We start from the raw sequence: 60,948 nt of genomic DNA on the forward strand, positions 1-60,948 counted from the left end.
GGGTACCTGGTAGGTATTCAGTAAACAGTCATTGAATGGACGGATAAATGAACCAAGGAAGACACTGCCTTTTCCTCCATCTCGAGGCCAGTTATCAGAAGGTAAACACTGTTGGTGTTTCTGCACAGAGGTGGAGCAGGGCCCTGTAAAAGAAGGGTGCTCCATCTTACAAGATGTGTCTTGACACATTGTGGAGCGTTTATTGGTCTCACAGATGCGTACCAATCGCTCCCTCTGATGTAGTGGCATTTTGCTTGAGGCAACTTCCACACTGCTCCCAGGAAGCCTCGGGTTTGGGGAGAGGGAGTCCTACCCATGGGCTGGGAAGATGGGCACCTGTCTGGATGTTACCTAGTGTCCCTAGGGATTGGCCGGAAGCTTTGCCTCCATTTGGCCAGGGATCAGGGAGGAACACACCTTTGGTGTCCCACTTTGTAACTTTTGAAGAAAGTGGTGATCTCAGGTTCTTCCTGAAAATCTGAGGTGCCCTCTAAGACATTCCCCTTCATGCTGCAAACAGCACTGGTCTCCCTCTTCTCAGAAGTGCATTCTGTAGGGGGAGAAGGTGTGCCCTCTGGCCTCCCTTGATTTTCAACCCCAGCCCCAAGGCACTGGCAGTAGAAGCTAATTGGGTGCAAGGGGCCTGGGTAGAGGCTGTCTGAAGACTGGGGAAAGGAGAGAGCCAGCTCCTTTTTTAAAAAGCTCTAATTGAGTTCTGAATCAGCCTCCCTCTCTTTGATCCCTCCTCTGTTTCCCACACTGCCTGAAAGAGCTAGATCAGCACTTTATAACAAGGGTGCGCCTGCTCCCCACACTGCCCCCCTCTCCCGACGCGCTCTCCGCTGCCGCCATCCACTGCTTGTCTCCTTCAGTTAAGATAATGAAGATGCTGAGAGATAAAATGTGTATTTAATAAGGGTGGGGGTAGGGAGGCGGAAAGGGGCAGCCAGGGCCTTCCCTAGTTTGGGGCCTAGCCAAGACTCAAGCTGAAAGCAAAGCTGGAGTAAGACTTGGCCCCAGGGTGTGGGGGTTTCTGGGCCTCAATCCAGCTGACTTCACTGCCTGCTGTTTGCCCTAAATTCCCCCACCTCCACCCTCTCACCCCCACACTCCTTTCTTTCCTCTCTCCTTGCTCCCCATGGGGAAAGGGAATCTTGCTTCAACTTTATTTTCAGCTGGTAACTTGGCCTTTGGTGCGGTGCCCCCAGTCCCCGAGTCAGCTGCAAGGTCGGGCTAGGGCAGCCCCCTCTAGCTAAGGCCTGCAGAAGCCTTGGGTTCGCGGTGGGGGGTGAAAAAAAGCTGGAGTTAATGAAGACCAGCTGCTAGTCTGGGTTCTGCCTGCAGTTAGCTGGAGGCCAGCCTTTGGTGGTGGTTGAAGGTACTGGGGTGCATGACCTCCGTCCCTGGGCACAAGGATATCCTGTGGCAGCTGAGGCTTGCGCTCCTCTCTGGGCTCGGTTTTATCCTTAGTTTGTAAGAGAGGAGTGCGTTTCCCTCTTGCCCTACTCCTCCCCTCTCCAAATAACACTCGCCCTTATTGGGCTTTATAACTGTAGTGGCGGCCCAGCTGAGATCTGAGGATCTCCAAGTTCTTTTGTAAACACTCATTAACTGCCTGGGAAGAACCAAGAGCCCTGGTTAACAGCTGGGAGGGAACTGAGGCACGTTAGGGAGAAAGGCTTGACCTGAGCTCACCCCATGGACTCCACCCTGGGGCCTCCATCCTTCCTGTCTAGCTCCTTTCCTCAGTAATTCCTATAAGCAGGAGAAAGATGTGGGTGAAACACTGCTGCCCTCTCCCCTTCTAGGAAGAGGCCATACTTTCTCCCTGCCCTTGAATCTGTCCCTGACTACCTCCTGCCCCACAGAGTCCCTTCACCCCATGACACTCCCTGCTCTGCTGCTGCTGCTGCTTCTGCTGCTGCTGGAGATGCATGCAATTCTCCTTGCAAAATACTCTCACTCCAGCCCTCTGCAGCCCTCCCATCCACCTTTCCCTGGCCCACCAAACCCAAACCCCAGTGCCTCTTTTTGAGGTACTTGGGAAAATCACCTATCCTAAACTGGGCCTGTAACCTTGAAGCTGATCTAATTGTGCTAAGAGGTCCCTCTGTCCCTTGTATTTATCCCAAATGGTAGCTGGGAAAATACTCTTTCTTTACTGAATTCATTCTGGTAAAGTTTCAGGATTAAGGGCTGGGCAGCGGCACTGGTTGACCCCTATGTGTTCTGAATCTCGCCCTTCTGCTGACAATTGCCATTTCTGGTGATAGGTGTAACCCAAAGCCCCCCAGCTCCACCTGCTCATACTCTCATCTGTATGTGCATGTCTGCCCACTTTAGCACACTCCCAGGTACACACACCCTAGCCAGGATATGAAACTACCAGTTTCCAACTGCTATGGATGTCTCATCGCCCTTTTACTTGTGGGGAAATCGCCCTCCCCTCCCCTGGGTGGCGTCCTAGGTACTTAGGAATAGTGGGGAGGGATGGGGAGATTGTGCTATGTCTCTGAGGGGCGGGATAGGAGTGAGCACCTGTCCAAAATGCATACCTCCATCCCCAAATTCTCAATGGCTAAGTGGCTTAACAGGAGTGGTAAGGAAGGAAATCTTAACCCCCATCTTCAACATCAAAGCCCAAATCATCTGCTAGGGGCAGGAAGGAAGAAATGTCCTTTTTCTCTTGTCAAATATTATCCTATCTTCAGCTAAAGTCATCCATGTGCTGTGTATTTGAGACTGAGGACTGTTCCGGTCTCCAGCCCATGACTGAGACACCCTGCTTTCTCCCAGTGAGTTCCTTCTCCCCCCATCAGTCAGCTCTGCACCCGCTGACCCAGCCAGGGCTGGTGGAAGAGGGCGGGGAGAGCTTACTGTTTGGCGAGTGGCCTTTAGGACCCAACGGAAACCCGTGCCTCTTGCAGCAGCCTAACCCAGAAGCAGGGGGGAATCCTGAATCGAGCTGAGAGGGCTTCCCCGGTTCTCCTGGGAACCCCATCGCCCCCCTGCCAGCACACACCTGAGCAGGTAGGACCGCGCACGCCCCTTCCCAATTCCCCCTCGGCCGCCTTCCGCCGGGCTTCTCCGCTGCTGATCTGGTCGTTTCCCTCTCGCCAGTTCAGGCTTTCCCCATCCCTCCTCCCCCACTGATCACTGTGGTCCGGGGAGGTGGGAGCCTGGGAACAGTGGGGTGTCTGAGAGCTCGGAGCCCCCCGCACCCTGCAGCGCCCTTCCCGCGCTCACTCCCAGGCATTCCCCGATCTCAGGCTAAGAATGGAAAGTGGGGGGAAGGTCTGCCCAGGCCCCACGCCCTTGCACCCTCCTTTGCAGTATTGCCTAATCCCCCTTCCCCCACCTCACCTCGACAGGAGAATTTACAGTGCTGGGGTGATAGTGGAGGGAGCAGGAGAGGAACCAGAGCCTTCCAGGGGGATTTGTCTCTCGCTTCCTCCTGGCCTCCCCGCCCCAAGAGCTTGGGACTTTGGTTTGCCCCCAACTCCCTACTCACCTTGTAGGGGAACTAATACCCCTTTCCAGATCTCACACTTAGGTGGCTAAAGCCTTTGCTGGAGGGTAGTGGAGGTTGTGAGCAGTTTTCGGTGACCTGTTCCTCTAGGGAAAGTTCTTTCATTCTTTCAGCTTAGAGACCCCATCACTGCCAATACCTCAGCACCTATTGCAAAGAACCCCCCCCCCCCGCAACTACGTGTGTGTGTGTGTGTGTGTGTGTGTGTGTGTGTGTGTGTGTGTAGACCATGTGATTTTAAATCCACAAGCTTTGGATAAAGGTGGCTGCGTGCATTGAAGGGGAGAGATCCCAGAATGTGGCCCAGGCCAGAACAGGCTCAGCCCAGATGGCTGGGGAAGGGGGTGTGGACCAGATCTGGGAGGCCACCCAGCCATGCCAGCTCCCTGGGCTCCTTGGCTTTCAGAGCCTCAGGCTCCTGGTGTTACCCCAAAGCTTCTGCCCTCCTGCAGGCTCTCTGGGAAAGGGTTGAATGGCACCTACTGTTTACAGTGGCTTATTTTTCCCTCCAGCTGGGGGCTGACAAAGCCTGCTCTCTGAAGATCTAGGGCATCTCATTCTGGTTTAGTGGGTTTGCAGGAGGGGTGTATGACCTGTCAGAGTAACTGTGTGAATGTGTGTATATCGCCTCTGAGCAGAGCCGACTGGGGAGGAGAGTGATAGGAAAGACTGGTCACACTTTGGGGGAACCCCTCTAGCTCTCTCTGGTGGAGTGGGCTGCATGTCCCCTGTCCCCAACTGTGAACTCTATCTAGGTGTGGGGTGTGCTTTGCAGTCTCCATGACTCCTTGGATCCCCAACAGGTTGGTTTTGTAGGAAAGGGTGGATAATGGAGTGACTTCAGACTTAGTTCTGCTCTTGACCCAGGAAGCAAAGTAGAGATTCTGAGTGTGAACAGGTATGTGCATTTGTACTGAAGCCTCAGTTTTCTTTCCTTCTTTCTTTCTTTCTCTCTCTCTCTCTTCCTTCCTTCCTTCCTTCCTTCCTTCCTTCCTTCCTTCCTTCCTTTCTTTTTTTCTTTCTTTGACAAAGAAGGGAATTTATTTCAGTGAGGCTAATACAAGGAAGACAGCAGACTAATGTCTCAGACTATCTCCCTCAGTTTCTTCATTTGTAAAAATGGCTATTGGTAGCAAGCCCCGCTTGCCTGATAGGGACACCTCCATAAAGGCCCCATAAGACAATGTATTCTAAAACCCAGTGCAAATGGTAGTTTCCACTGGGGTGGGAGTGGGGGTTCTAAGATGGGATTCTGTTCCTAAATCTAGGTCAGTCTCTCTGCTTTGGCTTTCCCTCGCCCCAATCCTTGCCCATCTGGGGGATGGTGGAATCAGGCAGGCTATTGCCCTAGGGGCTGCAGAATTACCCTAATGCCGGTGGTGGCTGTTGCCAGAGAGCCTGTGGTCAGAGAGGACAGATCTCTCTACTAGGCTTTCTTCCTCTGGGGCTCCACATCTTCTCCCCTGAGCCCCATCTCCACCTTCCTTCTGCCATGCCTGCTCAGCGTCCTTGTCCCCGTCTCTCCCCTGCCCAGTGGCCTCCTTGTCCGGCTCACTGGACAGGGGCCCTAATCGGATTGGACAGCTGAGATATGTGTGGCGGCTGAGAGCAGGCGGGAGGGAAGCCAGTGGGAGGATGGTATGAGGGCTGCCCCTGGCACTGTCCAGGCCTCCCAGGCACCACCTTGGTCCTGCGGACTCCCGGCTTGGCTTGGTCCTGGGGAAGGGGTGCCAGAGGAGGCTAGGAATGAAGATTAGGGGAGGGGGGAATCCACCCAGGACCCCAGGACCTCTTTGATCTTTGGTGGCCTAAATGACACTATCTCTGACCGTGACCTGGAGGAGAGGACAGCAGGTGAGGGCCAGGCTGGCTCTGCCCCCTCCCCCATTCTCATGGCCCTGTTTTCTTCTCTTCTTGTTTGGAAATGTGTTCACTTTCCCCATCCAGCCCCTTTGGCCAGTTCCCCCTTATGGGTCACATCTGGGAGCTGCTGGGGGCACCATGTGTCTGCCTCACTCTGGGCTGTTTCCTCCCCTCCAAGGTATTTCTCTCATTCACTCTCTGGGCTGGGCGCCAGGACTCCTGGGTTTCCCGCCTGCCTCCTGGTGCAGGGCTGTCCTTCAGGCCTCCAGAGAGTCGCTAAGCTGGTTTCCTTCCTCCTGTGTGGGGAGGGCCTTCTCCCTGGGCTGGGAGGTGTCAAGAATCCCAGGTGGGATAGGGGTGGGGGCACCACAGCCCCTGGCACTGTGTACCCCAACTCCTCCCTCCCAACCTCTGACTCAGCTTGGGGGCAACACATGCCCTGCCTGGAAGGCATGGCCTGTTCTCACCTCCAGGCTTTCATCTTTACATGTGGGCAGCCCAGATCTTCTGCTATTCTTTCAAGCTTTTTTTCTCATGGTATCTGGGGGTGGCCATTGAAACCCCTATGTCTGTACCCACACATTTTGGGGAGCAGAGGATTAGCATAATTAAGGCTGGGGCACTATTTTGTCTTCTCTCCAGCTGGGCCAGGATGAAGGAAACCAGCACAAACTTCCCCATGCCAATTCCCTCTGCCCTCAAAAGACCAGTCAGTGGAGCCAGGCCCTGCCCTCTCGGTGCCCACAATGTGGTTGGCACTGATTTGTCAGAAATTGGGAAGGTTTCCCTCTAGACTGCTTGCCTCCGCTCTCCTCCTCTCGGAGGGCAGGGACAGCTCTAGGATGGCAGGCACTTATGGGCAGGCCTCTCCCCTAGGGAAGGGGTGTGGGATGCCCCTGAGATGGCCAGGTTGGCACTCTCCCCAGGCTGGAGTCCTGGACTTGGTTTGGAGCTGGGAGTTTGTGGGGGAGAGCAGGACACGGGCCTCCCTGCCCCCCTCATTTCCTGCTCTTTGGGCAGCTGTGGGCGAGAAAGGCTGCAGGGACTATTTTTAGTCAGTCTGTCCCCTGGCAGGAGGGACGTGCAGAAAAGCACGGGGCAGCAGAGGGGCTGGCCAAGGTGAGGGTAAGCAGGCAGGCAGAAGAGTGAGGAAGAGCCAGAGGGGCAGCAGACAGGGCAGAGAGGCACGCATTGGGCTGGGGCAGGGTCTGGCAGAGAGGGTCCTGACCCAGGTAGATGGGCTGGGCTGGGATGAGGAATACTGGGCACCCCTTGGCGGGTTCTCTGTCCTGCTAGACTTAGAACCCTGAAAGGGCATTAAAGACCACTTAGACAATCCCTCCCCCTTGTGGAGGAGCAAACAGGCCTGGGGTGGGGGCAGGATATTCCTTGCACTAGGACATTCAAGCAGTCATCTGGCTGCACTGGGACCCCTTGCACCCATCTTCTCTCTTCAGGGTCCCTCACCACACCTGGTTGTGTCTCCCTCCCCTGCTGCAGCAAGGAGGACCTGGTTGTTTCCTTCTCTGCTTGTTTATGCACCGTCTCCCGTAAACCCCAGCTTGGTTTGTTTAGAAGTCTCCACTATGTGGAGAGAGCCTGTGTCCAGGCTGGAAGGAGGTCAGGGTTGGGGTTTGTTTAGGTGGCCTGTGGCCACTGGTGTGGATCGAGGTGCTGGGCATCTGCCAACAGGCTCACAGGCTGACGAGTCTGGGCTTAGAGACACCTCAGGGAAGGGGCATCCAGTCTCACTCCACCTTAGAGACCCAGAGAAGGCCCGGATTTGCCCGCAGTCCTGAGATGAGCTAAGGACAGACCAAGGACGGGAGTTTTGCAGGCTCTCCAGAGCCCCCATCCGGCCCCACGGAGGTCATCCTGGTTGTTTGCCAGTGCCCCCAAGAAAGGAGGGGCACAGGCAGAAGAGTGGGTAGATTACCAGAGGCTCCCAGCCACAAGTCAGAAGTGAGCCCTCCTCCAAGGCCTGGGGGCAGAGCACCTGGTTGAGCTTTGGGAGGAGAAAGTTCAGGAGAGAGTTGCGGTCCCTCAGGACTCAGTCTCCAGTCTCAGTCTCACCCCCAGGGCCACCATGTTGCACAAAGACTGTGAATGGTGCCCCCTGGAGTTGTTCAGGGCCCTGCCTATGGAGTCAAACGTGCTGCTTCTGTCCCCCACCTTCTTTCTTTCAATCAGCCTCAGATCCAGCTGGAAGGAGGTGTTCCAGGTGGGCTTGAATCCAACATTTCCTCCCCCACTCTGCCTCCTGCCACTCTGTCTCTTATTCCTCTGTTGCCTAACCCCTCCCCACCAAGCCTGGCACAGTGGGCCACAAATTGTGGTGCAGGCACCCCTCCCCCCTCTCCATTCAGTCTCTATGTCTCTGGGGGCTGATTTATCCTGCCCCCCCCCCCACTCCTGCCCGCCTTCAGGCCTGCTGCAGTGTGTGAGAAATCAGTAGTGCAAATGGATTGAGGTTGTTCAGCCAGTCCATTCCCCTTGGGCCACCCCCCCCCAATCCTCCTGGGACTTGGAGAGTTACCCAGTCCCCTTCTGGCTCCACATACACAGTGATATACACACCTAGTGGCTGTAGCTAGAGCGCTGAGCACAGGAATTACTCTTTCTGTCCATCGCTGCCTCTGCCCCTCTCATTCTCTCTCTTTCTCTCATATACTGGGCTGGCCTTAGCATGACAAATACCCTTGACCATTTATTTTCTAGCTTGGGTGGAGTGGGGGTGGAGGGCCTTAGAGAGCAGTAGGCTGCCAGCCAGAGGTGGGGGGAAGCAGGTGGGTAAGGGAGATGGGGGGGGCGGGAGGACTAGCTGGGGAGGGATTGGGTGACAGCCCACCCCATCAGCCTCTGGTAACCCAATCCCTACACCCCACCCTCCTGATTCCCCTCCTGTTCAACAGCTTCAGCAGCTGCTGGCAGAAGCAGGGCTGGCAGAAGTGTGTGTGGTGACTGCATGTGTGTGTGTGTTGGGGGTGGAGAGGGGCTGTGGGGGCAGGAGGTGCTGCCAGGACATGTTAAAGGAGCCGCACAGCCTGGGTACGACTTGGGTGGCAGGAGGAGGTGGGGCTGGTGGGAGAGTGGGTGGTGAATGATGGCAGGGGGCAGGCTGCAGGGGGGCAGGGCAGCCTAGGGGTCTCACAGAACTTGTCTGCACTAGAACAGGGCCTGGCAAGCTGGGGGTGGGCAGTGATGAGGGGACAGGGGCGGGTACAGCTGTGGCTAGCCCTAGGATGCCTGTTCTTCGCCAGGGGGCGCATGTAACCATGGAGGACACAGCCTGCCCCTGTCCCCAATCCCTGGGCTGTGCCTGCTGGGCATCACAGTCTTGGTGACTAAGTCACTTCTGTCCTGGGGCTGGCAAGGTGCCAGGCTCAGCTCTTCTCGGTAGGTGAGTCACTGCCCTGGCATCTCCCCCGGATGCAGCTGAGTCACCGGGCTGTGCCTGCTGGGCAGGTGGGCACCATGCTTGGGGTGGGGTTGGGGGACCATGTATGTAGCCTCCGGTGTCTTCTCTGATCTCTCTCTGGCATGTCCTGGCCCTATCTACCACCCTGCAGCTCTGGTGTTTGTCCCATGTGCTCTATTGAGGGGGTAAAGAAGGAAGCAGCGTGGTACTGAGTGGAAATGTTTGATTCGGAGTGAAGGGGGGGCGGTTGAAAAGGGGCCTGTGGGTCAGAATCTTAGCTCTGCCGCTGGCAAGCTGTATGACCTTGAGCAAGACAATTTCCTTTTCGTACCTCAGTCTCCTCATCTGCACAATGGAAACAGGAGCCGTGCCCCAGATTACCCTTCAGTTCGAATCAGAGGGAGTGGGGAAGTGAGCGTGCTTGTGGGAGGAGCTCCCCCAGGGATGAGGGGGGCGGAGGGCAGCCAGGGAGGGGAAGAGGAGTCAGGGGCTGGGCTGGTTCCAGCAGACATTTCCCACACGGCCTGCATCCAGGTAGTCTTTTCTCACTCACTACCAGTGTGCTGCTATTCTTGAATAGGAGCTCCCCACCGGCTGTGAGAGGGAGGCCTTGTTTTGCTGGAATTGTGGGCCCTCCTGGGGGGGGGGGTGTCTCAGGGCTATTTTGTATCTCCTTTGAGTGCTGCGGGCTCTCTAGGGTTTCCCTTTGGAGAGAGATCCCTGTCTTGGGAAAACAGTGGCTCAGACTTCTTCCCCAGCCCATTGCCTTCTGTATACAGGACGGGAAGGGCAGGCCCCAAGAAGGAGTGTCTTTCCTAAAGAGTGAGGAGCCCCCTGGCCTGTGGCTTTTCTCAGTCTGATAGTCTCCTGCTGCCTACTGCACTTTTCTCCCCTCCTGTGTAGGGTCCCTGCAGGGTGGGGGTGGGGACCCTGCTGGGGGTCCGGCACAGCTGGAGTTCAGCTGCTGCAGCTTGAAGACTCCTGGCCTCCCACCTGGGGACCTCTCCTGTTTCCTGGAGTCAAGCCTGGGTAGGGCTAGAGCCTGGACAGGCAGTACTGGGTGCCCTGGACAGGGGGAAAGTGCCCCAAAGGCCTGTGGGCTGTGTGCTTGTACATCTGGGGCCAGTCTTCTGTGTGTCTGGCCCCCTGTGGGGAGTGGATGTGTGGGTGCATGAATTTCTTCCTCCATCTGCACATGGGCCTACTGCCGTGTCTGTTCAGGAGTGTGCCCCACACTGCCTCATGACCTTGTGCATGCCCAAATGCCTGTCTTATATGTGCATGTTCTGTTTGACTCAAGGATGTGGATACATGTGTGCTCTGAATATGCATGTGGGTGTGCATATATGGGGGTCCTGCATGTGCGTTTACACATCCGAATCTCAGTGTGCACGAGTGTACCTGACCCTGTGTGCTGGCACGTATATGTGAAGGCCTTTCTTCGTGGGAGGCAGTGTACCCGTGTTTATGCACACTTGCATTTTTGTGTCCATAGCTTTAGCTAGAAGGGATACTGGCAAAATCTAGGGCAGGAAGAGCCTGTGTGGGCTAGGGGTGGCTGGCGCTGAGCCCCCTCCCAAGCTGGTCTCACCCGGGGCAACGCCCCCTGCTGCTGGTTAGGCTCAGGCTGGAAGGCCTGGGCTTTTGGGGGGGGGGGTTGGGGGGGAAGGGGTTAAGCGTCGGCGTCCACATCTGGGAGCCATTGGCGCATTCCTGCCCGCTGAGCGCATGTTTGCGGATGGATCTGGACGGGACAGGACGGGAGGGGCTGGGCGGGCGTTTCGCACCGGTGGACGGAAATCCAGACGAGAGCGCGAGAGCGAGAGACAGCCGGGCCTGGAGGGCGGGAAGGGGCCTGGGGAAGCGCTGCCCCAGCGCCCTGTCCCTGTGCCGGACCTCAGAGCAGATCATCCCACCGACCAGGCTTGTCCTACTTTACCAAGGCTGGGGGGCTAAAGCTGGAGGGAACAATCAGATACTCCGATTCTCCACCCAGCTGTGCAGCCGGTGTGATGGTGGACAGAACCCTGTGTCCACTCCCGACCTCCTGTTCCTCGTCTGTAAAGCGGGGGCCGTCGGGCCGGTGGCTTTGAGAGCTTTGCCAGCCGGGTCAGGCTGAGAGTCTTCCTCACTGGGGTGGAGGCCTGGGAGTGTGACACTTCCCCTTCCACTGGGAAGTCCTGTGGGGGCACTTGTGGCCACTTCTCTGACCGGGGAGGGGGGTGGTGTTGTTCCTTAATGATTTTGCTTCCCCCCAGTAGGCTGCTACAGGTGGGGACGTGATCCTTCCAAACGGAGCAGCAGGCTCGAAGGGGGCCTGTGGCTGTGCTGGGAACTGGGGTCTCTGCAGATGGAGAGTGATTCAGATCTTGCCCCGCTAGAGCAAGAACGAGAGCTCTTCTGGCTCCTCCAGACTGGGCCAGGAGAGAGAAGCTGGAGTCTGAGAGTCCTCTAGCACTGAGGGGTGCTCCTGGGCGCCCCCTGGTTGGTTCTTGGAAGATCCAAAGGCCACTGCCCTTCTGGGGGAAGGGTACTTGGCAAGGAGATGCTGAGGGGTTAGGTTGGGCTCTAGTTCCTCAGACCTGCTCGAACTGGAGAGGTGTTTGGGGGAAGAGGAGAGGAGTCATTACTCGAGGGAGGTATACCTACTCTTGCACTTCCTTTTTTTTTTTTCAGATGGGAAAATTAAGATTCAGAGAAAGGAAGCGACTTATTCAAGGTCGCACAGCTCTGAGTTCCAATTGATCCCCAGAGAAGGATTATAACTATAGGAGTTAGGGGCTTAATATCTAGGGCCAGAGTCACTATATTCACTTCTATATTATGCTCTCTTCCCCGGTTTAGGTGTTGGGCGTGTGTGTGATCTGTGCCTCTGCGAGTGTTGGTACGTGTGATTGGGGGCAAGGGAGTGTGATACCACACACTGCTGTCCTTTCTCGACAGAGTCCTCTTTCCATTCTTTCCGCAGAACTCCTCCTGCCCTCTCAGAATCTCTCCTTTTGGGGCAGAGGGAGGGAATTCTCCCAGATTCCCACGGTCCAGCCTTTAGCTAGGCGCGTCTCCTTTAAGACTCGCCCTTCTCCGGGTCTGTTAAGGAGGGGCGGGGGGCGTGATCCCACAGGCCCGCCCCTGGCTGGTGATAGGTCGGTGGGCGGGCAGAGGCGGGTCTGGGTGGGGGAGAGGGCCGCCCCTCCTGCTCCGTACCCTCCGCCCCCCTAGTCTGGGGCTCCGGGTAAAGTTTCAGCCTCCGCACGTGACTCGCCATGGCCGCTGCCTTCGCCCCGCGCCCCTGAGCCGCGGCCCCCCAGACTGCTCCTCTCCTGGGATCCCGTACCCCTGACGCTTAACAGCACCGAGGCGCAGGGTCAGGGCAGACGCCGAGCCCGCGGGCGCTCTGGACGGATTGCTTCCTCCCGCTGCGAGGTAACCTCTGCCCCGGGGATTTTGGAGAGCCCCCAGCTCCCGCGGGCACCGGGGCCCCTGGGCCTGTCCCTGATAGGAGCTGCAGGCGGGGACCTGGTGCTGGGCGGGTTCAGACGGGAACCCGGGGTTTCCTGGGCTTCCTACCCCGCCGCCGCCGTGCCCAGGGTGGGGGAGTCCAATCTGTGCGTCTGTCTGCGCCCGAGTGTTCGCGCGCAGCCGTGAGGCATCTGGGGCGGTCTGCCGCGCGTGTCCCCGGCGCCCGAGCTGTGGCAGAACCGCCGCTGGGAACTCCTACTCCCTCTTGCTTTCCTCTTCAAAAACAAACAAAACAGAAAGACTTTCAAACCTGTTTGGGGAGAGATCGGATGCCCAACGGACTAGCCCCCTCCTTTTCCTCCTGTTATCTGAGCTGCCCTGTGGTTTGGGGAGAATCAGCCCGGAGGCCCACCCCCACCGGAGCAGGCGGCTGGGGGGCGGGGCCCGCTCAGCTGGTGTCCCCCGTGGAGTGAGGGGAGCCGATCGAATTGGGTAAGGGAGTCAGTGCAGTACCAGGAGGGAGGTCTCTGGATCTAGTGCTACCATGGGGTTATGGAAGCTTTTTGGGGTGAGGGGAGGACGGAATGGACTGGTTGTCTTTGCTCTGCAGAGGGTGTCTGGGACCTGGTGCCACCCACGAGGAGGAGAAGCTGCTAGCCAGATGTGGATGTGGGGGGGGGGTGCTGGAAAATCAGCTTGGCTATGCCCCTTCTCCTCTCTGGGCACTGCCCTATTGTCAAGTTGCTCAGTGGGAAGGGCAGCAGGCCACCAGTGTGCTAGGCTGGGGATGGGGACCGACTCTTATGGAAATCAGACAAGAAAAGCCCCACAGCCTTGAAGATATTTCTCTGCCTCTGTCCATCCTGTCTTGGATAGGATGCCCATGTGCTGGCATGGGGTACCCTCAGCATTCAGCTGGTGCCAGCTCCTTCTACCAGATTGCTTTCTGCCTGTGGGCTGTGTGCACATGTGTGTGTGTATATGTTCTTAGAGGGACTATTCCTGAGAACACTCCCCCACTTCCCCACCCCCTTCTGCTAACTCCCCCTCACTTTTGCTCCTGACCACCATCCCTCCTCCAGTTTCCTGGGTGGGAGATTCAGGGATGTCTCTTGTCCCTTTCCCTGGCTGCAGTGGTCATAGGGCAGGGTTGTTCTAGGGAAGTGGTTCAGTAAAGGCACCAGGTCTTGCTACAAAGTGGGCTTGAGCGCCAAGCACTCCTTCAGGGCCTTGTGCTTGATGGGGAGGCTGGGTTGGGGAAGACCCAGATTGGAGCGGGGGTGGCTTGACACCTTGGGGCTTCCCCCTGTTGGGGGTGGAGATGAGTCTGGGGGAAGAACAAGAGAAAGAGTATTTGGAGCTGGAGGAAAGGGGGGGTCTGGGGGTTTCTGACTATGAAGGGTGTTAGTGTACTGGGAGGGGCTGGGACATCAGTTCTGTGTGGGAGTCTGGGCTATGTTGGTCCTGAGACCGAGCAGTCACTAGGGTCAGACTGGGGTAGGCCCTTGGGAGCTGAGGATCTTAGATTTGGACTTTGAGGGTGTGAGTGAATGTGCATGAAATGGTCCATGCAGGAGTTTCCCCACCAGACTGGTGAGGGCAGTGCAGATGAGGTAGCAGTTCTGAAAAGACCCTGGGTTTGGAATGGCTTAATCCTGGCCACCTCCTCCTATCACCTCTCAATCTCCATCCTTAATTTGACCCTAAATGCCCCTGCTACCATTCTGGGACACTTCTCTGGTCCACCTCCTACTCCCAGCCATGTGGCAGCCTGGCAGGAAGCTAGCTGTGGGCAGCCCCATCCTGATCACCCCTGTGCCTCCCCCGCTGGGCACAGTCACCCACATGTGCCATGACGCGGTTCCTGCCACTCTGTCTAGTGTGGGGTAGAGGACATTGTCTGAGTGGCACTTCAAGTCTGTTTTGGGGGGATTGACCCAGACCTCGGTTAATTGGCTCCTCCTCCCTAAATCCTTTGGTCTTAGAAGCTGGCTCTGCCCTCTAGGACCTTTCCCCCCAACCCACTTCTTGCTCAGACTTCTAGGTTCTTTAGTGGGGTAGTCCTCAGAACTGTGTGACGTGAGGGTGCGGCCTGCTCCAAAATATAAACCTCAGTGCCTGGTTCCCTGCGCTTTGGGCAGCATAGGCTGGGCAGGGCAGGGCCTGACCTGGGCTGAGCTGAGGGATGGGTGTGTTTGGGCCTTTCTGGAGGTCTGTTTAGGAGTAGTGTCTGGGATCTATGGTGATGGGCATCTAGGGAAGGTAATCCTATCCCTGTGACGAATGAACATGGTAATCTCCACTTGCCCAGTGCCCCACGCCCCTTTCTGGTGGCAGTGGTTTTGGGAGTGTGGGAAGCTGGCAGGGTCCCTGGCAAGATGACCAGGGTTGTCTTGACTTACTGGGTTTTGGGAAAGGCGTGTGGCAACTGATACCTCAGCTCCCAGGGCTTTGGCCGCACATCCTCTCTGATGCCTGCTGTCTTTCTTCCCTCCATTCCCCTCTCCACCCTCTGGCTGCTGTCTAGAGCCCACACGGTTTGTAGGGGATGGAGGGTGGGGGCGAGGGCCTGGATCTCCGTGTGTGTCCAGGGAGTGTTCTGGGGATTGGCAGGATTGGCTGAGAGTGTCTGGGTGTCCCTGCAGGGTGGGTGGTGTGCAGGGACCAGGCCCAGAGTGTGAGAATGTGTCAGCGTCGGTGTGTCTGTCCCCCGTCTGGCTTGGGTGTGGGTGTCTCTTGCTTGTCTGGATCTTGCCTCCCGCTCCAGTCCCCGCCTCCCCTCCCCCCCCCCCCCCACCAGTTGGGACCGCCTGCTTTCTCTCCCTCTCTCTCTCCGCAACTGGAGCCTCCCTTGCCTGTTCCTGGAATTTGGAGAGGAGGAGGAGGAAGAGGCAGGCAGACAGACCTCCCACACTGTAGCCCGCCTGCCTGGCATCATGGGGAAATGAAATAGGTGCTATGGAACTAAGGTTTCCCTGCCTTCTCTAGACCCTCCAACACACATCACAGAGTCTAGGGAGCCACGTTTACAGAAGGGCCTTGGGCTGCCCCCTACCTGCCTGGCAGTGATGCCTCCTTCTTCTATCCAGCATCCTGCCTGCTTGGCCCCTGCCGGGACCTCTAGGCACCACTGTCAGCCCCGGGAGCGGATGGGGGATTAGACTGCTGCCAGCCTGGCCAGCACCTGTTGCCAACCCCCAGCGCTGTAACTGGAGCCGGCCATGGAAGGGGGCTACAAAATGACAGGTGGAATTTCTGCAACCAGGCAACCCCCCCCCCCCACCCACTGGATATGCCTTTGCCTTCCGGCCGGAATAAGGAAAGCCTACCCCCCCACACCCCCTCTGCAAGTGTCAACCTGATCTCAAGGATGATGTCCCAATCCTGCCTGTGGGGGCAGGGCCTGGGAGATGGGCAAAGGAATGAGTTTATTGCTGTTTGCCCAGTGACCCCCCCATCCCCTTCACAGGCTGCAGAGCTGAGCTGCCCTTGTTTAAGTTAACTGAGCTCTGTTGCTCAGGGAGGGCTGGGGGGCATGGGGGTTGTGGATGGGGGTGGTTCTCTGTTAATGTTTTAATTGCATAAAAACTGGGAGCTCAGCTCCCGACCAGTGGGGAGTCTGGGTCTGGCTGGCCGCCCGGTTTGGGCTAAATATAGTCTGGGACATCTGCAGAGAAGGGGAGGGGGGTGGAGGGAGGTTCCTTTCCCCCCACCTTCCACCAAGGTGCCCTCGTCTGGGCGGGCACCTTGGAGCAGGGAGGGGGATTCCTGAGCACAAAAGGCTGGGGAGAGGCGGTGGGGGCTGGGTACAGTTGGGATCTCGCCTGTCTGGCGGCCAGTAGCTGCCTGAGATGAACCCAGAGGCTCAGGACAGGCTGGAGTGGGGTGTGCGGGCTGTATCCAATGGCTCTGCTCCCCTCCCCCCAGAGCTGCCTGAGGTCAGGCAGTCTCCGTGTGTCACTGCGCCCTGCCGGCCGCCGCCGTGTGTCACCGTGACCCACTCTCTGTGTGCCTGTGTGTACACACCTACCTAGGAGTGGCTCCCTCCCGGCTCCTCCCCCAGAGCCTCTGTCCCCTGGGTCCTACCGCAGATCCCCAGCCCTCCTTCCTTCTGCCCCTCGGCCCACGGTGAAACCTCCAGCCCAGGAATCGAGACTTGAGAAGGGGAAGCTGCGGTGGGGAGTTCTCTGATCTCTAGTCACGGCAGGAAGTGGAGGGGAGGGGGAGCAAGGGGGAGAACCGTGAGTGGCAGGCCAGGAGGGAGGGCCCATCAGCCCTGCGACCAACCTCACACACTGCGATAGGGGGTGGCCACCCTCCCAGCTGGCCCCCTTCCCTCCAGCTCCAAGTGGGGGAACCTTAAGGGACAGCTGATTCTCTAGGGGCTGGTAACAATCTTTATCACCCCCCAACACTGGAAAAAAAAAGTCTTCCTGTCACGTGGCTGTCACTTCCTGTCCCACTGTGGTTCCAGGGATGTTTGTTGTTGGTTGCCATGGAGATAGCCGCCGTGGGCACTACCCCGGTTCTTGTGGGGAGGGAGCTGCCCCTCCCCCCAGGGCCACAGTTGGGAAGGGACTTGGGGGGCCTGCCTTGGGGGCTATTTCAGGCTGAGTGTGTGTGGTCTCTGATGCTCCAGATCCTCTAGGCACCGCCCCCCCCCCCCCCCAACAGACTTCTGTCTGTGGGAAGGAGTCACAGCCACCTACTCAGACCCAGTGTTGGGGAGACCGTGACTGTGCCTGGCTGTGCTTGACTGGCTGACTGTGTGAGTCTGACTGATTGTGTGGTCCTGTCCCCTCCAGGCTAGGTTGTGCTGCCTCAAAGATACATCACAGAGGTTCGTGGGACCTCTGCTCCCTGTCTCCTTTTACCTTTGGAACCTTCTCCCATCTTGTGTTCTCATGGAAATTGCCTTCCCCAGGGAGCTTCTGGGATGTCTTGGGGTATAAGCTGGAGTGGGAGGAGGCTCTGGGCAGGCTGTGTGTGTGTTTGGGGGTGGGGAGGTGGGGGTCTGCCTCACCCTTGCACACAGCCTGTACCAGCCTTTCTCTGAGCCTGAAGGCCCTGTGCTTTAAGGGGCAGGCCATACGACTTTGTGACCCATTCTTCCCACCCCCTTGTGGGTTTCCCTCTTCAGCCAGGGATGGAGAAGAGGAGATTCCCCCTAGTTCTAACCCCCAACTGGTAGGCGGGTGCAGAGTAGGAAGTTCCTGGGGGGTAAGTGGATGGAGGGGTATGGGGCGGGGTACAGTCTGACTCAGGCCTGGTCTGGGGTCAGAGCCAAGAGGATATCCTGAGGCAGGGGATTGGCGTTCCCGGCTTCCCTGCAGTCGAGGTCCCCAGGGAGGGGTGCTGGGAGGGGATTGGTAGGACCATGTCCTGCTGACTTTCTGCCCTAGGATTCAGAATCTGGCAGTCTCAGGTTTAGGGCAGAGCTGAGGGGATAGCGGAGGGCGGGGATTGCTGTAGCCTTACATACACACACACACACACACACACACACACACACACACACACACAACCTTGCTGTGTGTGCTCCCATTGTGAGAACAGTGTTTCCTGCGTGGTATAGTGGGGAGACAAGTGGTGAGGGGGCAGCTGCCAAGGTGAAGGTGGGGAAAGCCCCATGCCAGGCTGGGTATAAGGACGGTGGTTTCCAAGCTGGGGGGGGGGTCCCCTTTGTCTGTGCCCCCTTGGTCCCCTGCCCGGACAGAGGGGCCTTTGTTTGGTCCACACACTCCTGTGGTCTGGCTGTGGCTTCAGCAGGCTCATCTCTTCCTCTTCCTGTTTTCTTCCTTCCCTGTAGGTTGCTCCCTCCTCAAGGCCTGGGCTGCCCCCTGCCCTTTCACCTACTCTCTGCTTTGAAAGAAGACCCAGTGGGTTCCAGGGGAGGGGGAGCTCAGCCACCTTGAGCTTTGGAGGTCCCAAGCATGTCTCCTAGGGGGCTCTGGGGTACAGTCTTTGGGGATGCAGAAGTTGGAGGCACTGTCATGCCCACAGAGACCACCATTTCCTCCTCCCAGAACCTGGCCTGTCCTAGGTTTGGACTTACCCAGTTGCCCTTTCTGCTGGGTAATCAGTCACTGCTGGAGGTCAGGTGGCCCTGCGTAGCTGGGACAGAACCTAGGGCCAGGTGGGGGCACAGGTTGAGGGGACATCAGACCCACTCTTCTGGGACTGAGTGCTGCATCTTGAGGCAGTTGGGCAGTGGCAGCATACAGAGGAAGATGCTGGACTTCATCCCTCCCCTAATCCCCTCTGAGGATGTGCTAAGGGCCTGCACATGTTTGGGGCAGGTTTTCAAACAAGTCCTAGCTCTAGTGAGGCAGGCCTGGGGTTGCAAGGGTCTGGTAGAGAAGAGGTGCCCTGTACCTGTCCTGACATAGTCCAGGCCCTCCTGGGGTGGTGATCTCTTTCAAAGTGGGGCTGGCTTTGCTGGCTCCCTGCAGCTGGGACTCTGGTGAGCAAAAGGTAAACAGAGGACCAGAGTGGCCAGACTGTGGACTTGGAGGAGAGGGGTGAGAGCCTTGGCCAGAGGAACCTTTGGAAAAGGGAAAGAGGGAGTAGTGATCATCACTGCTCCCCAGACCCTGCCTGAAGATCTGAAGAGCTAGGAGGAGGCGAGAAGTTGTGGCTTTGTGTGTGTGTGTGTGTGTGTGTGTGTGTGTGTGTGTGTGTGTGTTCCTGGAAAGTTTATAAATAGTTCCAGCCCACTGTTCTGGTTTAAAATCTGCCCTGTCCCGCCCTGTCCTGCCCTGCCCTGCCCTGCCAGCTCCTTATCTGATAGGGGGTGCAGAGAGTCCAGGTCTTTGTTTCCACCAGGGTTCATGTCCTGTATGTTCCCCTGGGTACCCCGTCAAGTTGAGCTGAGCTTTGGGTGTCATTTGCCTATGATTCACTGACTGTCTAGAATGCTGAGGAAAACCCCCATCTCCCCTTCTTTTAAGCTGCCCGGTCTCTGTCCCTATCTCTCAGCCTCTCTGGGACTGCCTGCCTTCTGTTCCTTGGGAGCCATTGTTGCAGAGGAGCCTGGGAGCTGAGAGGAAGGAGTCAATGAGGAAGGGAGGCTGGATCAGCTGGGTTTGGGGACCCCCGGCTCCTCTTCTCTGGGGATAGGAAAGGAAATAGTCTATTCCTCTTCCCTTCCTCTCCTCCCCAAATCCAAAAGGTTTCTCTTTTTCGGTTTGTGAAATGAAAGAAGGGAATTTGGGAAAGCGCTGTGGTTGGGCGTCCACCCACACCCGAATATCCCTCACCCACATCCCTCTTCTCAGTCTGGGGGGAAGCAGACCCTGGAAAATGGGTAATTGTCTCTCTGGGGCCTGTCCACAGACACTAGCCCTGGTTGGGAAGAGGGAAGGGAGAGCAGACACATGGCCCAGGGAGGCACCGGGTGTGGTGAGAGGTGTGGGGAAAGGGGCCCCGTTGCCCAGCACCGCCTGTGTGCCCAGTGCTGTGCTAGGTGCTTTCCAGACTCATATGTCTGAAACCACACAGCCAGTTGTTGAGAGGGGTAGCTCACAAGTGAGTAAACAGACGCTTAGAGAGGTTAAGTGACTTGCCGAAGGTCACCCAGAGTGGCAGAGCTGAGATTTGACCCTACAAACCTCTGGTTCTTTCTACCGTCTTCATGGCTCAGCCAGCCCTTGCCTTTTCCTCTAGGGGTGTGAGTTTCCCCTGGCACTTTTTGGGAGTGAGGGAGGCTCCGGTGGGCAGGGTGCATGGCTGGTGGCTGGCACTCCAGCGCCCACCCCCTCCAACTGTGCCCAGGCGAGGCTCAGCGTATTGGAGGGATGGGCCTGTGGTTTTCTCTGCCTTGAGGGAGGGTGCCCACGGGTAGTAGAGCTGGTGGGCAGAGGGTGGAGGTTGGAGGTAGGTAGTTTGTTTTCCCTTTCTTTGGTGGTTTCAGTTCTCTGCCGGTGTCTTCTCTACCCTTGGGTCCAGGTAGCTGGGGCCCAGGTGTCTCCCCAGGGATCATGGCTCCAGAGGGAGCTTCTGAGGCAGGGCCTGTGCTCTTTGGCTCAGCCCCCATCATCCCTGCCCTCTCCCATCCCTGTTCCCTGGCCAGCCTGGCCCTCGGCTCATTTCCATGACCTTTACCCCCTCCCATGGCTCAAGGTCCTCCCCAGGGAGCTGAGTAACTCTGCACCAGAGTTTGCAGGCTGAGCAGGGTTAGGGATAGTGAGGCTCTCATGGGGTGAGGGAGGCCTTCCAGTCTCTCACTGGGGTGTGGCTTTGGAGTGCAGGGGGTTTTGAAGTTTGGTCCCATGTCTAACTCCTCACAGGCATTAAGGTGGGCATAGTCATCTCTCCTCTGGGGGCAGGGGTGGGATGCAGAAGGTCCAGACTGGACCGACTGAATCCACCCCTATGCCCCAAAAGCTGAGTCAGAATGCCTGGGGTCTAGAGTGAATGGCTTTCTGGGCCTCAGCTTCCTGGGCCTCACCTCAGGGAGGCCGGCCCCTGTGTGGATGTAAACCCTCCTGAGTATTTGTCAGAGGGTGCACCTCAGTGTGTGTTGGGTGCTGGGCCCCCAGGGAGGCAGGTACAAAGGCCAGCCTGGCTGTGTGAGGGCCAGGGAATGTGCAGTTTGGGAAACTGTGGGGCTGTGGTTGTGTGTCTGTGGGGAGCTGTGTCCTGGGGCCGTGCACACAAGCCCTGAACCATGTTCATTGTGTGGTGAAGCCCAGGTGTGGAGAGATGGTATCTCCAGGTTCCCTCTCTTCACGTGCGTGCCCGCACACACACAGGCTGGGGCGTGCAAGCATGCTCTTGCCCACCTGGATGCTTTCCATAGACCTGCATGCATGAGTTTCTGCAGGAGAGAGAGAGAGAGAGACAGAGAGAGAGAGAGAGAGTGAGAGAGTGTGTGTGTGTGTGTGTGTGTGTGTCTGACTGTCAACGCTGATGAGGCTTGGCCAACCCCTCCTTCCCTTGCCTGGCTCCCTCAGCTCAAGAGTTCCCGTTGTGTGGGGCCCCACAGGGGCGTGGGGGGCTGGGGTGGCAGCTGGCCCAATGGGTGGGGCCCCTGTTCCTCTGACGTCAGCCTTCTCAGCCTGGGAGGGAATCAACAGGGGCCTGGGGAGAGAAGGGGGTACTTCATTTAGGAGTAAGGAGAGAGGCCTTATGGTTTCATAATTAGTACCAGTAAAAATCATGGTCATTAACAATGTCCAGATTCCACTCCTGGGGGAGCTGCCCCCTCCCTAGCAAGTACCTGTCTCCTCTCCCCCTCCCTCAGCCTGGCCCAGCTGGGCCCAAAAGTCCTGGCCTTGTCCACTGTGGCCTTGGCAGGAACTCCTCTATCCCAGGCATGGTCCTCTGCCAAACGCTGGCCGTGTGCATGTCCCTTGGATTCTAGGTCTGAGCCTGGAGCTTAGAACCTGGTGTGGCCTAGGCTTGGTGGGGGAGGTCGGGGGAGGAACAGGGGTTGGAAATGCAGGCAGTCCTTAGTTTGGGTCTTTGTGACCTTGTTTCTTTCCTTTTTCCTTTTTTCTCTTTCTCTCTTTCCTTTTCTCTTCCCTTCTTCTTTGTGTAATATTTATTTTTTATTTTTAATTAAACCCTACCCCCAATGTGGGGCTCAAACTCATGACCCTGACGTTGAGAGTCACACGCTCTACTGACTGAACCCGTCAGGGGCCCCTCCTTTCTTCTTTTTAACAGGTTTATTGAGATGTAATTCATATACCGTAAAATTCACCCATTAAAGTGTATAACACAGTGGTTTTTGTATACTCACAGAGTTGTGTGAATGTCCCCACCATCAATTTTTGAAGATTTTCATCACTCTAAAAAGACCCCATTAACTGTCAGCAGTCACCTCCCATTTCCTTCAAACCCACCCCCTAGCCCCTGGTGACTGCAGTCTGCTTTCTGTTTTTATAGATTTGTCTATTCTGGGCGTTTCATAGAAATGGAATCATCGTATGTAGCCTTTTAGAACTAGCATGACTGTTTTCATGTTGTAGTAGTACATATCAGTACTTCATTCCTTTTTCTGGTAGAATTAAGTTTGCATGTGGATGGACACTCTGTCCATTCATCAGCTGATAGACATTTGGGTCGGTTCTACTTTTAGGCCATTGTGAGTAATACTGGTCTGAACATCTGAGCACAAGTTTTTGTGTGAACTTATGTTTTCATATCTCTTGGGGAGATACCTAGGAGTGGACTTGCTGGATCATAAGGTAACTCTGTTTAACTTTTTGAGGAACTGCCACATTGTTTTCCAAAGTGGTTGTACTGTTTTACATTCCCTCCAGCAGGTGTATGAGGGTTCTGGTTTCTCCATATCCTTGCCAGATTTATTCTTTTTGATTATAGTCATCTTGGTGGATCTGAGGTGATATCTCATTGTGGTTATTTATTTACTTATTTAAATGTTTATGTTGAGAGGGAGAGAGACAGAACATGAACAGGGGAGAGGCAGAGAGAGAGGGAGACGCAGAATCCGAAGCAGGCTCCAGGTTCTGAGCTGCCAGCACAGAGCTTGACGTGAGGCTTGAACTCACAAACTGAGAGATCTTGACCTGCGCTGAAGTCTGATGCTCCACCCACCAAGCCACCCAGGTGTCTCTCATTGTGGTTTTAAAAGGCTGTTTCTTTGGAGCGCCTGGGTGGCTCAGTTAAGTGTCCTACTTCAGTTCAGATCATGATCTCATGGTTCATGAGTTCAGGCCCCGCATCAGGCTCTGTGCTAACATCTCGGAGCCTGGAACCTGCTTCGGATTGTGTGTCCCTCTCTCTCTTTCCCCTCCCCCGCTGGCACTCTGTCTGTCTCTGTCACAAAAATGAGTAAATATTAAAAAACAAATAAATGGCTGTTTCTTTTTGTCTTTTTTTGTCTTCACATATATACAATGCCATACATATGTCATATATATGTGTATATGTATTTGTATATAAAGAAATATATCCATGTACATGTATTTATTTTAGTATATCCTATACCCCAGGTGGATTTGATTGGAAGCATCCTCTTGCGGATGCTTCTCTTTTTCCCCTTTCTCTCTTTTCCCTTGTTGCTGCCTTTCTGTCTGTGTCATGGCATCTCTGGGTTCATCTCTGCCTCTCTCTGCCCCATGGTGTTATCTGTGCATGCCCTTCTGATCCCAGCTGTTCAAACAGGGTTTGGATCTGTATACACACACGTGTGGGGGGGGGGGCGGGCATCTGGTCCTTCATCGTGTGCCCTCCTCCCACCCCATCCAGGGATGTTGCTTTTGCCACCGACTATGAGGGTGAACTTTGAATTCATCAATCTCCCTTACCGTTTCATTGCCTGGGGCTGGGGAGGTTCTATCCTGGGCAATCCCTACCCTTCTTACACACTGCCCACCCCTGGCCCATCATGCTGGTAAGCATTGGAGGTGATACCCAGGAGTCCTTGGTTCCCGTTTCCTTATTTGTGTGTATGTCAACGGGCCTCCTCCCTAGGCCTGTGGGACAAACCCATCTGGGGTGCTGGGGCTTGGATTTTGGGGGGAAGTGGTATAAGAGGGGCCCCCTGGCCTAGGAGTCATTTTTCTGAGAAGTGCCAATGCTTTAGGGAAGCGGCTTTTCCTCCCCCACCCTCCTCCCCTCAGGCACAAGGTTCTTTGTATCTTGACCTCAGGTAACCCGCACTGGGGGGAGGAGGAGGGCCAGCTGCTGGCCTCTGCCACAGGGATCCTCTGGGGTGGCAGACCCTGACCTTTCCCCTAGGGACTGTGGGTGAGAGGCCCTTTGTGGCTCTGGGCTCTGTCCTCGTCTCCCCAGCCTGGCTGTACTATCCTGCCACCCCCAGCAGTGTCTGGGCCCTGCTCCCAGGCTGTCTCTGCCAGCCAGGCATGGTGCCAGCTGTCTGCTCAGCCGGGTGCCACGGGAGAATCTCCGGCCGCCCAGGTTGGGGAGCTCCACGGGGAATGCCCGTGTACCCGCTCCTCAGTGCCCACTCACCTGCCTTTCCTTTTTCTGCAGTGCCACAGAACATGGCCCCCCGAGCCACCTAGCCAGGGCCCATCTGGAAGAGGCATCCTCTTCGGTGTCCTGAAGGCCAGCTCTGGACCTTCCCAGAAAAGTGCCAGCTCACAGAACTGCCTGACCGAAGGACCAGCTCTTGGGACCTCCCCCAACCCACGCGGCCCCCCGCTAGAGTCGGGGATCCAGGAGGCTGAGATTAGCCTGTTGGCCTTGGACAGAAGCTCCAGGACAGAAGGGGGGGGTGGGCTGACCACCCAGACCCCCTCTGGGCCCAGGCCCCATGCCCCGAGGAGGGGCAGCCTGAAGCCCGTCAGAGCCTCCTGCCAGACTGTCTGCCTACCCTTCTGACTGTGGCTGCTTGGCATGGCCAGCAACAGCAGCTCCTGCCCAACACCTGGGGGAGGGCACCTCAATGGGTACCCGGTGCCCCCCTACGCCTTCTTCTTCCCGCCAATGCTGGGTGGACTTTCTCCGCCAGGCGCCCTGACCACTCTCCAGCACCAGCTTCCAGTCAGCGGCTATAGCACACCATCCCCAGCCAGTAAGTGGGGTGGTGGGAGGCTTGGTGGGAGGGGGCTGTGGAGATCGGCAGGCCTCAGGGCTTGGCCTCCAGGCACATCTGTTCTGCGTCTTCTCTAGATGAGGGGGACCATCGTTGTGTGTGTGGGGGGGGGGGTAGGTGGCTCCAGGCTGGTAACAGTGGTTGTTTGATGTTGGGGGCGGCTGAGGGAGAGATGCAACCGTGCCGTTCCCCGGGGCTCCTGGCGCCCTCTCCTGTGCTGTGCTCTTGAGGGCCTTATAAATAGCTCCGAGGACTGGACACAGAGGCCGGAGGCGGGTAAACACACCTCTTGACATTTGGTGGAAATGGCAACTCTCCTGAGAGTGGCACCCCACCTCCGTCCCACCCCTCTGAGGAAAGAGCTTGAGGGCGCAGACTGCCCTGGAGGCTGACGAGCCCCCCCACTTCTCCCCTCCCTGCCAGCTCCGCCCACGGTTGCCTGGTGGCCAGGGCCAGTGTCCCAGGAGGGGGCGCCCAGCCTGGACTCTGGCTGTGCACGCATGCATGGTCTTGGCAGGGCCTGTGTTTTCTCTGTGACTCCACCCTCTGCCACGGGGGTCGCCTGTTGGCTGGACAGGGGTCTCGGTACCCTTCCCCGGCTGGCCGAGCCAGGTAGTGGGAGGTGGCAGCAGCTATGGCCAGCTGGCGGAGTCCAGGCCTCGGGCCTGCCAGGCCGCTTACAGTAACTCTGGCCCCCAGGGCCCAGCTGGGCACCAGGCCAGGGCTCGGGGAGGAGGGAGCAGGGGCCTGGCCTGGGGCGGGAGGGGTTGGAAGCAGCAGAATAGGCCATGGACGGTTGGCTGGTCGGTCAGCTGCTGACCTGGGAAACGTGTCCCACCTCTCCTGGTGGGCGGGGACTGAACACCCTGCCCCGGGCACCCACTGCCCCTCCCACAGCCCCTGGCAGGCTGCCTGGCACCACTGCCCTGTGCGCCCGGCTGGGCTGGGTCAGTGCCCCCTTCTCAGTGTGGGGGCAGCACACTCTTGCCGGAGCCAGGGAGTCTCTTTGTCCCTGGGGCAGGCCCTGGCCGGGCGCCTCGCTGCCCGCACTGGCCGTCTGCCCACCGCCACCACCGCTTCCTGGACCTCCTCCTCTGGCTCCGCCACGGCCCCTCCCTCCCAGGCCCCACCGGCTGCTGGAGCAGGGGCTCCGTGTCTGTTCCTACAGGCTCCCCCTCTTTCTGGCCTGGGACCAGAGGGCAGGCAGATACTCCCTCAGTTTCCACTGCAATGCCATTCATTCTCTACCTTCTGTTTCCTCCCTCTCTTCTGTCCTCATACGGCAGTGGCGGGTGGCACAGTGACCCGGAGTTGGGGGAACTCCGAGTTTGGCCTAGTCTTCCAGTCCATGCTAGGTGGCCAGGGAGGCCAGTCTCTGGGTTCAGGGTTGCTGGGGAATGGAATTGGGGTTGTGGGCACGTCTGTGGTTCCTTTTGTCTACAGACACTGGAATTCGTATTCTTGGCTGGAGTAACTGGAGTGTCTCCTTCCTGCCAGGGTGGGATTTTTAGGGAGGGAGACGTGGGGGGCTTGCAACCTGGTACCTGTGGATAACTTGTCCTTCCCCAGGTGATGGGAACAAAGCCCCAGACGCTGCTCAGAGTTGGAGGTGGACTGGGTTCTTGCCCATCCTGTGTCAGACGAGCAAAGAGCAAATGCTATGTCCTCTGAATGTTGCAAGCTTCTTCCCCTTTCTTAGAGGTGGGTGGGGAGGGCTTCCGGGTCCCCCACTTCCCACCCTGGTAACATTCGCCCCCCCCAGGGTGGGGTGCCCACATTTTGGGCAAGTGGAGCCTTCTCTGGCTTTCCCCACCCAGGTTAGGCAATGCTCCTTTCCTGCCCCCTCCCCCTGTGAGCCTGTGGGTTTCCCTACCCTTCCCCTCTTCCTAGTAAACAACAACTTCTCTTCCTACCTAGACCCCCAGCTTCTGAGCTTCTCCCTGCCATTCTCCTACTCTGGGACCAGGGGTGTAGCCATGGGCTTCAGGGAGCCAGGCATCTCCCCTCCTTCTGTGCAGGGCTGGGTGGCCTGGTGACCCAAGCTCCTCAGCCCTGGGTAGTGAAGCATGACAGATCAAAATTCGTATGTGTTAGAGATGAGGCAGCCTCATTTCTCTGCTCTCCCTGCCATGAGGCTGGTGCCAGGGGTCAGGCAGTTCCTAGGAGAGGTAGACATTGGTGGCCCCCATTCCTGCAGAGAGCAATGGTCACCTTTTTTTGTAGGAAGCCTCAAATGGGAGGCTCTTTACTCCCATTTCCCACCAACAAAGGTGTTTGCATAGTGCCCCTCCCTTTCCCATCCCTCTTCCCATGTAATGTGGAGGCCGGACCTTGGGTGTCTTGGGTGTATCCTTCAGAGACCCAGTGGCCTGTGGAATGACAGGTCTGGGTCACTGTTGGGGAAGGGGTATTTCTCTTACTCCGGTCAGGGAGTCAGAGTAAGAGGCCCCAGAGATGGGACAGGATTCCCTCCCCACCTCCCCAGAGCCCCTGGGGCTTGATCTCTGAGGACTGGTATTTACTATGGAGGGTTGAGATTCTGTGTGCATTGTGGGGAGGGTCAGGGTTGTGTGTGTTTTAGGGGTGGGGGTGCCAAGGCTGAGTGTGTGTTGGGAAGGGGGTTAATGGCTTGTGTGTATGGGGTGAGAAGGTCAGAGCTGAGCGTGTCTTGGGAGAATCAAATCCAGAGCTGGGGAGGGGGGGCGGTCAGTCTGTATGTGTGCTGGAGGAGGCGGTGACTTAGGGCATAGAGTGTTTAAAGGAGAGGTCTGCGGATTGTGCTGTGTGTCTCGGGAGGTCAGGGTCTCTTCTTATCGCCAGTTTAGGCTGGGCGTGGTGGTGTGGGGAGTGGGGAACACCAACCTGCCCGTGTTGTTGCTCACTGTAGGAATCCGTGTGGCTACCTTCTGTAGTGGAGCCTGAGTTCTGGCTTTGCCACTTAACTACATGTGATAACCTCTCTGAGCACGTTTCCTGGTCTGTAAAACAGGGATATTACCAGAACCTCCCTCAAAGGCTGAGATTAGGCAAGATCACCGACGTAATGTTCTCAGCTCTGCGTCTGCTTGTGGCATCCTGTCGTCTGCATCCTTGCTGTCTCCTGCGTGGTACCGTTACCACGGTGAAAAGGGGACCCAGGTCCCTTCTAGGTGGAGGAGTTGGAGAGAACTGGATGCTGACATGTGTGGAGCACGTACTATGTGCCCCAGATTATCTCTGTGGTGCTGGGAGAGGGTTATTATCCCCATTTGTATTTGAGGAACTGGTGTGGGTGGAGGTTAAGTGGTTGGGTTAAGTGAGCGGTAAAGCTGACCTATTTTCCACCATCCAGATAGGCAGCTGCAGGAGGGTATGGTGGTGGGCACTCCTGGGTTGGGGGAGCCTTTGTGGGGGAGGGGTCTGTCAGGGCCAATGATGAAACCTCCTCTCCTATGGCTGAGTCCCACTTCTGCCCAGGAACCTCCTGCTTTCCCCCAGTAGGGGGCGTCAGGGAAGGCAGCCAAGCCACACCCCCTCTTCTGTGTTTTGGATCCTGAAGGCTGGAGGCAAAGAGCCCTAAGAGGCCTGGGCCAGATCTCCATCCTGTCCTGGAAACTGTGGATACAATCTGTTCACACCCATCCCCACCCCCGAATCTGCCCGCTGCAGCCCAGGGGAGTTTGCAGAGCTCAGTAGGCAATCCTCCCGTCCCCCTCCAGACAGACATTGTAGGAACAGAGTGTAAAAGCCACAGTTGTTATTCTTATTTTGTTTCAATTTGTGGGGTGGGGGCAGGGAAGTTGGAAGCAATCAGTAGAGGAGCTAGAGATGGGAACCCCAAAAGACTGGCTCCAGACTTTTCCTTTCTGTCCACGTATTCCTAGTGTGTGTGCCTGGAGACTGGGGAGACCAAGGAGGGAGTGAGCCCCTCTTCCTTTCTTCTGCCACTCCCTTCCTTTAGTCTCTTCCTCCCACCCTCCCTTCCGTCCACTCTTTCCTTGGACAATAAGAGAGACAGCCCAGGGAGAGAGGGTATTGCTAGCAGTGCCTTTCCAGAGGTCCAAAATGCAGAGTCAGCCAAAGATTGTTGGATGGGATTTTGAGTGAAAATGGGGCCCCTCACCTTTTATCTGGTAGCAGTGATAATGCATGAGCTCCCTCAGGCAGGACTCAGGGAAGGAAGCCTGTCTTCCTCTTGGGCTGGCAGGACCTGAGACATTGGGTCCACCCCATGCCAAGGGCCATGTGCCCACAGGGATGTGCCAGTGCAGGCTATGACTACCCTTTAGGGGGTAGCATCTGTAGAAAGAGGAAGTGTTTCCCTTCTCCAGATCACTTTGGGGCAGTGCCCACGTGGCCGCCGCCGCCTCCTCCTCCTCCTCCTCCTCCTCCTCTATGGAGTCAGGCACAGCCAGTGGAGCTGGGTGTCCCAGGGTAGACTGGTTAGATCAGCCCTGGCTAGATCAGATATAGAGGCTCTCCCCTCCCCATTTTGACTTCTGGGTTACTGAGAACCTCAAGTAGCCCACAGACCAAGGCACCATGGGCAGAAATCTTAAAAAAGACTGCTCTTCCTATGCAGCCTAGGGCAGGTCACCTATCCTCTCTCTGACTCTGTATCCTCTTCAAAGCAAGACCCTTAATGCGTTCCTGGCTGGGTGAGTTGCTATGAGGCCACAGTGACCTGCTGACTGTTGAGCCTGGGTGAGCTTCAAGTATCTCGCAAGGGCAGTGATGACGAGGTGGGTGGAGTTGGGCCCTCGTCTTGGGGGATGACCACCCTATACTGGGACCCCATGTACTGGGTCCAGGCCTCATGATTTTCTGTTTGTGATCCCCTCCAGATGGGGTTGGGGACAGGAGGGGGCCTGGAACAAGTGGGGGCTAGTTCAGTTCAGCCCATACCTGCTGAGGGCCTGCTAAACACACAGTCCTGGAGGAGCTGTGGGGAATGTCACAGAGAAGCAGCAGAGGAGGCCTGGACCTCAGGCCTGCAGGTAGCTGTGGCTGGAGCCCTCCCTTGGCCACCAGAACCTTCCTTTTTCCCTCTTCTCCCTGTGCCTCAGGAAACTGTGTTCTTCTCTGACATGCCTCATGACCTTGCTGCTGCCCAGAACAGGCATCTCACCTGGACTTTTCCCTTTCTCCAGCTCCAGCAATCCTACCATCCTTTAAGGAACATCCTGAATCCAGAAACCCTCACATCCTCTTCCTAGAAACCTTCACAGATGTTTCCCATTCCACACTACACTCTCCCACCTTTGAAACCTGTGTGTCCTTTTTTTCTCTTGTAACACTCATCCTTCTACCACGAAGTGACTTCTTCCTGCCTAGTTCCTGCCGTGAGCTGTAATCATTTGGGAGATCTTTTCCCAGTTACCAGGTCTTTGATGGCAGAGACAGTCTCAGATCCCTTAGTAGCTCGCAGCAGTGAACACAGAGCCTAGCACATAACTGATGCCCAGGAGCTATCTCATTTGGGAGGAAAGATCCCAAAGGCTGTGGAAGCAGTCTGCCCTCTTCCCCGTCACTCAACTACTGCCAAGGCTTGCATATGTGCCCCAGACCCCAGCATTCCACCTGCAGCCCAGACTTCACTTAGGTGGGACCTCACTTTGGAGCCCACAGCCACCTGTCCGCCAGACCAGTAGATGTCTGTACTTCGCAGTCTTGGGAACTTTGCTGTTGCAAAGCCACACACCAGAGTGCTCTTGGCTACCCTCCCCCTGTCCTTTTATGCCGCCTGGACTGTTGTAGCAGCTACTAACCGGTCTCTCTTGCCCCCCTACAGTCCATTCTTCACACAGCTGCTAGAAAGATCTTACAACACTGTAAATCAGATCTTGGTTCTCCTCTGTTTGGGAAGCTTTCTGTGGCTTCTCCTGGCATTTAAGATAAAATCCAAAAGTCATACTGAAGCCAACAGGCCGACCTGGTCTGGCCTCCGCCCACCTCTCCAGCCTGGTCTTGTGGCTGTTTTCCTCTTCAATTTTACACTGCCTCTACCCTAGTCCTCTGTCAGTACCTTGAATGAACTCACCAACATCTCTAACCCCAGGACCTTTGCACAGGCTCCTTCCTTTACTGGGACCGCATTCCTTCCTACTCTTTGCCTGATTAACTTACAAACTTCTACACTCTTTAGGTCTCTGCCTTGAGGTCCTCCCTGACTCTTCAACCTAAATTAGGTACCTACAGTATTAATTCTCCTTCAAAGCATACTATAGTTGTTTCCAAATACCAATTATCTGTGTGCAATTACACTATATATATATATATATATATATATATATATATATATATATATAATGTAATTATTTGCTTAATGGCTGTTGCTCCTTAAGGTCTGCTAGAACAGACTCACCAGAGTATCTATATAGGAGGTGCTCAGAAAATACCTTTTCTTGAATCAGCCTGGCATGATGGGAATATGGGCTTTGGCAGCAGAAAGTTCAAATACCCTAGCTTTATTAGCAGTGTGAACTTGGGACAACCCACCTAGCCTTGCTGAGACCTCAGTTTCTTTATATGTAAAATAGGAATAATGCCCCCTTATCTCTTGGAGTTGCTGTGAGGATTTAATGACCAGATTAAGAACCTGACTTCTAGAAGAATGTCCTTGGGAAGCATGTCAGTTCCCATCCTTTTTTAGAATGAGGGAGTTCTGCTGCAGGGTTAGTGGGAGTTAACAGGATACCCTCTCCTCTAGGGGCATCTCCCTCCTTCACGTACCTACCCAACCTAGACCTTTCTTCCACTGAAACTGGCATCCCGAGGGCTTCCGGGAGGAAGTGGTCAGCTGGAAGGCACCAGCCCCTCCTCTTATCTCTCCGGGGCTGGATTGCGCGGTGGGGGGCCAATCCTGGTTCCGCCGCTGGGAGACACCTTGGGCGGGGCTTTGCTCGCCGGAAGCACGCAGAGCGTGGGGAGGAGAGCCCCTTCTGCAAGCGTTTATGCCAAAGCAGACGCGCTGCCGCGTCGGGTTCCGGCGGGCGGGCGGCCGGAGTCACACATGATGTCACAGACAATGACACAAGCCGGGTGTCTCATCCCGACACTACGCCTGAGCTGCACAATGTCACACCCGGGACACTCGGCACACGCTGCACGTTGCATTCGTGGCGCTAACACTTGGCCACGCGCGCCCTGGTCCCTCGCCTCCTGCGGCCACTCTCCGCGGCTCCAGGGACGCTGGCCTGGCCTGAGGGGGCCAGTGGGCCGGTGGGCGAGCCCCGCGAGCGGGCTGGCAAGCGGGTGATGTCACGGGCAGCGGTGGGTGGGTCACCCGGAGGTGAGGCGCCGCCAGGCGAGTTCAGCGAGAGTTCAGCCGCATTACATTAGGCAAATGAGGCCCGGGCTGGGTGGGGGGTGTGTTAGGGGGAGGACACCGGGACCACCCCCTCCTCCCCGCCCCGTCACCTCTCCCCTTCCAGCGCCGGGCCGGGGACTGACCGAATCACTGGGAGGCCGGGAGCCGGAACTGGGATGGGGTAGACTCCCGCCCCTCTTCCGTTCCTGCCTCAGCGCCAGCCCCCACCTCTCCGCGTACCCTGCCTCCGTCCGTCCTCCGCGTACTCCTCTGTAGCCTTTCCCCATTCCGTCCCCGCTTCTCTCCTCCCCCTTCCCAGGCTCCCCCCACTCGCCCGCCACAGCCCGCCTCTCCCTGTCAATTCCCTGCGCTTCGCCCGCCGGACCCGCCGGGCAAGGGTTAAGTCAGGGGCGGTGCCTGGACGGGACGGGGCGGAGGAAAGGGGGTGGGACCGCCGGGGAGGGGGCGCGCAGGCTCCGGGCAGGGGGCAGCGGCGAGCACCTCCGAGACCGAGCGTCGGCCGGCGGCCCCGGGCCTGGCGGAGGCGGAGCCGCGCGGGGTCCCCACCCCCACCCGGAATCCTCGTCCCGGAGAAGCCCCGGGAGCCCCGGGGAGGAGGAAGTGCCCGGCGTCCCCCCGCCCCCACCCCCCGTGCCCGCGCCGATCCCGCCCCCGGCCGGCGCACTTGGGGAGCCGCGGGACTCTGCCTAGGACAGCATGCGACTCGAGACGGGAGCCCCCTCGAGGTGGAGCCGCTGAGTTCCCGGGCCTCCGCCGGGCGTTCCCGGGGGGAGCCAAGGGACACCCCCCTCGGCCCCCGCACACAACTTCCCCGCTGTTCACCTGGGACTGGTGGAGCCGCCAGCCGACTTAGACGCAGGACTTCGGGCGACGGGCGGCCCCCGGCCCGGGTCGCCAGTCGGGGCGAGGGGGACGTGCCCCTCGCCCCCAGCTGCTCTCCGAGGATGGCGCCGCCGGCTGAGTGAGAGAGGCGGCGCGCAGGACTTCCCCGCCCGGACCTCTTGTCTTCGCGGGGAAGATGTACGAGAGTGTGGAAGTGGGGGGGCTCACCCCCACCCCCAATCCCTTCCTGGTGGTGGATTTTTATAACCAGAACCGGGCCTGTTTGCTCCCGGAGAAAGGGCTCCCCGCCCCTGGTCCCTACTCCACCCCGCTCCGGACTCCGCTTTGGAATGGCTCAAACCACTGTAGGTACCGGCCTCCCCTCTCCTATTGTAGGAGCTGGGGCTGGGGGTGGGTGGTGGAGCTTCCACTCCCACTGGGGATGCGGGCCTGGGGCGCGGTGGGGGTCTTGTCTCTACTTTCCCGTCTCTATTGCTGAAACTCGGGTGCCCTTGCTGGACAATTGGACCCTCCCAAGTAACCCCTGGGTGCTCTTTCTGTTACATTAGGGCTGAGGAACTTTAGAGGTTCCTCCCTTCGGGAAGCATTCGTTCATCTGTTCTGCTACTTCTTGCAGGGGAAGTGAAGCCCTTTGCCTCCACTTTGTATCTTCTTGCTAGGAATCCAGTAGCTTCAAGGCAGAGTGGTCCTTTCTCCCACCCTGGAGGGTGGGGTAAAGGTCCTATCTGTGGGCTTATCTGCTCCAGGAGGAGGGGCCTCCTTCCCAGGTCCCACCCGTCAAAGCCTGGGGGAGAGTCCCCTCCTGTGCAACAGCTGCTGCCCCCAGCCCTTGCCCTTGTGTCATTAGAGTCCCTGTCCGGGGAGCGCTTAGTGTCTTTGGTGTTGGCAGTGGGGTGTGGCAGGAAGGGGCAACTTCACTGACACCCGTCTGCCATCCTAACCAACTCTTTACACTGGGGAGGGCACCTGTCCATATGAGGGTTGTCCTGTCCCTGGACACTTGGCTGGCATCTTTGAGGTTTCTGTCTCAGGAATGGCAGGGAGAGGCTGCTCTGGTGGAAAGAATCCCTCCCTACTAATCCTAAGCTGGTTTGTTTTCTGGGAATGAGTTTGTTTTTTGTGGGTCTGGGGCTGCTCTGGAAATGAGGGATGCATTCCCTGCCAACCCAGCTGTGTCCTTTTGTTACCCTGTTTTCGCTTAGGGATAGGAGCAGGGAACTGGGCTGACCCTAAGAGGGGTGCTGAACCCTGGAGCCCTGCAGCCAGCTCACCTTCCCGCTGTCCTCCGTCTGGGTTCGGGCTCTTCTGGAAGGGAGGGGCTCTGTGCACCCTCGAGAGCTAGCGCCTGGGGTGCACACCTGGGCGTGTTCCTACCCAGCTGTGAGGTAGTGTACCTGGGCGGGAGGGAGCCGGCGCTAGAGGGCTATTGTTACCTGGCTCGGGTTTCTTCCCTTTCCCAGCTCGGGGCTCAACTCTTCCCGGGAGCTTCTCCCACCCTCCCGACTGGCTGCCTCCCTGCTGCCTGCCTGGGAGGAGGGGTGGAGTGGGTCTCTAGGGGCCCAGCAGATTGGAGAAGGTTGAAGGGCAGCCCCCAGCCCCTTTGCTCTAGGAAGAGAGACCTGAAGTGAAGAGACACCCCACCTGTACCCCTCCCAGAGCCACCTCGCCTGCAGCTTTTCCTATTGTCCTGCCCCTTGACCTTTGCCTCTGGGGCTGAGTGGCTGGGAGGCTGCAGGCTGCCTACCCTGGGAGGGAGGGGGTGTGTGAGTGGGCCGACTTTGGCCAAAGGGGATTGGTAAGAGGTGCCACACTAAGACCCTTTTCCCCACTTTTCACAGCTGGAGGAAGGTGTTCCTCCGCAGTGGGATAATTGGGGCACGGCTGCTGTGGTCACCCCCTCCACCACCTTGGCCACCTGTGCCAGAAGACTAGGGGGAAGCTGGGATCAGAGACCTTGGGCTCCAACCCCATCTCTTCCTTTACCCCACGGGAGCAGCTCAGCTCTCCCTGGCCCCAAACTGGTTGGGGAGGAGGAGCATGGGGTCCCAACAGGCCTTGAGTTTGGTGAGGCTCGGGATAGGGAAGTGGAGAGCTGTTTCCCACACCCTGTCGGGTTAGGTAGAGCTAGAGATCTGGGTTTCCCTGTTCCCAAGGTCCCTTTGTAGGCGTGTGTATGCGTCCTCAGTGGGGGTACCAGTGGGCTCAGCCCCAAAGCTGAGGGCTGGGAGTTGTTCTGAGGCGCAGGAAAGACCTGAAGGCTTCCGGTGGTGACTTGACCCTGCCCTACATGGGGTCACACCACTGTCTTGGGAGGAATACCTTGGTGTGTGTGGAGGTCCTATGGTGACAAGAGCCCTCCAGCCTGCTCACTGCCTCCTGCTGCCTGCACGCAAGGTGGGAAGAGGGCAGCCTGGCTGTGGAAGGAGATCTTTCAATCCCGCAGGGCCCTGTGGGGACCTCGCCTCCATCCCCAGAGACCCTACTGGGGGGAGGGGCACTGGAGGACAAGGGGTACACGGGATGCGGCTCCCCATCTGTCCCCCACCAATCTCACCGCTCACGCCTCCGCCCGCTCCCAGACGTCCAAGAATGTGAAGCACGTGGATGCCCGTGGTGGGGGGAGGGGGAGAGATGCTTATCGGGGTGCTGGGCTAGGGGCCTCCTTCCGCCCTACGCCCAGAGCCACCCCACCCTCCCCCGCGGGGAGGGAGGAGGGAGCAGTACAGGGGGGCCCTGTGCCCCCTCCCCAGCCCTCCCCAGGGGCAGCGAGGGGAGCTGCGGAGGAGCGGGCGCCAGCTGGATTGGGAGGGGAGCCGCTGGCCAGGGGCCCGGCTGATTTCCTGCTGATCTCCTCCAGGAAACCAGCCCCTTGTGCGAGCCTGCGAACGGCTCTGGGGCGTGGGGAATCCGGAGCGCTGTGCCTCTGCCTCCTGGCCCCTGCCCGCCAAGGGTGGGGGAGGGGCACTTGGCAGTTCTGGCGGGAGGGGACGCCTGGCTTCCTGGGCCGGTTCCAGCCCTCCGACGGGGCGCTCCCCCTCGGGGACTTGGAGCAGAGAAGGTGTGGTGCTCCTGCAGCCTTCTCCTTCAGGAAGAGGAGAGATTTGTGGGCTGGGGCCTCTTGGGAGGGAGGTGAGCAGGGAGGGGCCAGGCCCTGGCGGTCCTTCCCCCAAAGGTCCAGTGTGCAGATGTAAGGCTGACTCCTAACTCTTGCAGACGCCAGGAGGGTCCCAGAGTGCCGTCCCCCCACCCCCCACCCCCCACCCGCCAGGCCCAGCTTCTCTAGGCTGTTGGCCAGAGGCCGGGAGGTGGAGACCGGGCCAGGGCTCTGGGTTCAAAGGGCATGGTGCAAAACCTCCAAAGTGTTACCTGGGTGACAGGTGGGGATGTGCAGGGGGTGGGGGTGCAGAGCATGCTAGAGCCTCAGAGGCAGCCAGCCACAGTGGGGTGGGCTGCAGGGAGGCCTCACCCAGCCCAGACTGTAGCTCCCACCAAGGCTCACCTCTCCCATCCTGCCAAAAAAACGATTTTAAAAAGCACATGCTTTTAAGTTCTGTAAACACCCTCTGGACTTTGCCTTAGCTCCAAATTTCTATGGGCCTTTGCCCCTTTAGTCAGTCCCTGGCCTTAGAGCTGTCTGTCCCTCATCACGGTATCCTGTGTGTCTCCCTATGCCCTCCCTTCCCTCTGCCCCACTCTGTACCCCAAAGCTCCATCTGTCCTTTCTTCTCCTCCTGTCTGGCCCATTTTAGAGGTGGGGCTTTGGGGAGGTGGGCCAGGGCAAAGGGTGGATGCGGAGGGGAGGGGAGGTTGGTGCCTTCATCCTCTGCTTATTGGAAAGCAAGCTGGGATTCTAGGCCATGGTCCCCCCCCACACACCCCCTTGTCCTTGACACCCCCCCCCCCCACAACCAGTCTGGATTGTCTATTGTTACTCCTTTTACGTCTTGGAAAAAGTTAGCACAACAAAGAGCTTCTTTGTCACTCACCCCTCTGCCTCCTGGCCTCACCCAGGCCCCCCAACCCCCCCCCCCCCCCAGCAGCTGTTCTCAGGCCTCTCGCCTGTCTGATTTGCTTGTCTGGCCTCTGAGAGGGTGAGGTGGGGGGAAAACCAGGCCAGGGCAGCTCAGTGTTGGGGTGAGAAGCAGAGAGCCAGGGGAGGTCAGTGAACAGGCTGTGGACTGGTGGGGGTATGGGCATCCACTATTCCTTTGCTGCAGGCTGGTCTCTGGGCAGGGACGGGGCACGGGACCATGGCAGTGGTGGTCAACCAGGCTGACCAGGGAAGTGGTGCCCAGGCCCTGCAAAGAGCCAGGAAAGCCCTGCCAAGGTTGTTGGCCTGGTTCCCTGTCATCAGCCACCTGGCAGTCCCTGGTGTGTCTGCAGGTAAGGTGGGGGCGGTGGTCGTACGCAGCCAGCCCCCAGTGTCCAGCTACTGCTTTTCTCTGTGTCTGGACTTTGGGGTCATGTGATTCATGGCCATAAGGTGCTTGGGTCAGGAGCTGCCCTGAGCTCCTTTGAATTCCAGAACCTTGCATGCTGGAGTTTGGGAGGAGACTAGGTAGGATTCTGGGGTGTGGGAGGAGGCCGGGATCTACCTGCTCAGGGAGGCATCCTTGCCCCTCCTTGGCCCTGGACAAGTAGATGTGGCAAAGGCCTCTGGGGGATGCTGGGTGGCACCTTGGGAATCTGGGATTGCCTCGGGTCACAGTTCTCATCCAGCATGATACACCCCCAGCTGCCCAGGCTTTGGGCACAGACAGCCCCCACCTAACCCAGCTCTGTTCTGCCTGGGGTGATGGGCAGGGGGCCAGGCACTGGGGAGGATTTGGTAGTGGTGCCCCTGTTGGCTGGGTCACCCCCCCCCCCCCCCCCCCGGCTGCCCTCTTGGGGCTGAATAACCGGAGAGGAGGAGGGTAGTAACCCGGACATAGTATTGAGGGCAGACAGACAGAGCATTGATAAGAACAGATCCCCTTTTGTCATGCTGCTTCCCCCCTAGATAGGGGGCACCTAGAGCAGTGGGCTTCCGGGGTCCAGAGGGAGTCTTCTCCCTGCCTCTGGGGGTCCCCCTGATTATCTCAGGGGAATCCCCACCTGCTCTGCTCCAACATTGGCAAATCTTCTTTCCACACCCTGCCTTGGGTCCCTGGCCAGGGGATTGTTTAGGTGGAGGAGGGGCTGTGGCTGCTGGCTGAGGGGTGGAGAGGGGGGAACGGAAGCAGAGGGGGTGGGGGAGTGGCCGCTTTGAATATCCTGTTGACCCCAGTTTCCTCTGCCCCCAGCTTGTGTCCTCTTCCTTCCCTCCTCATCAGGCCTTAACTCCTTCCTAACTTGGGGGAGATGGGGCCAGGGCTTGAGAGCCAGGCTGACTCCTGTCCCCAACCCCCAAGTGTGGCTATGTCTACATACAAATCTGATGGTTTATCCTCTGATCTTTCTGGTTTTGAAAGGCGGGGTGCTGGGGGAGTAGGCAGGAGTGATGGGGTGCTGGAAGCTTCATTGGCAACCTCATTCTCCACGTCTGGCTGTGAAGTCCCAGTTTTCCTGAGACTGTCCCTGCCTTAGAGTGAGAGCCCAGGGAGCAGTGGTGAGGGCTGGGAGAGGCAGGGTGGGTACGATATTAGGGATGGTGACCTGGGTCTCTAACTGCTCCTCCCCTCTTCTCTCTCCAGCCATTGAGACCCAGAGCAGCAGTTCCGAAGAGATAGTGCCCAGTCCTCCCTCGCCACCCCCCCTCCCCCGCATCTACAAGCCTTGCTTTGTCTGTCAAGACAAATCCTCAGGCTACCACTATGGGGTCAGCGCCTGTGAGGGCTGCAAGGTGAGTTGAGGGGGTCACTGGGAAGGACAGTCCTGATTAGATAAATGGGATGTCCCTACTGCCTCGTCCTGGAGTATGCTGGGGGTGGGGGCCTGGGGGTGGGGGATGTCTCTGAAACTGCTGCCCTTGCTTCCTTCTGTGCAGAAGGTGGCAGATCCTTGGAGGAGAGGGAGACTGCATTAGAACCTTCCTGTAGATGATCAGGAACCCCCAAACCAGAGGTTCCCCCCTCTGCCTGAGCCCCTCTCCTTGTCTCCATCCTCTAGCTGCCAGGGTGTGCACTCCCTTTGCTGCCACCCAGGTTGCCATAGTGAGCTGGCTGCCAACTGGGTCTTGGCTGGAAACCCAGGAGGCCTGCCCCCAGTGGCCCTGCCTGAACCTCACCATGGCAGCCTGGCAGGAGGCAGGTAAGAGCAGGCGCCCTGCCTTGGGTGCCCAGGCTGTGGGCTCCCCGGGGTCTGACTGGATTTCCCCGTGCCCACGGTAGGCTCCAGAGTGCAGATGAGGCTGCCACCTTCCCAGCAGCTGTGGGTGTGGCTTCTTCCCCTCTCCCTTATGCCTGAGCCTCTGTATTGGTTCCTTCCCCAGAGATTGGGGCTCAGAAGCTGCACGGCTTGAGGCTGCCCCTCGGCGTGGAGTGGCTATCCCCAGGGGCGGGGCGAAGACAAGGGCAAAGCACAAGGCTTCGGATGTGTGTGTCCGCCTGTCCTGTCTGGTTGTTCCTAGTTTGTCCCTGGGTGCTTGTCTCTGGTCAGCCTGTGTGTGCAGCCTCTGACCAGCCCAGGTCTGCCTGTGACCATGGACATCTGCCTGGTCGGTGACCATGTGTCTCGCTGCCTTACTCGCGATCACGTGTGCATCTCCACCTCTCTGGCTAGCCTGCGTATGTCCCTCTATGGCCTCTTTCTCCTGTGCTCTGAGCCTGGGGCTGTGGATTCCAGAGCTCTGCTTCTCTCCCATCTAGTTCTCTCTGCCCCTTTTCTTGACTCACTAGCAGCCCTGAGATCCTTCTCCCTGGGAGGGAGAAAGCCAGGCATGTGGGTATGGGTTGTGGGAAGACCGCTGCCCACCTGCAGCGTTAAGGCGGGCACTGGGATTCTTCTGGGGGTGTCTTTGTGGGACTATTTTCTTCACCTCGTCGGGCTTAGGGCAGCAGCGGCGTGGCTCTCCACCGTCCAGGCCGAGGCTGCAGGCCCGCCACGCTCCCACCGTGGGTGCGGCTGACCTGACTCCTTTTCCTCCATACCCAGGGCTTCTTCCGACGCAGCATCCAGAAGAACATGGTGTACACGTGTCACCGGGACAAGAACTGCATCATCAACAAGGTGACCCGGAACCGTTGCCAGTACTGCCGGCTGCAGAAGTGCTTTGAAGTGGGCATGTCCAAGGAGTGTGAGTGCCACAGTGCCAGGAGCCGGCTCTGCATTAGGCAGGGCCCGACGTGCTCCTAAAAGGCCATGGGAGTCGGGGCGGGTGGATAATGTGTGTGTGGACCAGAGCGCGTGTGCCCGTGGTGCAGTGTGCGGGCTCATGGTTGAGGACGGTTTGTGTACAGCTGCAAGGACCTGTCCGTCTGTCTGCACCTCTAGCCCGCTGTGTGTCTGTGTGTGGGCAGCCATTCCGTTTGCATGCAATTGGCTGTGTGTGCTCGCACACGCGTGCATGTGTGTCTGCTTCCAGGCCCCGCTGCGCTTTGGGGCGGGGCTCAGGCACACCTGAGGCCCTCTGGATTGTGCACCTTAGGGGAGGGCTTGCACAGAGGGGTGCTGGCTGGTATTTGTGTGTTGTTGGGGGTGTGTGTGGCTGGCACAGGGATTTAAAAGCCATTGTCTGGTGAAGCCTGGGACCTAGAGTTGGAAGAGAGAACTGGGACTTCTCAGGTCCCAGAGGAATGGGGGTTTCCAGTTTGGGCTCAGCTGAGGCCTGATGGAGGGAGGGAAGGAGGGAGGGCTGGACAGGGAGACCCTCTTGTGTTGAATCATGGGTGTTGCCGTGGTGACCGGTGATTGATGATGTCAGAGATAAATGACGCTGACAGACGCCTCCTTGTCTGCGTGGCCGTTGCCATGGAGCCAGAGCCTTGGGGGATGGGGTGGGGGAGGGGGGCTGCGGGACCCCCTAGCCCTTTGTGGGGAGGGCAGTGGAAGAGGGAAGTGGGGAGGGAATGTGGGGGGGGGGACACAAGGAGCCCCAGAGAGGAGCAGAGGGGCCCTGCAGCAGCCTGCCACCTCCTGCCTTGGGAGGCAAGGGACGCGTGGTCTGGCACCCAGGAAGTGGTGGCTTTACGCTGTAGAGTGGGTGACAGCCCGGGACCCTTCTCTGCAGGGCCCAGCGCCGCCACCTCCCACTGCTTCTGCCGCCTTCCACTCCCAGAGCTTTTCAGCGTAGAAGGACCAGGGTGGGGACCCCCTCTCCCTCCCATCACCAACTCCCCCTTTCCCTCCCTCCTTCTCCTCTCCGGCTGCTCTGTGCCCCGGAGCTGAGCAGCTGCCATTTCAATAGAATTAAAGCTTCCGAATGATAAACGTCTTGTCACAGCTGCAATTTTCTCTTCCCAAATTATCCCCCCCCCCACTCTCCCTCTCCCTCTTCCCTCCTCTCCCTTGCACTTTATTGAATTTGCAGAATCGACATGAGTGATCTCCAAATTATGCCAGCTCCCCCCACCCCCACCCGCTGTCCCCTCCCTGGGCCCCCAACCCCCACCCCCCTCTCTTCCTCCAGCGTCAGCAGCCGCGCCACCACTGGCCCTGTGAGTGATTGTGTGTCTGGGATAATCGGCTGGTAACGACCCCATCGCTTCTTTAAAGCCGAGTGGTGTGTGCGGCTCAGCGCCCCTGGTGATTTGTCAGCTCCCCCGGCTAATGGGCCGAGAGATTCTCCCGCCGGGCCCCCACTTTCAGGCTGGGGAGCTGCTCGGAGCCAGTCCCTGGGACCCCCAGGGAGACTGCTGGCAGGGGGACTGGGGGCCGTGGAGGCAGGAACCAGTCCTTCCTGGAAGCAGAGGGAGTAGGGGGTGGGGGAGGCAGAGCACGGAGCTGGGACCCTCTGCACACTTGCTTTCAGCCCTGGACACCTGCACACTTGGAGTGTGGGCTGGTGTGGCTGTGTAGGAGTACAGGGGACACAGGCTGGCCAAGGGGTGTGTGCGCTGTGGTCACGTGCTGGGGCAGGACTTGGCGTGTGGGTCAGGTGGGTGTGGAGGGGTGGGCCGTGTGCTGACACCTTACCTGCCTGTGCACTCGTCTGTGTGCATTCACACGTGCACTCCCGTGAGTGTGCTCCTGTGCGCCTGCGCCGGGCCTGGCTGGGTGACTTCCTTGGCACCCAGTGGTTCTGTCTGGTGGGAGGAGCTCAGGCAGGAATGGACCACTACCCGCACCTGCTGTAACCCCTGGCCTCTGCCCTCCACAGCTGTGAGGAACGACAGAAACAAGAAGAAGAAGGAGGCGCCCAAGCCTGAGTGCTCGGAGAGCTACACGCTGACGCCCGAGGTTGGGGAGCTCATCGAGAAGGTGCGCAAAGCGCACCAGGAGACCTTCCCCGCCCTCTGCCAGCTGGGCAAATACACTACGGTATGGTTTCCCCCGGCCTGGCAGGGTGGGGTGCACCCAGTGCCATAGGGCCCATCTTGCCTCTCCTCACCCCTGCCTGGGCCTCCATGTCCTCCCTTCCCCTCTTCTCCTTCCTCCCGCTGCCTCCTGATTCCGGGGCTCTCAGGAAGTGAAGTGGGTGGAGGGCAGGCCTGTGGGGGCAGTGGAGCCAGGCTGAGAAGGGGTACATGAGGAGAAGGCCCTCACTGTCCCCCGTCCCTCCCAGAACAACAGCTCAGAGCAACGTGTCTCTCTGGACATTGACCTCTGGGACAAGTTCAGTGAACTCTCCACCAAGTGCATCATTAAGACTGTGGAGTTCGCCAAGCAACTGCCCGGCTTTACCACCCTCACCATTGCCGACCAGATCACCCTCCTCAAGGCTGCCTGCCTGGACATCCTGGTGAGGGTCTGCACCCTGCCCACCCGGGCACTGCCCCCGAGTCCTTGGAGAAGGTCCTGCCACTCAAATAACCACCCTCCCAAACACACATCTGGAATCCATCTATCCAAATGCCCACCACCCGGTGTCCACCCTTCCTTTCCCCCATGTGTCCACCTGTCCACTTAGCCACTCAGCATCTGGATGTGCCATGCTTCACCGATTCACCTAGACACGCATCCATCCACGCCCACCTGATCTTTCCACTGAACCTTTCACCCCACCACCCATCTGCCCATGTCTTCAGTCTAATAAAGTTTCACGTAGGACCCTGTGTGGCCAGGCCTTGAGCTGGGTTTCAGGAACAGAGGTGAACACAACACCAGCCCCTCTCTTGAGAACCTTCTGTGGGTGGAAGCAGCAGATATGTAAACAGAGGTTATAAAACCGTGCTGAGTGCTGGCTGGAGATGGGGGAGGGCTGTCCCTTCCCTTTTGGGAGAGAGAGTCAGGGCTGCTGGGCCCCAGGGAAGGCGTCCAGAGGAGGGGGCATCCTGGGGTTGTGTAGAAGGGGCATGTGAGAAGGCCCTAACTTAGGAGCAGGGTATGAAAGGCCCAAGAGGGTGTGAGACCAGCTGGGTTCAGGAGACTACAGGGCATTTGGTGGGGCAGAGGGTGACTAGGCTGGAGGCAGGATGTGTGTGATGGGGACTGTCAAAGCCAAGGCTGAAAGAATTCTCCTCCTTGTCATCCCTGATGGGCTCTGCTCACCTGTCCCCTCTTGGCCACTTCCAGGGTAGGGGAACCTGGGAGGTGACAAGGCTTACAGCTTCCTGGTGGGGGTGGGGTAGGAGGAGCAGATTATGGCATCTCTGGGTAGTCTCCTGTCCCCGTGCCCCAGATTTAAGAGTTTCAAATCTGGATCGGGGTTTGGAATGGTTGGAGCTGATACACATTTTTGGAATTCTGTTGTGTACCCAGTCCCAGGATCTGTAGACATAAACCTGCTATGGTCCTTGCCTCCTGAAAATTCTAGTTTCCCTCTAAATTCTCTTGTGGATGGAGATCAGCTGATCTAGATCTGCACTGTCTGTTACAGTAGCTGCTTGCTGGGTGTGGCTCTTTAAATTTAATTAAAATTAAACTTGGTTCAGTTCTTCAGTCTCACTAACCACATTTCAAGTGCCCAATGGCTACATTGTAGCTGGTGGCTACTACTTGCACAGTGCAGACCTAGGCCATTTCCATCATTGCAGAAGATTCTAGAAGGTTCGCCACCTGCCAGGTGGTCCTGTGGGGGATGCTGGTACTGGAAGTGCTGGAAGGATGGGTCAAGTCCCTGAACCTGTGCATCCTCTGTACCCAGATCCTGCGGATCTGCACGCGGTACACGCCCGAGCAGGACACAATGACCTTCTCAGATGGGCTGACCCTGAACCGGACCCAGATGCACAATGCCGGCTTCGGCCCCCTCACGGATCTGGTCTTCGCATTTGCCAACCAGCTGCTGCCCCTGGAGATGGATGATGCTGAGACTGGTCTTCTCAGTGCCATCTGTCTTATCTGTGGAGGTGGGCAGGGGGCCTGGGACTGCGGGGGTCAGGCCCAGGGTGGGTGGTGGGGCAGCCCCCGGAGTCTCTTCCCAGGGAGAAGCCTAGGGCCAGATCAGAAAGGGACCTTGGCCTCTGTCAGGCCCCTCTCAGAGGGGCAGACTGAGAACCCAGAGGGGCAGGATTTGGTCTGCGGTCACACAACCAAGGGAGTGGCAGTGGAGACCTGAACTCTGGTTCTCACTCTTAGGGGGCTTAAGAGTGAAGGCTTGAAGGTCAGACCACCCAGGTTCAAATCCTGGCCAGCTTGTGACCTTGAGCAGTTGCTGAATTTCACTGAGCCCCCGTTTCTTTAAAATGGGGCAGTAATGGTCTCCACCTCATAAAGTTGATGGGGGGATTAAGAGAGTAATAAATAAGGCGCAGTGTGACTACAGTAAGGCCCAGTAAATGTTGGCTGGTGTTATTATTTTATTGTTAAAGAGTTTTGACATACTGTGCTGGTGTCCACAATGATGGGTGGGAGTGAGACCTACCTGGGCATCCTCCCTCTGCCTGAGGACGGCACCACCCGTGTTCAGGGGACACATCCCTATAAATTGGGCTGTCAGAGGGGGCCCTGGACAAGCCCCACCTCAGTTCTTCTCGCATTTAAGAGCCTCTTGGAGCCTTTCTCACAGCCGCACAGGCTCCAGCCACTGCCCTTGTAGGGGAAGGTCCCAGGAGCAGAGACGCTTAGCCTGTGGCCTGGACAAGCGCGCCCTCCCGTGGCCAAGGCTGGGAGCGCGGCTGTGTTCCTTGCTTCTCCGGGGCAGCTGCTCAGGGGGCATCTGCTTCCTCAGACCGGCAGGACCTGGAGCAGCCAGACAGGGTGGACATGCTTCAGGAGCCGCTGCTGGAGGCGCTGAAGGTCTATGTGCGGAAACGGAGGCCCAGCCGCCCCCACATGTTCCCCAAGATGCTGATGAAGATCACGGACCTGCGAAGCATCAGTGCTAAGGGTGAGGCTCCCGCACCTGGAAGGATGCCTTGTGTGTCTGCCAGGGCTGGACCCCGACACCTGGCCCATGCCCAGAGTCCGGCCCCCCACGTGTGAGCCAACACGCCACGTCTTTGTGCCCAGGACGATGCCCCACTCCACTCACCTGGACTTCACCGTGCCCAGGTGACCTGCCTGTGAGCTCTAAGGTGGCAGCGTCACCTCTGCGTGGTGGTTGAGGGCATGGCTCTGCCTCCAGACCCTGTGGGTGTGTGTTCTTGAGCAGGTCACTTAACAGCTCTGAGCCTCAGTTTCCCTGGGGATAATTAATGATGGTGTTTACAGAGTTGTTTTGAGGTGTCAGTAGGAGAATTCGTAACACACAGCACCTAGGAAGGGGCCCAGTGTCCACCCCAGGCAGTCTGACCCTGGAGCCTGAGTTTGGAAACACTGCTGCCCCTAGACCTGGGGGCTTAGGAGAGCTGGCTTATGTCAAAGAGCTGAGCCCTGAGTTCGGTCCACACTGGATGCTGATACTGGTAGTACCAGTCCTCCCACCCCTGCACCCTCCCTCCTGGAGCTTTGTGGGGCTGGGGGCTGGGGGCCGGGGGCCAGGGTGCTGACCTCTGCTCCTCCTTTCCTGCAGGGGCTGAGCGGGTGATCACGCTGAAGATGGAGATCCCGGGCTCCATGCCACCTCTCATCCAGGAAATGCTAGAGAACTCCGAGGGCCTGGACACTCTGAGCGGACAGCCAGGGAGCGGGGGGCGGGATGGGGGTGGCCTGGCCCCCGCCCCCGGTAGCTGTAGCCCCAGCCTCAGCCCCAGCTCAAACAGAAGCAGCCCGGCCGCCCACTCCCCGTGACCGCCCGTGCCCCGTGGACACAGCCCTCACCCCACGCCCTGGCTTTTCTCTGCCTTTCTACCAACCATGCGACCCCCACCAGCCCTGCCCCCCACCTGTCCTCCCTTTCCTGGGGGACAGGAGGGAGGAGGCGGCGACTCTTCAGATGGAGGCCCAGGTGCAGATGGACTGCCTGCTCCTGCAGCCTGGGCTGATGTCAGGGGCAAGGTCATGAACTGAGTGAGGACCCCTGGTCCTGGGCCTCAGGATGGAGCCTGGGGGCCTGGTGTTCATCAAGACAGCCCTCTGCCCCCCTTGCCACATCTTCATCACCAGCAAACGCCAGGACCTGGCTCCCCCATACTCAGAACCCGCAAGCCATTGCCCCCCGGTCGGGAACCCCCCCCTGCCTAGGTTGGTGACAGAGGGGGTGGGCCAGGGGTGGGGGGTTCCCCCTGTACATACCCTGCCATACCAACCCCCAGGTATTAATTCTCGCTGGTTTTGTTTTTATTTTAATTTTTTTTTGGTTTTGATTTTTTTAATAAGAATTTTCATTTTAAGCACATTTATACTGAAGGAATCTGTGCTGTGTATTGGGGGGAGCTGGATCCAGAGCTGGAGGGGGGTGGGTCCTGGGAGAGGGGAGCGGCTCAGAAGGGGCTCCCACTCTCTCTCCATGTCCCTGCACCCCCTAGCCCTCCTCCCCAGCCATTTTCTCCTCAGTTTTCTCTTTGAAACTGTGAAGTACTAACTTTCCAAGATCTGCCCTCCCCTTCTCCCTCTGCCTAACCACTGGGCGTGGACCGTTTCCGGCAGCCCCTAGAAGGAGGGGGCTCACCAGGAGAGACAGGGCAGGGGCAAAGCAAGGGGGGGGGGTCCTCAGAACATCCACGTGTGTGTGTCTCCACCCTGTGGCCTTGGCAGAGCTGCCTCCCCATCAGGGCTCACATCATCGAAGCCCTCCAGCCCCCACTGCGAAGGGGCTGGCCGAGGGGTTCAAGCTGCCCCGTCCCCCAGCCTCACAGCCACCAGCACTGCCCACAGGGCCCCCAGACACACACACGTGTACACACACACACACACACACACACAGCGGATGGGCGGACAGACACACTTGGCCCGAGTTCCTCCGTTTCCCTGGCCTGCCCCACCCTCACCCATACCCGTGCCCCCTCCTTGCCCCGCAGGACGGGCCTACAGGGGGTCCCCTTCCCTCACCCCCTGCACCCCCCGGCTGGGGGAGCTGGCTCTGCCCTGCCCTCCTTGCCCCCGGGGTTGGGGTCTCATCCCCCCAGAGCCCGCTGGTGCACCTGTTACTGTTGGACTTTCCACTGAGATCTACTGGATAAAGAATAAAGTTATATTTATTCTACACATGCCTCAGAGTCTCACTGCCTCGCTGCCTTCTCTTGGTGTGTGGGCAGGGACTGGGGATGGGGGCCAGGTATGAGCACCAGGGGGCAAGCTGCCTTCGGAGCCTGCCTTGCTGTGCTGGGGTCTTTGGTGGAGCAAGATAGGCCTGCCATTGGGAAGCCCTCTGTCTAGGGGTCCACACAGCCCCTGTCAGGGAGCTCCAGTCTGAAGGTGGGGAGGGCAGAGGAGAAACGGTTCCCACCTGCAGGGAGTCCCCAGTTTGAGGGAGGAAGCCAGCCCCAGCTCTCCGGCAATCTCAGTCTGAAGGAGGAAGCCAGCTCCTGCCTGCAGAGTCCTGAGCCCCTGGAAGCCAGAGGCTGGGTCTGAGGGTCTCTAAGTGGCAGAGGAGCTCTAATTTGCACTTGACCTTCAGAGGTGGCAGTTGGCATGGGCACTTGGGTCAGGAGCTCCTGGCAAGCTAACAAGAACATAGATTCGGATGGAAGATTAGAAAACTAGTCCATCCATCCCTGTGCCTCCAAGAAGGACTGTCCTGCCCTCCCCTGCCTACCCCTAAAGTCACTCTGTAGGCAGGAGGCACAGAGGACAGGTTGCAAGAGACCATGGATGCTCCTGGTTGAGAGGATCAAGTGTGGCAGTCCTGTAGGATCATCAGAGACCAAGTTTGTCCACGCTTCACACTCTGCACATCAAGGCCCAGAGAGAGCAGTGCCCTTGCCCAGGATCACAGCGAATTCGCGGCTGATGGGGGACCAGTACTCAGGGCTCCCACCTCTCACCCAGAGGTCTTTCCTGGAATCTTGCCCCCAAAGAAGCATCGAGCACTGAGGTCTGAGGGTTCCAGGGAGGTGGCAGTGGAAGCTGTGTCTGGGGTGGGTTAGGGCCCCTGGACAGGAAGAGATTCCTGGGCAGAAAGAGTTCCTTCCGTGGGAGTCTGCCTGCCATTTCTACTTCAGCCACCAGGTGGCGGCAGCCCCCTACTTATCTGGCCATCTGGGCCGTCACCGTGCACGTGGAGGCCAAGGTTCTCTTCCTCCAGCAAATATTTTCTAACATTTTCTTCATGAATCTGACAGAAGTTTAACATAACATACCTATCCACGTGATTTACAAAAATCACTATGCTATCACGCTGTATTGTAAAGGAGAAATGAAGGGGAAGGACTATGAATTTCAGTACGTTAATACTTGGACACAACTGCATAGCAGATAGAACATTGTCCTTCGATTCCTTCTACTTTTTTTTCTTCTGTAAAGTTTTTATTTTGAGACAGAGATAGCAAGCGGGGGAAGGGCAAAGAACATGGAAGACAGAATCCCAAGCAGGCTCCACGGTGCCAATGCAGAGCCGGAAGCAGAGCTTGAACTCACGAACCGTGAGATCATGACCTGAGCCAAAGTCAGATGCTTAACTGAGCCACCCAGGCGCCCTAAGAAGCCCAGGAAACTTAAAGAGTATGAGTAATGTTGAAATAAAAGCTGCCAATGTATAATAAAACCACACACACACACACACACACACAAAATCCCCAACCACAACCCTAAGGTTTCACTTGTGAAACAGAATCAGGTTTCGGGCTCAGGTAGTTATGGAGAGGCTTTTCACTATGTGACCATCCAGTGGGTCATTCTAAAGTCATGTGTGAAATTTCTTTTCTCTCTCCCTTTTTTTAAAAAGTAATCTCTACACCCAACTTGGGGCTCTAAGTCACAACCTCCAAGTCACAATCTTGAAATCAGGGGTGCCTGGGTGGCTTCGTTGGTTGAGCGTCCGACTTTGGCACAGGTCATCATCTCACAGTTCATGAGTTCAAGCCTTGCCTCAGGTTCTCTGCTGTCAGCACAGATCTCTCTGCACCTCCCCCATGCTCTCTCTCCCTCTCTCTCTCCCCTTCCCCCACTTGTGCACACGAGCAAGCTCTCTCTCAAAAATAAATGAACATTAAAAAAAAAAACCCAAATCAAGAGTCACATACTCTAACTGAGGCAGCCAGGTGCCCCCACGTGTGGTGCGTGTTGTAGGAGGGCATCTTGGCATTTCTAGCCCCTGCCTACCAAATGCCAACAGGATTGCCTTCATTTTGACAACTGTAGCAGTGGCCCCACATTTATAAAATGCCCGCTTGGAGTTGTATCTTTGGTGCTGGAGCTTGAGGTTGTACTCAGGGGCTCACAGTTCAGCTATGGCACAAGTGACATTTTGGGCCCAGGGATTCTTTTGTCGTGAGGGGCTGTCCTGTGCATTGTAGGGTTTTAGTAGCATCCCTGGCTTCTGCCCCTAGATGCTAGTTGCACCTTCCCCCCAGCTGTGACAAACTAATATGTCTGTAGACATTGCCAAATGTCCCCTGGGGGGAGAAACTGCCCCCAGGTGAGAACCCCTGCTGTGGGGTCTGATCCTTGCTGACATGTGCTTTGCACCGTCAGGGAGACTGACTGAAGGATGCTGACTGGGGTACAAGCTGGGAAAAGCTGTGACTAAGTCTTGGGTCTATGGGAGCTCAGGGCATTTAACCAGGCCTGGGACAAATTTCAGAAGGCTTCCTGGAAGAGGTGTCCCAGCTCCCAGCTAAATTAGGTGTAAGGGAAGGAGTTAGCCAGCTGGGACACAGAGGTGATAAATAGCTTCATGTGACCAGAAACTGTCACCAGCTCTGTGCTTTAACCATTTTGGTTGGAATGTTGGAAGAAATGAGTTGGAGAGGCTGGGATGGGCTCAGGCTAGGGCCGGTTCAGGAGCTGGACTTGACCGAGAAGGCAATGGGAGTGAAGGATCTCAAGCCAGCGAGTGAGCCCTTTGGACTGGAATTGCAGGGAGCAGAGAAGCTGCGGGAGCAATTCCGGCCACTGGTGACAAGGCTGACCCTGGTCAGCGCCTGGAGGGATGAGAGTGGTAGAGGGAGGAAGTGCTTCGGTGGTAAAATGGGACTAGGTGGTTGACAGGACATGGGAGGTGGGCAGAAGACAGCCTTCGGCAGTAGTGGGTGCAGGTGGCCTGGGTAGATGGAGATACCAGCACTGAGAGGGGAACTAAGGCAGTTGGGTTGCATTTGAGGTGTTGGTGACCACACTCCCATCCCTCATTCCACTCCAGCCACAATGGCCTCCTTGCTGGCCTCAAACACCCCAGCATATTCCTGCCTCAGGGCCTTTGCACTTGCCAGCCCCTCCACCAGGAATGCTCTTCCCAGAGCCAGCTTCATGGCTAGCTCTTTGCTACATTCTGTTCCAGTGTCACTCCTCAGGGATAGTCACTGTCTGCCCTTACTCTGAGTGATATCTGGCGGTATGTGCTATATTTATTGCCTGCTTTGTAAGCTTCATGAGGGCAGGTTTTGTTGCCCACTGGAGCCCAACATCTGGATCTGCTCTGTTCAGTACAGCAGTCACTAGCCGTACGTGGTGACTGAGTCCAGAAATGTGGCTGGTCCAAATCCAGATGTGCTCCAAGCATAAAATATACACAGATTTCAAAGACTTAGTAAAAAAAAAAAAAAAAAAAAAAAAAAAAAAAATATATATATATATATATATATATATATATATATATATATAAAATATCTCCTTAATGCTTTTTTCATATTGATGATGTGTTGAAATAGTATTTTGGATATGCTGGGTTAAAGAAAATATATTATTAAAATTAATTTCATGCGTTTCCTTTTACTTTTTAATGTGGCTAATGGAATATCTGAAATTACACATGTGGCTCACATCCTATTTCTATTGAACGGTGCTGATCTCGAACGTAGTCTGGCATATAGTATGTGCTCAACAAATATTTCTTGAACGAATACATCCGGAGAACAGCTGTGTACCCACATTTGAGTTTGTTGGAGATCCAGGCTTTGCACACCTGACTGATCAACATCAGAGAGACACTATTGCACACCGTGAGCAAGGATAAGTGCTTGGGCCTCTGGGACGCCTTGGGTTCCTTATCAACATATTTTACTAAGCACGACTCTGGGTCCATTGGTGGAGGAGCAAGTAATGCCATTCAGCAGAAGTGCTCTGTCTGGAGAAGCAAGGGTGCCGTGGTCATCTAGCTCTGACTTGGGGGTGGGGGCCATTAGGAAAAGGATCTATTTATTTCCAAATGAGACTGAAAGGCAGGTAGGTATTAGCTAGGGTGGGGAGGGGGTGCTGCAGAAAGAGGCTGCTCCAGGCAAAGAAACAGCACGTTCAAACATCTGGAAGGAAATTGGTCACTGTGTTTGTAGGAAGAGAAAAGTCAGTATGGTTAGGAAGCCCATGCAGCAGGGGTGAAGCAGGGCCAGGAGAGGGCAAGACTTCAGAAGGCACATTCAGGTGCTTGACTTACCCTGATGACAGGGAGCCCCTGGGGGCCTAAGTAGGAGGACTATTTAGAAAGACCCCTCTGGCTGCTGTGTGCAGTGCAGGCAGGGGTTTCCAGGAAGAAGAGCGCAAGGAAAGGAGGACAAAGAGGGAAGGGCCAAGGACGCAGGAGAAAATCAGGCAGAGCGGGTCACAGCAGCTCAGGGGGGTTGAACAAAGTCCAGGGTGCAGTCACATGGTGGCCCCTGGATGTCACTTAGGGCCTGGGTGATCTTACGGAGAGCAGCCCCACTGGGGTGGAGAGGGAGGAAGACAGATGGGGACAGAGAAGAGACAGGAGCAGGACCAGAGGTGGCCATGTAGGTGGCTCTTTATACTCTCAGAGGAGAGAAGAGGGTGGTGGCTACAAGGAAATGCAGGGCCAGGGCACGTTTCAGGGCAGCTTTCTTTTGAGGTCGGCAGGGACTTAGCCGAGTTTATGGACTGGGGGGAACAGCAGCAGGGTGAGGGGGTGAATCTAGAAAAGAGTCCTGCCCTCTGACCCTAACGCCAACCCCTACTCTACCTCCACCAAAGGGAGGGCTTGGCCACTGCTCAGGCCACAAGGTTGAGTGTGGGTGGTATCCACAAGCCCTACCACACTGAGGCCTGCCCAGCGTGAAGGGGCGCCTGCCTCCTCTCTCTGTGGGCTTGGTCAAGAGGGGAGACCTTCCTGCAACGCCCTTGCAGGTAGGGAGGGAGCCAGTGTGGCTGCTGCCGGCACTGGGTCCTGACCACCCACCCGGTACATATCAGAGATCTCTCTCTGTCTCTCATACACACACGCACACACGGCTCACACAGGGCATACAGATGCCTGCACAGACGCAGACCTACAGGGAATACACACTCACACACAGAGAGCCCACATAGGATGTACACACACACGTACACACATGGCTCACGTGCACGCACGCAAAGAGCTCACACAGGTTTTACATGTGCATGCGCACACGCAGCTCATACCACACATATGTGCGGTGTGTGGCCACACACAGGGAGCCCACACAGAGGCCAGGCCTCAGCCCCAACAAGGAGAGGCCCTCGGGAGGCTGGTATCACAAGTACTTTTTCTGGGCACCACCTGCACCTCCTCTTCCGGCTCTGCGGTGCCCTCCTCCTGTGCACGTTCTCTCAGCCCCAGGCCTCCCCCCTGCCAGCTGGATCAGGGCAACAAGGACCTGCCACAGTTCAATCTACGGGGCCCCCACTCAACCGAGCGCACTCGGGAAGTGCAGGGCAGGGTCCCGGGGACAGTTCTCCGGGAAGCACCCGCGGCCCGCCTCTAGATGGCCAGGTCCTGGCGGACCGTGGCCAGGGACGCCTTGCTGTGGCCGCTGCCGCCCTCGCTGTCGCTGGCCGGCGCCGGGTGCGGGTAGGCGGGGGGGCTGCAGGGGTCGGGGCGCGCGCGGTGGCGGCGGCCGTCGCGCTCTGCCGCCTGGCGACGGCGCCCGGCGCGCGGGCGGCCCTTCCAGAGCAGGTGGCCCAGCTCGGCCACGCTGAGCAGCGCCGAGAGCAGCCCCACGGCGAAGTAGAAGAGCACGAAGACGGTCTTCTCGGTGGGCCGGCTCACGAAGCAGTCCACGGTGTGCGGGCACGGCGGGCCCGCGCACGCGAAGTGCGGGGCCACGCGGAAGCCGTAGAGCAGCGCCTGGCCCGCCAGGAAGGCCAGCTCGGCCAGCAGGCGCAGCGCCACGCTCAGCAGGTAGCAGCGGCGGCGCGGGGGCGGCCCGGGCCCAGCGTCCGCGCCGCCCGCCTGCTTGCCGGCGCGGTGCACCGAGTAGATGACGAAGAGCACGGGGGGCGCCGAGAGCAGCAGGATGTGGAAGAGCCAGAAGCGGTAGTGGGAGACCGGGAAGGCGCGGTCGTAGCAGGTCTGGCGGCAGCCGGGCTGCAGCGTGTTGCACACGAACTCCTCCTGCTCGTCCTCGAACACGGCACCGCCCACCGTGGCCAGCACCAGGATGCGGAAGATCAGCATGACCACCAGCCACAGGCGGCCCACGAGCGGCGACTGCAGCTGCACGGCGTCCAGCAGCGAGCCCAGGAACGCCCACTCCCCCATGGCGCTGGGGACGCGGGGGGTTGGGGGGGACCGGTGTCAGAGGCTACCGATCAGCGCCCCCCCCAGCCCCCTAGCCCATGGGGTGAGGTTAGCTAGCCCTCCTCTAACTTGGGGTGAGGCAGGGGCTCAGGCCTGGGTTTAGCTGGGATTTTGTGGGAACGAGGGAGTCAGCAAGGGGGCGGGGGCAGGAGGGGTTAGGAGATTCTCAACTGTGGGTGCCTTTCTCCTTGGGGAGAAGGTGCTGGGGAGGAGCCCCACCCTGGTGCTCTAGCCAGACCCCCACGGGCCTGCTTGGTTGGACCCCATGCTCCTCCAGAGTCTATATCCATAGGGAATCAACTTGACATCGGCAGGGCCAGACCGACTGCATTGTAGAACCAGAAGCCCAGCGGGGCCCTTACGTGCCCAAGGATGCTTTCCATGGGCAACCGTGGTACCTCCAACCGGGGAGTCCAGACCCAACTTAACCTGGGAGAGGTGGGAGCCAGCAGACCCAGAGGGACCTCACCTCCTTCCTTCTCTGCCCACCATTGCTCCTGCCCTTCTTACTGCAGTGAACTCCTCTCAGAATGGGGAGTTCCATAACTCTGTCATTATCCCTTGTTCTAGGGGTCCCCTGCCATCCCACTCCTGAGCGGCCCAGCCATCTCCGATCTCCTCCATGGTGCCCCTCTGCTACCAGCCTCCCACATCTCCGGAGAACCTCCCCAACACACTCACGCAGGCCCCACAGGCTCCCCGTGCCACCGGACCCCAGCCTGACCCCACTCACCCTGTGGCTGGAGCTGAGGTGTTAGAGCTGAGGGACGGATCCTGGGAGATGGCTGGGACCTGTTACTCTCCCAGGCCCTCTTTCATTTTCCCTTTTGGGTTTGGCCAGGATAGATGACAGGACAGAATAGCCGAGAGGGGCTTGCTCTCCCCCTTCTCTTAAAGGGACAGGGTGGCCCTGTCGGTTGGCTCCACCCTTGGGAACGTACACAAGGCCATGCCCCTTGCTGGGCTTTGCAGCCCTCCCTTTCTATCCCTTACCCACCCTCCCCCCATCCCACCTGCTGTGTCTCCTTCTGGAAATGGGGGTGGGGGTTAACCAGAGCCACACCCCTTTTGAGGGAGGGGGACTCTACGGAAGCCCATGGAACAGACTCCCCCAAACTGGAAGGCCTAGATCCACTAGCAACTGACTGTCACCTTCGAAGGCAGTCTTCAGGGCTGGAGGAGGGTTTGGTGCTAGCGTTGGGGGCAGCAGATCTCAGTAGATCTGGTTCCACCTCTGCCACTACTGGCCTTAGACAAGTCACTGAGCTCTTCTGGGCCCAGTCTCCTGGCTTGTCAGCTGAGGAGGCTGCACTGTCTGACCCCCAAGTTTCCTTGTCTTAATGCTAAGGTCCCAACCATATTATGGAGAACAAAGACAACCTGTGCCCAGGAAAGAATCCCACATGGAAACCATCAAGGCATCAAGAGTGTTCGGCACTGGTGGTTAAATAAAAGCTTTTGCTTTTTTCCTGCTTTTCTATAATTTCCAGATTTATTCTAATAAGCATGTTATTTTATAATGTGAAAAATGAATAGAAGGACTTCTCTGCCCTCGTAAGGCTCGGAATCACATTCTACAACTCTAGGTGGCAGGAGAAGCTATCCCTTAGGGGAAGAGTTAGGATGATGCGTGGTGATCTGAGTGGCTGAGGAGGGGACACCCTCAGGTTGAGACATCTTGTTTGTCCCCTCTAGGCCTTTCTAGGAATCTGCCCCACCCGCACACCATTCCCCTTCCCCTGTACACCCGCTCTGGACCAGGACTCGCGCCGAGCCGATCACACAAATCAGCTCATTGCATCCTCTTGATGACCCTGGCAGGAGGGAAGCTGAGACTGGGAGGGTCTAAGCCACTTGCCCACACAGCAAGTAAATAGCCAGTTCCCGTCTCATGCCTGGCTTGATGGGTTGGGAGCCCATGTGCTTAAGCCCCTCATGGAACTGTTCTCACTCTAGCTTGGCTGGGCTTCCCAGGTGGTGTTCCGGGGCCTGACCATCCCCAGGGCTTTGGTTGGGTCTGGTGGGCCCAGACACGCCTGCCCCTCTCTGAGTGGGGAGGCCAAGAACCTCCCCCTCCATGACATTTCCTTTCCCCGTCAGCCATGGGGGCCTGTATAGTTTTCCATGTGTTGACAGGGACCCCCTGGCCTGATTTCAGGGAGGGGTGGGAAATGTGCCCTTCACCTACACTGGCTCAGGGGTCCTGCCCAGCCTGGAAAAACCCTCGGTTAATGATGGATGTGGTGGGGAACCCTCCGCACTGTCATGCAGGGTTCCCTTGGGAGTGGACCTGGGTGGGGAGACACTGCCTTGGACAAAGTCCAAAGGAAAGCACATGCTGGGGCCCCACATTCCAAAAACAGGATGTGGGGTGGGGGTATGGCTGACTTTCCCAACCCTCACCTCTGCCTGCTCCTGGCAAAGCTGCTCCCCGACCCCCGACCCCCAGCCCCAGCCATGGGGGCTCAGGGACACACCTCATCTCTCCTGACTGTCCAGGAATGGTCCCTGCCCTGTCCTCACAGCCCCTGCTGGGTGAGGACACTGGCCCAGCCTGGAAAAACCCCATCAGATCTGTCTGCTTTTGGGGAATGGAAAATGGCAGAGGTAGTGGGCTAGGGTGAGGCAGGAGCATGGTCACATGCTGTCCACAATCCCTGATGCCACAGGCCAGACACAGGGGACTGTACAGTCTCCGGGGCCCGTCCTCCTTCCCAGATAGCGCTGTCCAGACTGAGAGGAGGTGTCACTGATGCTGCCCAGGGCTGGTGACACATGGCCCCATTCTTGGTCATACTTAAGGTCTGGAGCTGGGCTGAGAGGCCCATCTTGCCCAGTTTCATATTCAATCTCTGTCCCAGACACTTCACTCTACCCCCTGTGGGGGCTGGGGAGCCAATTCCCATTCTGTCACACATAGACACACATATGCAGGTACTACATGGTTGTACCCAGTAAGTGACATCATCAACACATGGCTGTATTTTCTCTCCCCGTGCCCCTCTAACATTTTTTTTTTTTTAAAGTTCATTTATATATTTTGAGAGACTGAGCATGAGGGACAGAGAGAGAGAGAGAGAGAACGAGAGAATCCCAAGCAGGCTCCCACTGACTCAGGGCTTGAATTCACGAACTGTGAGATCATGAGCCGAGCTGAAATCAAGAGGCGCCCAACCAATTGAGCCACCCAGGCATCCCAACCCCTCTAACATTTTTAGTCTTTACAGAAATGTTGCCTTTTAGTGAGGCCTTCCCTAACCTTCCTAACGGGAATTTAACCCCCTACTTCCTATCCCCTTTCTCAGCTTTATTTCCTTTGCACTGATCACTACATAACATACTTGGTTATTTAAAAATTGTATCCCGTGTAGCACCCATCTCCTCCATTAGCATGTATGCTCCACGAGGTGCCCTGCTCACTGTCCCGTGTCAGCACCTAGAACAGTTCCTGGCACGTGGTAGAGGCTGGGTGGGTGAAGGTTGGGGTGGGAGGGTTGCGGACGGGGCAGACCATCTCTGCCCCAAGACGGTGAGCTCACTCTGCCTCATTTGCTAACTCTGGTCTCCTCTAAAGCTAGTGATCACTTAAGTGGCCGATTTGGTCTGAGATCGGTAATCAGAATGTCTAGTCCTGGGTAGAAATGAAAACCCCCAAACGGGTTAACGGTAAAATTCCTCCCTCACCTCCCCCCTCGGCCTGGGTGGGAAAGGTGAGGGAGTCAGATGCGTGGTTGTGTTGGCTTCTGATTACTCTGGAGCATTCCTCGTCCCCCCTCCCCCCTCCGCTGCACAGTGTCTGACCCTTCAAACTCTTTCCAGGCCTGCAAATCCTCTGGACAGGTGACCTTCGGTTCACAGGTTGTCCCCGCTCCTCTCTCTTCTCCCCGCCCTCAGCCTGTGGTTCCCAATAGACCCCTCAGGCTCTGCGGTTTTATCACTCACGGGGACCTGCTTCCCCTTCAGGCCTTCCCTCCTCCCTTGGCTCTATAATTATTTAAGATTAGGTTCGGCTGTAACAGCACAGCTACTAAACCGTGGCTTAAACAAGAGAAGCTGGTTTCCCTCTCACACAAAAGGAGGAGGGCGATGGGCTGTTCAGGGAGGAGGGGCAGCTCTGTGCCTCAAAGTCCTTGGGGGTGCAGGCTCCTTCCAAACTCCTCCCTGGGTGTGGTCCTCGTCCTCCACCATTCCTCCTCCGCCGCATTCCAGGCAGCAGATGGAGGAAGGGACGAAGGCGGGACAAATTTGTGTAAAAACGGCTGCCATGTGACCGACTGCTCACTTATCATTGGCCAGGATGACCTTCCGCAAGGAAGGCTGGGAAGTGTAGTCTTTTCTCCCCGGTAGGTGGCCTTACATCCAGGAAAGGGGAATTTAATCCTCATTGTCGCAAATCTGCACCACTTAATGGCTTTCTCCGCGGAGGTGGGGATTCAGAGAAACTAGTTCCCCCAGGTCTGCCCCCACCCGCTGAACAGTTCTATTTAGGTTCTCAGCGGATTGGATGGTGCCCATCCGCATTGGTAATGGTGATCTTTACCCAGTCTACTGATTCAAATGCTAATTTGTTCTGGAGACACCCTAAGAGACACACTCAGTAATATTTTACAGGCTATCTGGGCATCCTTAACCCAGTCAAGTTGACACCTACAATTAACCGCCACACAGTTTTTCAACACAGCTTGCGGACATCTTCCTCAGATTTGCAATGGTGCGGGCGGCCCATCGGTAAGAAACACCTGAGATCGATTCCTGGCGTGGTACAAGTTCAGCATCATTTTAGAACTGGAACCCATTTATTACTTTAAAAACCTGAAAAAAATTATAGTTATTTTCATTTCGAATAAAACCATGTAACACTGACTATTTTTGTAAACTATAGGAAGATGCAAAGAAGAAAATGAGATCACCCAGATCTCATTATCCAAAGAAAAGCAGATGACGGTTTGCTGCAACTTGCAGTTGGCCTTTCAGTGCACATAGCATTTGGTCTCAAACTTCAGTTTGCATCAGAATTAACGGAGCGCTTTTTAAAACAGGCGCTTTTAAATCACCCGGTTCTGGAGTGGGCCTGATAATTTGAATTTCTAGCAAGCTCTCAGGTCATGCTAATCCTGCTGGTCCAGGGAGCACACGCACACGGAGGAGCACTGATATGTACTCTACACCTTTGCTTTTCCAAGTAGGCTCTCCAAACAGCAGCACTGACATCACTTGGGGAAATTACTAGTTACACAACTTCAGGCCTCACTCCAGGCCTACTGAATCAGAATCTGCAGTTTAACAAGATCTCTAGTGGATTTGTAAGTGCAAGTTTGAGAAGCTCTGGTTTATATTTGAGCCTCATACTATCTAAAAGATAGCTTTTCCTATTTTGTTTACACGCAGCGAAATGCACCATTTTATAATATAACTTAATGAGTTTTGATGCATTATACAGGATAGTTTTTGTATCTTTTTTCCCCCTCTACCCAACACAATGACTTTCCTGTGCTATTAAATGTTTTGGGAAAATATGACTTTTAATGACTTGGTAATACATGATAAGGGTGTACCAGTTTAACCAATTCTTCCATTGCAGTACACCTATTCTGTTCCATTTTTCACCAGTGTAAATAATGCCACGATGAATGCTTTTGGACACAAACTTTTTGTTTTTCGGACTCCAGAATAATCTTCCAAAAGTGGAATTACTGAGGAAAGAGGTGCTGGATAGGTCAGAACAGATATCCCTCACTCTAGAAGTAAAAAAATGCATGCAAAAATTTTGTCTTTGGGTTTTAGGAAAAATGGCTAGGAATCACTTAAAAAATTCCCCTTCAGCAAAACAGTGGGATGCAATGTATTTAAAAAAAAACCAAAAAGGATAGGGCACCTGGGTGGCTCGGTAGAGTGGGATTTTTCTTTCTGTCTCTAAAAAAATATAATAAAAGAACAAAAAGCCTTAGTAAGCTTATTGTATTATATATCAACTAATGCAAGTTTTGAATCCCTTATTTTCCAAGTATTCTTTTGTAATTCTAATTGATGTAATATGTATTTATTAAGCAATGTTTCCTGTGTAGGAGAAATAATTACATTCTATAAAGGGTTTAAATGTGTACGACCAAGTTTATTAGCACTAGAATTTTTATCTTCTCGAATGTCTAGAATGAATAGTCAAGAGATGTATTTACTCAGTCTTTTAGTTAGCAAGTGCTTTGCTGGGAACAAACTTCCACTTTTAAAAGGTAAAGGTTTCTGACTTTTTCTTTCTAAAGAGGCTTTATATGCTTTCTTTGATTTATTTTATAAACAAATGCATACTTACCAGACAGGGACTTCACCTCTGATTTGTAATCTGCTTGCTTTCTTCACTCAGTAAGGTCTTGGGTGTCTTTTCATGTCAATCGATATTTTTCTTTCCCCCCCAAATATATCATTGTTAGGGAGTACCTGGTATTCCTCATTGTACCATAATTTGTTTAAACCAATTGTTTTATCTGAAGTCTCCTGTTCGTTGGACGTTTAGGTTACTTTTAATTTTATTACATAAACTTTAATAAGCATCTTTTTTAAAAAAATAGAATCTATAGATTTTTTTTTGTTTGTTTATTATTTATTTTTGAGAGAGAGAGACAGAGTGTGAGCAGGGGCGCGGCAAAGAGAGAGAGGAGACACAGAATCCGAAGCAACTCCAGGCTCCAAAGCTGTCAGCACAGAGCCTGATGCAGGGCTCAAACTCACGAACGCAAGATAATGACCTGAGCTGAAGTCAGCGGCTTAACCGACTGAGCCACTCAGGTGCCCCAATAAGCATCTTTTTTGAAAAACATCTTTGCATGTGGCTTTTCTTGAGGTAATTGTAGATTTATATGTAGTTTTGAGAAACAGAAATCCCTTGTGTACTTTGCCCCACTCTCCCCTAATGGTAGCATTTGTAACATTATGTAACTAGGATATTGAGATTTCCTGTATTTCTGTGTTTACATGGTTTTGCATGTTTCAATTCTTCTCTTGAACTAACTTTTTT

General features: G+C 56.7%; 2 protein-coding genes and 1 long non-coding RNA gene across 8 annotated transcripts; 1 reads left to right on the forward strand and 2 right to left on the reverse strand.

Moving 5' to 3' along the window:
• The first annotated feature begins 2,877 nt into the window (after positions 1-2,877).
• RARA (retinoic acid receptor alpha) lies at positions 2,878-46,685 on the forward strand. 5 transcript variants are annotated; one of them, XM_053212035.1, is made up of 9 exons: positions 2,878-3,030; positions 24,234-24,777; positions 38,623-38,771; positions 40,022-40,163; positions 42,186-42,346; positions 42,591-42,767; positions 44,112-44,316; positions 45,138-45,296; positions 45,921-46,685. In XM_053212035.1, the coding sequence occupies exons 2-9, from the start codon at positions 24,600-24,602 to the stop codon at positions 46,136-46,138; spliced, it is 1,389 nt and encodes a 462-aa protein (XP_053068010.1). In that variant the 5' UTR covers positions 2,878-3,030; positions 24,234-24,599; the 3' UTR covers positions 46,139-46,685. The 5 variants fall into 5 exon arrangements, with proteins under 5 accessions (XP_053068010.1, XP_053068011.1, XP_026889625.1 ...); XM_027033824.2 differs by lacking the exon at positions 2,878-3,030 and adding an exon at positions 11,478-12,233; XM_053212036.1 differs by lacking the exons at positions 2,878-3,030; positions 42,591-42,767 and adding an exon at positions 11,474-12,233.
• LOC128313425 (uncharacterized) lies at positions 28,520-32,452 on the reverse strand. 2 transcript variants are annotated; one of them, XR_008294122.1, is made up of 2 exons: positions 31,510-32,452; positions 28,520-28,677 (listed from the first exon to the last, which is right to left on the reverse strand). It is a non-coding gene; the product is annotated as an uncharacterized LOC128313425 (long non-coding RNA). The 2 variants fall into 2 exon arrangements; XR_008294121.1 differs by lacking the exon at positions 31,510-32,452 and adding an exon at positions 28,901-29,130.
• Positions 46,686-51,061: 4,376 nt separating the features above from the next.
• On the reverse strand, positions 51,062-57,704 carry GJD3 (gap junction protein delta 3). The gene is made up of 2 exons (XM_027033818.2): positions 54,670-57,704; positions 51,062-53,901 (listed from the first exon to the last, which is right to left on the reverse strand). The coding sequence occupies exon 2, from the start codon at positions 53,895-53,897 to the stop codon at positions 53,118-53,120; it is 780 nt and encodes a 259-aa protein (XP_026889619.1). The 5' UTR covers positions 53,898-53,901; positions 54,670-57,704; the 3' UTR covers positions 51,062-53,117.
• Between the last annotated feature and the right edge of the window lie 3,244 nt (positions 57,705-60,948).

This window comes from Acinonyx jubatus, chromosome E1, assembly GCF_027475565.1.
Source record: "Acinonyx jubatus isolate Ajub_Pintada_27869175 chromosome E1, VMU_Ajub_asm_v1.0, whole genome shotgun sequence".
NCBI lineage: Eukaryota > Metazoa > Chordata > Mammalia > Carnivora > Felidae > Acinonyx > Acinonyx jubatus.

Excerpts from the sequence above, each read along its gene's own strand:
- GJD3 (XM_027033818.2), bottom strand. The coding sequence starts at position 53,897 with ATGGGGGAGTGGGCGTTCCTGGGCTCGCTGCTGGACGCCGTGCAGCTG.
- RARA (XM_053212035.1), top strand. The coding sequence starts at position 24,600 with ATGGCCAGCAACAGCAGCTCCTGCCCAACACCTGGGGGAGGGCACCTC. Across the intron at positions 42,347-42,590 it reads AGCTGGGCAAATACACTACG|AACAACAGCTCAGAGCAACG; the intron begins GTATGGTTTCCC and ends CGTCCCTCCCAG. Across the intron at positions 42,768-44,111 it reads CTGCCTGCCTGGACATCCTG|ATCCTGCGGATCTGCACGCG; the intron begins GTGAGGGTCTGC and ends CTCTGTACCCAG.